The 59502-nt window shown below is 40.7% G+C and overlaps 3 protein-coding genes across 5 annotated transcripts in view; all 3 read right to left on the bottom strand.

Moving 5' to 3' along the window:
- Positions 1 to 956: 956 nt before the first annotated feature.
- Positions 957 to 23287, bottom strand: LOC308078987 (uncharacterized protein; the record flags this gene model as incomplete). Its single annotated transcript, XM_080420325.1, has 36 exons — positions 957 to 2158; positions 2293 to 2383; positions 2764 to 2852; positions 4010 to 4124; positions 4671 to 4747; positions 4848 to 4968; positions 5174 to 5256; positions 5356 to 5470; positions 6029 to 6111; positions 6212 to 6326; positions 7273 to 7349; positions 7448 to 7565; positions 8358 to 8437; positions 8538 to 8649; positions 9549 to 9628; positions 9723 to 9837; positions 11768 to 11850; positions 11948 to 12062; positions 13021 to 13100; positions 13884 to 13995; positions 14196 to 14278; positions 14383 to 14497; positions 15678 to 15754; positions 15853 to 15970; positions 16201 to 16280; positions 16381 to 16495; positions 16653 to 16732; positions 16811 to 16922; positions 17414 to 17493; positions 17594 to 17702; positions 17940 to 18016; positions 18116 to 18215; positions 20726 to 20819; positions 20925 to 21067; positions 22853 to 22894; positions 23272 to 23287. The coding sequence occupies 36 exons, from the start codon at positions 23285 to 23287 to the stop codon at positions 1990 to 1992; spliced, it is 3471 nt and encodes a 1156-aa protein (XP_080276451.1). The 3' UTR covers positions 957 to 1989.
- LOC308077888 (uncharacterized protein) lies at positions 23257 to 33603 on the bottom strand. Its single transcript, XM_080418866.1, has 9 exons — positions 33482 to 33603; positions 32113 to 32172; positions 31269 to 31304; positions 30053 to 30085; positions 29199 to 29231; positions 28663 to 28701; positions 24690 to 24719; positions 23862 to 23894; positions 23257 to 23371 (listed from the first exon to the last, which is right to left on the bottom strand). Exons 1-9 carry the CDS (start codon positions 33546 to 33548, stop codon positions 23316 to 23318), a joined length of 387 nt encoding a protein of 128 aa, XP_080274992.1. The 5' UTR covers positions 33549 to 33603; the 3' UTR covers positions 23257 to 23315.
- A 16596-nt stretch (positions 33604 to 50199) lies between these two features.
- lamc3 (laminin, gamma 3) overlaps positions 50200 to 59502 on the bottom strand; it is a gene marked incomplete at its 3' end in the record, with an annotated part of 219918 nt that continues 210615 nt past the window's right edge. The window contains exons 22-28 of one of the 3 annotated variants that reach the window (XM_080420017.1): positions 58792 to 59002; positions 56656 to 56814; positions 54672 to 54774; positions 53888 to 54090; positions 53101 to 53241; positions 52062 to 52161; positions 50200 to 50465 (exon numbers count right to left, since the gene is read on the bottom strand). In XM_080420017.1, coding sequence (XP_080276143.1) covers positions 50200 to 50465; positions 52062 to 52161; positions 53101 to 53241; positions 53888 to 54090; positions 54672 to 54774; positions 56656 to 56814; positions 58792 to 59002 — 1183 coding nt within the window. The remainder of the gene's footprint in view (positions 50466 to 52061; positions 52162 to 53100; positions 53242 to 53887; positions 54091 to 54671; positions 54775 to 56655; positions 56815 to 58791; positions 59003 to 59502) is intronic. The other 2 variants (XM_080420018.1, XM_080420019.1) reach the window with 2 other exon arrangements.

Below are 59502 nucleotides of genomic sequence, written 5' to 3'. Positions count from 1 at the left end.
TAGTCAGTGGTCATCAGATTATCTGTGCTCAAACGCCAGGGAAAATATTTTTTTCTAGGACCTTTGAAAGAAATGGAGTTGGGAGATAAGTTTAAAAACAGCAGGGACGCATCCTGAGGAAAGACAGACATTCCTACAATGGAATGGAAGAGATAGTCTGACTTGAGACTGCATAGCCACCATTTGAAATAAGTGGACTCCTACAACTAACCTCTGTCAAATGGAAGAAGCTTGCGACACACATTTTGTTTCAAAGCCTAATTCTTGCAAATGAGATTTCCGGAGGGAGGGGGGTTTACCAGGCTATCCTACAACAGTGTCAAGAGTAAATTACACTAATTTAAATGCAAGGTTGAACTGTTGTGTTGTCATTAAATTGTCATCACAATCAATTAAAGAAATGTTTTTATAACTTAGAGTGTGTGTTGCAGGTTTCAAGAGACAAAGTGGAAGGGGAGCAAGCAAGGCCAGGAGTATCAAAGGAAGGTTCAAACTGTTCTACCTGGGGGTAGACGGGAGACTAAATGGGGCAGGTGTAATCCTAAATGAAGAGTAAATGTAACTGTGTTTTCAAGACTTATTGAAAACACACGTCCCTGCTACTGGTGACTGATATTATCCTTCTAATGCATGAGGGGCTGTGTTTTTTCAATTACTTTTTTTATTTTAATTTTTTTATACATGAAAATGAAATTAAATATACATTAAAAAAGAAATTGAAAAGAATACATCCCCCTCACACATTAGGACAATATAAGTCACCAGACGTTATGACAAGTTTCTAGGTCAAAGTATGTGGATTGTGGAAGGAATTAAGAGTCACAAAAAAGTGGGGAAAACACATGAATAAATAGTGGAGAACATGACTGTGCTCGCTGCCCAGAGAGCCCAATAACAATCAACAACAAATGACAAAAGTATAATCAGGATTGTAATAAAATTGAATGTTTTGATTACTTTGTCTCCAACGTCTATGTAGAGTACAGTTAGACAATCAGCATAATTATTAACTTAACTACAAGGTGATCATAGATACAAAGTAACTGTCACTTTGTAGAGAAGAGAATAGTCACGGTGCAAGTCAGAGAGTTAGGACCTTAATTGCAGGACAAGATTAGATTATTTATTAACATGAAAACAGAAACACGAGTAGCACTGGACATAAACACTGGTATTACTAGGAACTAAAAACCATAAGGAATACATAACACAATGATTACTATTTACAATCTGGCAAAAAATAAACAATACTGGGGCGACTAAGTAGGCACCAGAACGAACAGGTGAACTCAACAGACCATCAACACAAGGATAGGCTCAAACAATGTGCAAAACATTGGCTAATCGCAGGACTGGTGAGACGGGTAACAGCAGCAAAACACTACAACATTACTACAAAATAAAGATGCACACGTTTAAATCAAAATCTAACTAAAACTAAGAAACGAGGAAGACACATTACAAAATTAAAGGAACACAACTGAAAAGAACAAAAACCAGGAAACAAGGAACACAAGAAAACACAACAGGGAGACAGAACAGTGACAGAGAAGAGCATAGACATAAAAAGGTAAACGCCTCCTCCGACTCTGGGGCGTATGTATCTGCGGGCGCCATATTGGGGATGGCAAGCTCATAAGAGGCAGCCGACTTTGATTGCTTTCAACTGTCACGGACGCATCCCTTGAGGTCTTCAATACCCAGATACGTTTGTGTCTCTTATGTATCGTTTTTATAGGCTATTTATTTTGGACAATTATCCAAACAGCATCTTGCAAGACTAATTGTATATTAATACTAAGCTGGAGAATTCACAAAGTACTTGAAGTACTCGTTTTTGCATTTCACTATCGGGTGCACATCACACCGTAATCATCAACCCAAAGAATAACGACAAAATAGTCTGATTAAATGTGATGTCACATTCAGTGCATTGACAGCATCATGAAATCAAAGACCATGTTAGTCCGTGACCTCTAGACACGGTACCTAGTCCAGACCATGCTGACGGGGCGTGACGTTCAACGTGGAGTAAAGCACGATCTGTTCTGGAGGAGGATGAGGAGCGTAGGTGTAGCGAGAGGGGTGCTGGACCGTGGCGTAGTGGACCTCAGACTCAGACTCCCACTTAGAGGTGGGAGAATAATCCTTTTTCTTCCTGTCAAATCAAGAGACTGACCTTATTTAATGTCCTAAAGAAAGTAATCAAGGTCTATTTCTTGACTAATGCATTGTGTACAATACTCGCAGAACTGTGGGAAAGACACCCCCCCACCACACACACACACCTACCTGCAGCAAACTATGTAAATCAAAATCAGCACAAACACTGAAACTCCAAGTCCTACTCCAACTCCTACTCCATGTCCAGATGTTACTTCAGCTTTGGAGAAACACAATAACAATGAGAGGAGATGTTCAAATCTGCAGTTCTGATGTCATTGTCAGTTATTCTTGATTTATGAATAATGGTATTAGTAGTGATAGTATTACTGAAGCTGAAAATGACATCATCAAGAAGACTGATGTAATCAAAGATTATGTTTGAAATACAATGTTTTCATGCCCAAAAACCTTTGATCATGAGAGCTTGAGAATGATCATGAGAATAATGTAAATCTGAGGAACATGGGCAAGTTAACAGTGGAGCTTTACTGCAGAGAGGCTTCCCTAGCCCTATATATGAATCCATTACAATAGTAAAAGGTCAACAGCATATAGGTGGATTATGAGACATTGCCGAGCTGCCTTTTCCAGTCTTACCTGTTCTTGTGATATTTAATTGATAGATATCATTTGCCAAGTCCGACTCTGGATTCACGCATGGCTTTGTGCCGTTAGTTGTTGTCACACTGGGGATGGATAAAATAATATTAGTGATGTACAGTTTGTAAAATGAATGGCACCTCTCAGGAGTATGACCTATGTTGGATTCACACTGGCAGCTACAAAAGATACAGCGCTCGGGTGGCGCAGTGGTAAAGTCCCTGCCCACCACCACAGAGGTTGTGGGTTCGAAATCCACCGTGGTGCATCCGGGTGTCTATGAGAACACAATTGGCTCGTGTTTGGGGGAGGGAAGCCGGGCGGGGAGGGTGGCTTTGCACATATTCCTACAGGCTGTTGCAGCACCTGTCAGCATGGAGTGTTGAGTGGGAGGAGTAGGATGAAGGCTCTACGTCCTCCCGCTGAGGGCTCCTCACTGGCAGGTGAGTCAGTATAAGATACAACAGCAGTGACAACACTGAAATGTGTGTGTGGTGTAATTAATTGGAATAGCTACTAAATTGGGGAGAAAAAGGGGGTAAAAAATAACTGGCTACTCTAAATGTTATGATTTTTTTTTTAAAGATACAAAATGCGAGAACAATGTAGAATTAAATATATTGCCTGCAGGGGTTAAATAGAACATGGAACTGGCTGACGAAAAATAATTAGTTTCCTCCCACTCCACGCAGTATAATTGTCTGAGAAGAGACAAGAGCTTTGTAGCTTCAGTTGAAGCCAGCTCAACTAGGATTGTAGCTTTGAGGATTTTGTAGCAGCTACAAACGTTTTGGCATTGCTTTGTATCTTCATGTTGCTAGCTTCCATTGAAAATGTAATCTGAATACTCACCTCTTCAGACTCCACCTTAGCCCGTAGCACTTGCCCTAGCCTTGACGACCTTGCAGTCTTATGAAAAGGCTAAAATGTCATTTAGATCGCATGTAGACCTGGCATCCTATAGTGTGTATACTTTCAATGTACAGATTATTGATTGTTTTATATATTATACTGTTTAGAGTTTAGACTGATGATAGGTTCTTGGTTTACCTATGATCCTAGATGACTAGTTCTATGCATTTGATGTATTACCTCCTTGCTTACTGTAATTCGCTCTGGATTAAGAGCGTCTACTAAATGCCTAAATTGTGAATTGTAAATTGTAAAATGAATGGTAGACTGCAGCTTTGTATCTGCCAGTGTGAACGCAACATTAGGCTTCTGTTTAGAACATTCTACTCACATGATCTCCTTGCTTGGACACAATGGAGACGCTTCATGTATCTGGTAATCCTTGATGAGACTTAAGTTCATGTAGTTGATTCCTTGATCTGGACATATGCAGCGATCACGTTGACCTGTTTTGCAGGTTGTCCAGGTTGCATTACATTAATTAAAAATGAAAACCATCATCTGTTCTTTTTTTTCAACTAACATTAGCAGACAAATAAATAAATAATAAATTATTCTCCACGGAACTAAAGTAAACCAGCATAAGAACACACAATGAACAGTAAAAAGTAGTAAAAATCTGATTTTTGTCTATAAAATAAAAATGCAATCTAACCATATTAGAAATGATTATGGCTGGTATTATCAAAATAGTAGGACAGGTCTAAGCAACTTGATGTTCAACTAAAAAAGTGCAATCTTCATAGTGCATATCTCTCCACCAGGCCTGCTTTTCTACCCATTGTTGTGTAAGTCCAGCCCTGCCTCAGATTAGCTGTTCACAGTTCACACACTCACAGACACATAACCAACAAGACACTCAGACAGACAAATGCGAAACGTTGCACCATATGTCACAGATGGCTGCACCCCACGACCTACACAGCCCTGGCCAGGCAACCCAGCCTGGTGGAGATATGCGCTCCGCCAAGCAGCCTTTTCCAGTCTTATACCTGTTCTTGTGAGATTGATAAACTTTCCCAAGTTTGACTCTGGATTCACGCATCTCTGGCCGTCAGTTGTTGTCACACTGGAGATGGATAAAATAATATTAGTGATGGACAGCATGTAAAATTAATGTCACCTCACAGGAATATGACTCATGCTGCTGTTTAGAACATTCTACTTACATGATCTCCCTGTATGGACAGAATAGATTCACTTCATGTATCTGGTAATTCTTAATGAGTCTTGGATGCATGGAGTTGATTCCTAAGTTGAGTTGATCTAAACATTTGCAGATAGGTCTACCTGTGAAATGAAGGGATAAGACACGATAATTACTTATGAAAGCCTTTATTTGTTTATTGTTTTGTTTTACTAACATTAGCAGACAAATAAATGACAGCAAATTATTCTCCCAGAACTAAAGCAAACCAGCAGAACAACACACAATGAAAAGTTTGAAAGTCTGCCGGAGATACGTGCTCCTTCAAGCAGCCTTTTCTAGTCTTACCTCTTCTATCAAATTGATAGATATTATTTCCCAAGGTTGACTCTGGATTTACGCATGGCATTGTGCCGTTAGTTGTTGTCACACTGGAGATGGATAAAATAATATTAGTGATATGTGTGTGTAAAATGAATGGCACCTCACAGGAATATTACTTATGCTGCTGTTTAGAACATTATACTTACATAATCTCCATGCTTGGACAGAATTGAGACGCTTCATTTATCGTGTAATTCCTAATGAGACTTAAGTCCATGTCGTTGATTCCTTGATCTGGACATATGCAGCGACCACTTTGACCTGTGGAATGATTGGACAAAACACTTATTTGCATGCACAGTTGCATTAAATTAATTAAATATTAAAACCATTATCTGTTTTTCCCCCCAGCAAAACCAGCAGAACAATACACAATGAAAAGTTTAGAATGTACAAATGGGACTTTTGTCTATACATAGAAATAGATGAATTAGAATAAAAGTCCATTATTCTCAATGCAATCTAAATAGAAATTACTATGGTTGTATTATTGAAACATTTTGTTAAATGTTCAACTAAAAACGTGCAATCCTCCATCTCCACCAGGTCTGCCTGCCCACCCAGGGTGTGTCACTCCAGCCCTGATCGGTACACGCACAGACACGCGCACACACACACACTCTAGAGTGCACCTCCAAACACTTTCACTTCTGCCCATGGGAGCACCACAAATGCGAAATGTTGCACCGTATGTCATAGAAATGCTATTGCCACAGCTTCCTCACATCCTGCCAACTGCCCACGACTTATTCAGCCCTGGCTATGCAACCCACCCTAGCAGAGATATGCACTCTGCCCAGCTGCCTTTTCTAGTCTTACCTGTTCTCCTGATATCATAGATGAACTTTCCCAAATTTGACTTTGGATTCACACATGGCTTCTTGCCGTCAGTTGTTGTCACACTGGAGATGGATAAAATAATATTAATGATGGACAGTGTGTAAAATGAATGGCACCTCACAGGAATATGACTTATGCTGCTGTTTAGAATGTTCTACTTACATAATCTCCCTGCCTGGACAGAACTGAGTCACTTCATAAATCTCATAGTTTATGATGAGACTTGGGTGCATGGAGTCGATTCCTTGATCTGAACATGTGCAATTACCATGTTGACCTGTGGAATGAGGGGACAAGATACTTAGTTTAACGCACAGTTGCATTAAAATGATTAAATATGAAATGCTTTAGCTGTTTTTTTCCCCCGACTGACAACATTAGCAGACGAATAAACATCATCACATAATTCTCCCCAGAGCCCAAAAAAAAATCAGAACAAAATACAATGAAAGGATTTGGGGAGGAAAAACTGTAATTTGTCTATGAAAAATAGATGACAGAATTGTAAAATCCATTATTATTATAAGCAATCTAACCATGTTCGAAATGACTGTGGTTGGTATTATCCAATTATTAGAAAACATTTAAGCAACTTGATGTTCTACAAGAGAAGTGTGCTCCTCAGAGTGCAGATCTCCATCAGGCCTGCTCGCCTACCCAGGGCTGTGTTAGTCATGAGGTGCAGCTAGCCTTGAAACCAGATGAATCTACCAGTGCAACAAAACATTTTTGCCCTCGTCAGATTTGGTCTAGCCCCGCCCGGTTGTGATTGGATTTCGCTGCCCCCGAAGTTGTGGGGCACCAATCAGGGCCCAGTATGCAAATATGGGGCAGGTTCATCACCAGAGGCATTTTTTTATGCACACACACACACACACACACACACACACACACACACACAATGTTGAGGGGCCTCTATAGAATGCACCTCCAAAAGCACTTTCACTTCTGCCCATGGGAGTAGCCTACCACAAATTGTCTATAAAAATAAAAATGCAATTTAACCATATTAGAAATGATTATGGCTGGTATTATCCAAATAGTAGGACAGGTCTAAGCAACTTGATGTTCAACAAAAAAATGCGATCCTCAGAGTGCAGATCTCCACCAGGCCTGCTCTTCTACCCAGGGTGTGGCTGCACCCCACGACCTACACAGCCCTGGCTAGGCAACCCAGCCTGGTGAAGATATGTGCTCCGCCAAGCAGCCTTTTCCACTCTTACCTGTTCTTGTGAGATTGACGAACTTTCCCAAGTTTGACTCTGGATTCACGCATCTCTGGCCGTCAGTTGTTGTCACACTGGAGATGGATAAAATGATATTAGTGATGGACAGCATGTAAAATTAATGGCACCTCACAGGAATATGACTTATGCTGCTGTTTAGAACGTTACTTACATGATCTCCCTGTATGGACAGAATAGATTCACTTCATATATCTCATCTTTTATAATGAGCCTTGGGTGCATGGAGTTGATTTTTGAGTTTTGATCTGAGCATTTGCAGATAGGTATACCTGTGGAATGAAGGGACAAACTTGGTTAGTTGCATTAAAATAATTAAATATTAAAACCATTATCTGTGTTTTTATTATTATTTTTGACAAACATCAGCAGACAAATAATCAACAGCAAATGATTCTACACCAACCTTAAGTAAACCAGCAGAACAACACACACGAAACGTGTCCCAGAACCGACAAACAAAAAAACAGTCATCCCCACACTCAATTAAGCACACGCTATTATTGACATGAATCCAGACGCTACCCAGCAGAATTAAGAATGTAAGCATTTTCCTCCTGGCTTTTCTTGCAGAAAACTCAGAAATACTGTCTTTGTAATTGGAACAGTAGGCTATAGGACGTCCTTTTTGATTGAGAAACAATTCCATTCCACAAATAATAATAATTTTAACTTTGAAAAACTTCAACGCGCAACTTCACAGTGCGGGAACATTTCATCCATTCTTTTAAGAGCGGTGTTTCCAGTGATGTCAATCGGGCACCATTGCGCACAGGACGCATTAAAGTAATGGTCGGCTTGATCCTCACCACTCCTTATCATCACCTGGGGCTGGGAGCCCTGCTGCAGCTACATGTACACTCCTCCACTTCAAAATATAAACCTTTTCAGCTCTCTCTCCTGACGATCTGGGCCGGTTGCGACTCACATAGTCTACTAGCATACATACATTTAACACTTTGATTGACTATAAATACATATGATGAAGAAAGATGAAAGACAAGAAAATAAATCGCCCCATCGGCGATACTGCCCACGACTTACACAATCCTGGCTAGTCTTACCTGCTGTTTTTAAGTTATAGATATTCTTGCCCAAGTTTGAATCTGTATTAATGCATCTTTGGCTGTTATTTGTTGTCACACTGGAGATGGATAAAATAATATTAGTGATAAACAGTGTGTAAAATGAATGACACCTCACAGCAATATGACTTATGCTGCTGTTTAGAACATTCTACTTACATGATCTCCCTGTTTGGACAGAATGGAGACGCTTCATTTATCTTGTAATCCTTAATGAGACTTAAGTCTGTGTCGTTGATTCCTTGATCTGGACATTTGCAGATAGGTATACCTGTGGAATGAAGTGACAAGACACTTTGCTGCATGAACAGGTGCATTCAAATAATTACATATGATAAGAAAGCTTTTATTTGTTTGTTTTGACTAACATTAGCAGACAAATAAATGACAGCAAATGATTCTCCCCAGAACTAATGTGAACTAGAAAAAGTGCTCCTCGGAGCACAGGTCTCCGCCAGGTCAGGTACGTTATTGTGGCCTCCTGGTGGCGCTATAATAGGCCAATGTGAAAAGGGTGGCATATATTCTTAGGTCGTTCACGGCAATTGGACACTGCATTCATGATTTGAGGCATTTTGTTCCAAAAATGTGTTTTGCTATATTAGACCTGCTGGTGGCGCTATAACAGGACAATGTGAAAAGGGTGGCATTTCTTCCTTGGCCTAGTGGGAATGTGTTTGTGAAATTTCACGGAAATCGCAAGCTGCGTTCATGATTTGAGGCATTTTGTTCAAAACGGACCAATCCTGCACATTTTGGAAGCAACCCTTAGCCAATGAGGATGGAATATGGGAAATCGGAAAGATCCGTGTTGATCACATGACTATAGAGATACTGTGTACCGTTTTGCATGACGTTTGGATAAAATCTGTAGGAGTAATGTAAAAAAAATGGGTTTGCACAAATCGGCCTCCAGGTGGCGCTATAACAGGCCCATGTGAAAAATTTGAGGCAGAGGTTCTGAATTGGCATCCAGGGAGTGTGTGTGCACAGTTTCGCAGCGACCGGGCCAACGGTGCCAGAGATTAGCTGGTAACACACGGACAGGACGGACGGACACCCACACACACACGGACGGACGGAGGGTAAAACATACTCTCTCGCCATGCCTTTCGGCCTGGCGGAGACAACCAGCAGAACAACACACAATGAAAAGATTTCTAGTCTTACCTGTTGTTTTGAATTCATAGATATTCTTTCCCAAGTTTGACTCTGGATTCACACATTCCTGGCCATTAGTTGTTGTCACACTGGAGATGGATAAAATATTGGTGATGGACAGTTTGTAAAATGAACCTCACAGGAATATGAGTTATGCTGCTCTTTTTAGAACATTCTACTCACATGATCTCCATGCTTGGACAGAATAGAGACGCTTCATTTATCTTGTAATCCTTAATGAGACTTAAGTCCATGTCGGTGATTCCTTGATCTGGACATATGCAACGACCACTTTGATCTGAGGAATGATTGGACATTACATTACATTACAGTCATTTAGCAGACGCTTTTATCCTAGCCTCGATCTCCAGGCTTTTATTGCTTAGTTTTGCTAAAAAATAAAAGCCTGGCCCAACCATAGCCTGTACTGGGTATGAGGAAGTGTTTCATTTCCCAACCAACCAGAGTGCAGTGGGCGTCGCTCGTAATGTTGTGTTAACGGGGCGGGGGTTGACGGACAGATCGGTGAACCAATGGGATCAGCCGCAATCTCTCGCCGGCTCTATACACCCGCCCCTCTATACACGAAATCAGGAGCGTTGTGGCAGACTACTTTTATCCAAAGCGACTTACAATAAGAGCATTCAACATAGGTAGGCAAGAAAACTACTAATCACCAGAAGTCTTAAGTGCATTCTCTTCCAGAACAAGCTAAGAGTAGACTAACCTAGAGCTAAGGTAAAAGTGCAATATATCAGCTACCTACTTTCTTAAACAGATGAGACAAATAGGAAAGTCAAATGAGCAAGAGCTAAAACAAATAAGTGTATCAAATAAACAAGATCCAATAAAACAAGAGCTCGTACAAGTAATTGACAACAAGTAGGCAAGGCTAAGTGGAAGGATCAGGATAGTGTTTCCTGAAGAGGTGGGTTTTCAGCCTGCGACGAAAGATGGGCAGTGACTCTGCTGTCCTGACATCAGAAGTTCATTCCACCACTGTGGGGCCAGAACAGAAAAAAGCTGTGACTGTGTAGATCGGCCAGAAGGACCAGTGAGCGACGAGGCAACCAGTCGTCCCGAGACGGCAGACAGAAGTGGTCGGGCAGGGGTGTAAGTCTTGACCATAGCCTGGAGGTAAGAAGGAGCTGTTCCTTTCACTGACCTATAGGCTAGCACCAGGGTCTTAAACTGGATGTGAGCCGCTACGGGGAGCCAGTGTAGAGAACGGTCGGAGAAGGGTAGTTGTGTGGGAGAACTTGGGGCGGTTGAACACCAGGCGAGCTGCAGCTTTCTGAACAAGCTCCAGATGTCTGATGGCTGACGCCGGGGCACCAGCAAGGAGGGAGTTTCAGTAGTCCAGGCGGGAGGTGACAAGAGCCTGGATGAGCACCTGCGCTGCCTTCTCAGTGAGGAAGGGGTGAATGCTCCTGATGTTGTAGAGGAGGAATCTGCAGGACTGTGTCACTGATGCGATGTTTGCCGAGAACGACAGTTGATCGTCCAGGGTCACACCCAGATTCCTCGCAGTCCGAGTTGACGTCACCACAGCATTATCAATGGTGATGGCCAGGTCTCGGTGCGGGCAGCCCTTCCCCGGGAGGAACATTAGCTCGGTCTTGTCCAGGTTGAGCTTCAAGACACTTATTTGCATGCACAATTACATTAAATGTATTAAATATTGAAACCATTATCTGTTTTTTCCCATGCACAGTTGCATTAAATTAATTAAATATTAAAACCTTTATCTGTTTTTTCCCCCCAGCGAAATCATCAGAACAATACACAATGAAAAGATTAGTCTATACATAGAAATAGATAAATTAGAATAAAAATCCATTCTTTTCAATGCAATCTAATTAGAAATGACTATGGTTGTATTATTGAAATATTAGGAAATGTCTAAGCTTGATGTTCAACAAAAAATGTGCAATCCTCCATCTCCACCAGGCCTGCCTGCCTGCCCACCCAGGGTGTGTCAGTCTAGCCCGATCGGTCCACACACGCACACACACATGCACACACACTATAGTGCACCTCGAAACACTTTCACTTCTGCCCATGGGAGCGCCACAAATGCGAAATGTTGCATCATATGTCATAGAAAAGCTATTGCCCCAGCTTCCTCACATCCTGACAGCTGCGCCCCACGACTTTACAGCCCAGTCTATGCAACCCAGCCTGGCAGAGATATATGTGCTCTGCCCAGCTGCCTTTTCTAGTCTTACCTGTTCTTCTGATATCATAGATGAACTTTCCCAAATTTGACTTTGGATTCACACATGGCTTCTTGCCGTCAGTTGTTGTCACACTGGATATGGATAAAATAATATTAATGGACAGTGTGTAAAATGAATGGCACCTCACAGGAATATGACTTATGCTGCTGTGTAGAACATTCTACTTACATGATCTCCCTGCCTGGACAGAACTGAGTCACTTCATATATCTCATGGTTTATTATGAGACTTGGGTGCATGGAGTCGATTCCTTGATCTGAACATGTGCAATTACCATGTTGACCTGTGGAATGAAGGGACAAGACACTTAGGGCCCTATAATTGGCACTGCTATACCCGCACCCGCTGCCCACTAGCCGTGAATTACTGCCTGCTACCCGTAAATTACGGATAAGGGAGCTGGCACTGTCCCTAAACAGTATTTTGCTGCCACTATACCCACTATTCATTATTACTATACTGTTTACAAGCAACTTTACAGAAAAACAAGCCCAATGTGGCTTATAATAAGCAGACCTGGCAACACTGCAGAGGGGGAGAGAGGAGTGTAAGATTGCATTGGGGATAATGGCTTGCACAGTAGTCTTCTCTTAAAGGCAATGGCATCTGACATGGCACAGTGATTGGTTTTATTATTGTAACGCCCCCCAAAAAAAACCTGTAATTTGTCTATAAAAAATAGATGACAGAACTGTAAAATCCATTATTTTTCAAAGCAATCTAACCATGTTCGAAATGACTGTGGTTGGTATTATCCAATTATTAGAAAACGTTAAAGCAAATTGATGTTCTACTAGAAAAGTGTGCTCCACAGAGCGCAGATCTCCACCAGGCCTGCTCGCCTACCCAGGGCTGTGTTATGAGGTGTAGCTAGCTTTGAAACCAGATGTATCTACAGTGCAAAAATCCGGCCCTTGGAAATGCAGGTTCCACACAGAGATTCCAGACTAATATCTACGTAGTGATATTAGTCTGGCCATGTCAGGCTACGGTGCAGCCATCAGGACACAAGAAATTATTGGGGGGGGGGGAATAGAGTTTGTACGACAGATGGTGCAACTGTTCATGTTTGTGGCCATGGGGGCACAACAAATGCAGAATGTTGTACCGTATGTCATAGAAAAGCTGTTGCCCCAGCTTCCTCGCATCCTGACATCTACACCAATACGTACGCAACCCTGACTAGGCAACCCAGCCTGGCACTGATATGCGCTCCACTGAGCGGCCTTTTTTATTTTTACCTGCTCTTCTGAGATTGATAAACTTTCCCAAGTTTGACTCTGGATTCACACATTCCTTTACCATGTTAGCTGTTTCCACACTGGAGAAGGATAAAATAATATTAGTGATGGACAACGTTTAAAATGAATGGCACCTCACAAGAAACACTTTGTCATAAGTGGCAAATTCAGAAACGTAATTATATTAACTCTTATATAATACTTCATTCATTATTAACTCATACATTAATTCATCATGAATTCATGTTAAGAAGTATCATGTTCATGTGTGCATGGGTCTTAAGTAAACTTAAATTCACGTTTGCATGGCTCTAACTGAATTCAATGTTCTATGGCTTTAATGTTAAACTGTATTCAAGTTTGCATGACTCAAGTTAATCTGATTAAATGTCTTGCTATGGGCCCGCTCTTGTATACCTGCGGGGGGTTTTGCAGAGCGTTCCCTGAATTTGCTTAGCATGCTGCTTAGCAAAATGTAACACCAAGTTTAACTGTATTCCATTTGTTGCAATAAATGGTTAAATCTATTTGTGACGTGAGTATTCCTGACTGAATTAATGGTTAAGTCACTATGACTTAACCAAAGTTAATGTATCATTAGTTAAGGGTCACACATGGTGGGCTTGTAGATCAGCTTGTCTTGGTGGCTTCTATGCCCAGGATGAGTGCTCATAGGTGGGTACTGGGTAGCAGTAGTGAAGAGAGTCGGTCTCTGGTGGTGTTTGTTGTTTCAAAACTTCCATGTGGTGCATGGCTGTGTGTTAGGCTGACGGGGTCTCCCAAGTTGGATTGGGCCAGTGGGACCTCCAGCTGGGTCATTGTTTTCATCATTAGTTACTTATAATTACTTATGCTCTACTTACATGATCTCCCTGCGTGGACAGAATAGAGTCACTTCATATATCTCGTCATTCTTAAAGAGTCTTGGGTGCATGGAGTCGAGTCCTTGATCTCCACATGCGCAGATAGGTTGACCTGTGGAATGATGGAACAAGACATGTAGTTGCATACACAGTTGCATTCAAATAAATAATATAATATTATAACCTTAATCTCCGTTTATATTATAAATATATACATACATATATATTTTTTATATTAGCAGAAAAATTTATGACAGCAAATTATTCTCCCCAGAACTAAAGTTAACACAGTGAAAATATTTCTAGTCTTACCTGTTATATCAAATTGACCAATAACTTTTCCCAAGCTTGACTCTGGATTTACGCATGTCATGTTGCTGTTACTTGTTGTTACACTGGAGATGGATAACATAATATTAGTGGTGGAAAGTGAATGAATGAATGGCACCTCACAGGAATATGACTTATGTCAGGCTGCTGTTTAGAATATTCTACTTACACAATCTCCCTGCCTGGGCAGAATGGAGACGCTTCATGTATCTGGTAATTCTTAATGAGACGCAAGTCCATGTCGTTGATTCCTTGATCCGGACATGTGCAATTACCATGTTGATCTGTGGAATGATTGGACAAGACATTTAGCTGCATGCACAGTTGCATTAAATAATTAAATATTAAAACCATTAGGCCTATCTGTGTTTTAATTTAACATTGGCAGCCTAATAAATTCTCCCCAGAACTAAAGTAAATCAGCAGTACGATACACAATGAAAACATATGTGGACAAAAATCAGACTTTTGTCTATAAGAATAGATAGATGACAGAATTGTAAAATCCAATATTTTCAATGCAATCTATCCATATTAGAAATGACTAAGGTTGATGTCATCCAAATATTTAAGCAACTCGATGTTCAACTAGGAAGGTGCGCTCCACGGAGCGCATATCTCCGCCAGGCCCGGTTTCCTACAAAGAGCGGTTTCAGTCGTGGGGTGCAGCCATCAGGACACAAGGAAATTGTGGGAGGAAATAGAGTTTGTACAGTTATCAGTAAAACTGTTAGCGTTTATGGTGGCCCCTATGGGTAGAAGTGAAAACGGTTACGGAGGTGCGCTCTATAGATGATTGGATGTTGTGTTCATGATATATGGCTTTTTTTTTTTCATGCCCCGTCCATGCATTTCTTAAGGCAATTAGTGAAATTTGTAACATCTGTCCCCCCTTTGTGTGGAAGTGAAATTGCTGTTGGCTCTGTATTGCTTAGAAGCCCCTTTATGTTAATTCAAATTTGGGGCAGAAGGGACACTGATTCCATGATTTGTGGCATTTTCTGTTGAATGGGGCCCTCCCACAAAACCGATTTGAAAAATGTGGGATGGAGGTTCTTCCTTGGCCTACTGGGAGCGTGCTTGCAAAGTTTCGTCGATCGGTCCAGCAGTGCCTGAGATGAACTGTTTACATACTGTACGTGCGCATGTGCACACACACACACACACACACACACACACACACACACACACACACACACACACACACACACACACGTGTATATATAAAATAATAATGCAATCTAACCATATTAGAAATTATTATGGCTGGTATTATCCAAATAGTAGGACAGGTCTAAGCAACTTGATGTTCAACAAAAAAATGCGATCCTCAGAGTGCAGATCTCCACCAGGCCTGCTCTTCTACCCAGGGTGTGGCTGCACCCCACGACCTACACAGCACTGGCTAGGCAACCCAGCCTGGTGGAGATATGTGCTCCACCAAGCAGCCTTTTCCACTCTTACCTGTTCTTGTGAGATTGACAAACTTTCCCAAGTTTGACTCTGGATTCACGCATCTCTGGCCGTCAGTTGTTGTCACACTTGGAGATGGATAAAATGATATTAGTGATGGACAGCATGTAAAATTATGTCACCTCACAGGAATATGACTTATGCTGCTGTTTAGAACGTTACTTACATGATCTCCCTGTATGGACAGAATAGATTCACTTCATATATCTCATCTTTTATAATGAGCCTTGGGTGCGTGGAGTTGATTTTTGAGTTTTGATCTGAGCATTTGCAGATAGGTCTACCTGTGGAATGAGGGGACAAACTTGGTTAGTTGCATTAAAATAATTACATATTAAAACCATTATCTGTGTTTTTATAATTATTTTTGACAAACATCAGCAGACAAATAACTGACAGCAAATATTCTCCCCAGATCTAAAGTAAACCAGCAGAACAACACACACGAAACGTGTCCCAGAACCGACAACAAAAAAGCAGTCATCCCCTCACTCAATTAAGCACACGCTAATACCTGTTGTTTTGAATGCATAGATATTCTTTGCCAAGTTTGACTCTAGATTCACGCATTCCTGGCCATTAGCTGTTGTCACACTGGAGATGGATAAAATAATATTAGTGACGAACAGTGTGTAAAATGAACGACACCTCACAGCAACATGACTTATGCTGCTGTTTAGAACATTCTACTTACATAATCTCCATGCTTGGACAGAATGGAGACGCTTCATTTATCTTGTAATCCTTAATGAGATCTAAGTCCATGTAGGTGATTCCTTGATCTGGACATATGCAGCGATCACCTTGACCTGTGGAATTATTGGACAAGACACTTATTTGCATGCACAGTTACATTAAATTAATTAAATACTAAAACCATTCTGTTTAATTATTCTTTGTCAACTAACAGCATTAGCAGACAAATAAGAGATGTTCGCTCCACCGAGCAGCCTTTTATATTCTTACCTTCGCTTTTGAGATCGATAAACTGTCCCAAGTTTGACTCTGGATTCACGCATTCACGCATGTCGTCAGATGTTGTGACACTGGAGATGGATACAATAATATTAGGGATGGACAGTATGTAAAATGACCTAAGCTGCTGTTTAATACATTCTACTTACATGATCTCCCTGCGTTTACAGAATAGAGTCACTTCATATATCTGGTAAGTCTTAATGAGACTTGGGTGCATGGAGTCTAGTCCTTGATCTGGACATTTGCAGATAGGTTGACCTGTGGAATGAAGGGACAAGACACTCAGTCACGTGAACAGTCATGTGGACCTGCCAGGTGCGCCTGGCAGGTCCACATGTTACGTTTGTGACGTCCACCGTCCGCCCACCCACTAGGCAACCCACCGTAGGATTATTTTTGACAATATTAGCAGACAAATAAATGGCAGAAAATGATTCTCCCCATTACTAAAGTAAACCAGCAGAACAACACACACACACACACACACACACACACACACACACACACACACACACACACACACACACACACACACACACACACACACACACACACTTCAAACAGCACTTTCCCTTCTGCCCATGGGAGCACCACAAATGTGTAACGTATGTAACATATGTCGTAGAAATGCTATTGCCCCAGCTTCCTCGCATGCTGACGGCTGCACCCCTCGACTTACACAGCCCTGACTAGGCCAACCCAGCCTGGCGGAGATATGTGCTCTGCTGAGTGACCTTTTATAGTCTCACCTGTTGTTTTGAATTTATAGATATTCTTTCCCAAGTTTGACTCTGGATTCACACATCCCCAGCCGTTAGTTGTTTTCACACTGGAGATGAATAATATAATATTAGTGATGGACAGTGGGTAAAATGAATGGCACCTCACAGGAATATGACTTAGGCTGCTGTTTAGAACATTCTACTTACATAATCCTGCGTGGGCACAATGGAGTCTCTTCATCTATGTGGTAATCAATAATGGATCCAGCGTCTACGTTGTAGTTTTCTTTATATTCACATTTGCAGATAGGTTGACCTGTGAAATGAAGGGACAAGGCACTTTGTTGCATGAACAGTTGCATTCAAATAATTAAATATTAGTGCCCATGGGAGCACCACAAATGTGTAATGTTGTAACGTATGCCGTAGAAATGCTATTGCCCCAGCTTCCTCGGATGCTGACGGCTGCACCCCTCGACTTACACAGCCCTGACTAGGCCAACCCAGCCTGGCGGAGATATGTGCTCTTCTGAGCGACCTTTTATAGTCTTACCTGTTGTTTTGAATTTATAGATATCCTTTCCCAAGTTTGACTGTGGATTCACACATCTCCACTCCTCTATTTTCACACTGGAGATGAATAATATAATATTAGTGACAGTGTGTAAAATGAATGACACCTCACAGGAATATGACTTAGGCTGCTGCTGTTTAGAACATTCTACTTACATAATCCTGCGTGGGCACAATGGAGTCGCTTCATCTATCTGGTAATCAATAATGGATCGTGTGTCTACGTTTTCGATAAATCCATATTGGCAGATATTACCTGTGGAATGAAGGGACAAGGCACTTTGTTACAGAACAGTTGCATTCAAATAATTATATTTAAGCCCAGGGACGTGCAGAAGGAATTATAGGGGCAGGGGCTTTAATTCCCAAAGGGCACCTCTAGATTATTTTTTCCAGTTTTTCGCGTTTTTTCCCCTTTTTATTTCCGATTTTTATTACTTTAATTTGGTTAATTAAGTGTAGATGTGTGGCAAAAAGGAAACGTCGCAGCCAACGGGCGCACAGAACGCATTGGATGCATATTTATAGCAGAAAGAGTTTAACTATAGCTGTACTCATTCAATTCTGAACAGATCAGATTCTTAAAATGTTAAATTAGCTGTGAAGGGTCTTCTTTCATGTGTATGAGTCATGATTGTTTTGCTATCAAACAATATCAAGCAAAAAAGAAAAATCGGCGGGTCCTTCTCTCCAGTCCATCCCATCGCGCAGCGCACCTCTCCAAATGGAACGTCCTAATGACCTCTCCAAATGGAATGGAATGGTCGTCCTAAAACACCCTCGCCCCAGCCACGGTCCGCGAAAAAAATGGGGCAGTGTGTTTTAGGACGAGCGTTCCGTTTTTTTTTTTTTTTTCTGTGAGAGGGGGAAAAAGCGTGTGAACCGTGTACACTAATATATATACCGTACCATGTACACTAAGAAAACATTAACACGGTTGTATGTGTGTGTGTGGGGGGGGGTTAACAGATGCATATATATATATATATATATATATATATATATATATTGTGGAGTATCGCTGGGAGATCGCCTGTTAGGTAAGCACCTCACCTCGGAGAGAGAGTGGGACAGAGACAGAGAGAGGCTCCACAGACACAGCAGCAGCCTGGGCTGCGTCATAGAGGGGCGTTACCTACCAATCGCCCTCATGAATCAGCCCCATCTGAGCGCACCTGTGTGATCGGCTAGGTGTGGCACCAAACCTACAAAATAGCCACTCTGTCTCAGTCTCACCCTGGCTCTCTTGGTGAACAGACGGGTGCTTCAGGCGGTAAGCGATACTATCCACTGTTTCCCTCACAATCCTTGTATGTTCGCGAAATGTAAAACTAAAAGGATTATTTCTGTTATCTTCATAGGCAACCTACGAGGAGGAATGACAACGGATGTTATGATGAATGACAACAGATGTTATGATGTATAAAGCCCCGGACTCGGGAAGGATTTATGTTCAAACATTAATATGATTTACAAAATATAAACAATGCTCTCTGAGCCTGGCTGTTTCTGAAATAAACGCCCTTTATTGGGTTTGTACCCTGACTTTTGCGTCTTGGCTTGAATCAGTTCCCCACAATATATATATATATATATTAGGGCCGGGACTTTATCGCGTTAATTTCGATCAATTAATTACAGAAAAAATATTGCGTTTTCGAGACAGGGTTTATTACGCGATGCTCGCGAGGAGGAGGAGGACGCGGCGCCGCGAGACGGGGCTTTGATGCGAGGCGGCGTGAGGAGGAGGAGGAGGAGGAGGAGGAGGAGGAGGAGGAGACGGCGCCGCGAGGCGGGGCTTTGATGCGACGCGGACCTGTCTTTTGTTGTTCCCCCCCACATAGCAACCAGGAAGCTACGCTAGGGGAACGCTGAACACGCGTTCACACGTGATAATAGTTATTGCCCATGACGGAGGCGCGCCGACTCAGCAGAGCTTGAGGCCGAGGAGGCACGCCCTCGCGCCTCCAGGCGCGAGTGCCTGCGCCGACCGGCTGAAGGTCTGCTAGTCGAATCAGCGCTGTCCGAGTTGTGAACCGATAGGGACAGAATAGTTATTTTCATGGATCACTGTGTGTGTGTGTGTGTGTGTGTGTGTGTGTGTGTGTGTTTCTGTGTCAGGGATAAACTAAAACAAATGTTAAAAGCCAGAACACAAAAGTATCTTAACAGTCATGCTTTCAATAAACCAAATTGAAAGCATGAGCGCGTGCGCGTGCGTGCTTGTGTGTGTGTGTGTGTGTGTGTGTGTGTGGTCGCGGCCATATATGTTTGTGCACTTTAGTTGGGAAGCCTGGCTCGTGGCTCCGTCTAGTGTTGGTTCTACAGAATTGCTGGGTGGGTGGTAAAAACGAGCGCGCCTTCTCCAATTTCCCTGGTTCTCCAATTTCCCTGTAACATATATATAAATATGTGTGTGTGTGTGTGTGTGTGTGTACTGTGTGTATATATATATCTATATAGGAACCGGGAATCGGAACCGTTAGGAGCCGGAATCGTTAAGAGGGAATCGGTAAGGAATCCTAACCGTTAAAATCCTAACGAGTCCCAACCCTAGTCTGAAGTTGACAGATAATATATCATGTTTTTGTATGCAACACATATGACTGGCAGAACAAGGTGCCATATAACGAGTAATATGTCCATTTAAATGTCAGTGGTTGTAACAACATAATTAAACTGAAAATAACACATTAGTCTCAAGTCTCAACACTAATAATAAAGCATGAATTGGGAATAAGAGGTCATATTTCTGTCTCAACTCACAGCAGTCTGCAGATTCGTCTGACCCGTCCCCACAGTCATCGTCTTTGTCACATTTATATGACAATGGAATGCACTTGTGGTTCTTACAAGTAAACTGATGGGGAGACAGAGTATTATGTTTAGAATCAGTAATGTATGAAAAGCAGACATGAGACATAAAGTCATACAGCGTAACACAAGTGAAGGCGAGGTGAATCACCTGGCTGGCAGTGCAGCTGGGCATGCACCACTTGCCATCAGCTGCCAAGTTGAAGTGGGTGTGACAGGCACACTTGTAGCCTCCTCCAGGTGAGAGCAGACACAGGTGACGGCAGCCTCCATTGTTGGTCTGACACGGGTCCACTGCAGGGTGGAGAAAACATGCACACATGGAACAAACATGAGAACACACACCTATATCCTCCTATAATTCTACAAACCTGTGGTGGTGAGGCCAAAACTGTCTGCCCGGTTCTCCTCAGTGGCTGGAGCAATTGCTCTGCATTTGCACACACACACATTCACTATTGAATGTTGACGGAACTGCGAAGGCCGTTTTTCGATTTCACCAAACGTCAGCTGTTTATTAGCATTTCTATGTAAAGGACTGTCCAGGGACGTGCAGAAGAAATTATAGGGGCAGGGGCTTTAATTCCCAAAGGGCACCTCTAGATTTATTTTTCCATTTTTTCCCCTTTTTTATTTTCGATTTTTATTACTCTAATTTGTTTAATTCGGTTAATCCGGTACAAAAAATGTTATTCCATGAAGTGTAGATGTGTGGCAAAAAGGAAACGTCGCAGCCGACGGGCGCACAGAACGCATGGATGCATATTTATAGCAGAAAGAGTTCACATTTAACTATAGCTGTACTCATTCAATTCTGAGCAGATTCTTAAAATTTAAAATTAGCTATATCTATTAGCTGTGAAGGGTCTTCTTTCATGTGTATCAGTCATGATTGTTTTGCCATCAAACAATATCAAGCAAAAAGGAAAAATCGGCGGGTCCTTCTCTCCAGTCCATCCCATCACGCAGCGCACCTCTCCAAATGGAACGTCCTAATGACCTCTCCAAATGGAATGGAATGGTCGTCCTAAAACACCCTCGCCACAGGTCTAATCCGGCGGCCACGGTCCGTGAAAAAAAATGGGGCAGTGTGTTTTAGGACGAGCGTTCCGTTTATTTTTTGCTGTGAGAGGGGGAAAAAGCGTGTGAAATGGCAAGTGTGGCGTGAGGCGTGTGAAGAGGTTAAATTGTGTGACTCTCACTCTCAAAGGGTGAGACTTGGCAGCAGGCTCCTGCTTGACAAGTAATAATCTGTCTCAAATTGGTCCGTGTTCATTGAAGATGTGCGTTGTTGTGCCGTGCGCTCAGCTAGGTTTCGATTGTGTATATACTTCGTTTGGCGGGCGGTATCGCGTACCAAAAATAGCCGATCTACAAGCTCACAACGCCTCACGTTGCGACGCGTTGTGAGCTTGTAAATCGGCTATAATTGCGCACGCACTGCAAGGCATGGGGCTCAATTAAGTAAACTTTACTGTCTGCAGGTGTGGGCCAACGGATGCGCAGGGATTTCTACAGTTTACAGACAGAGGAGACTAGGGGGCATTAAAGGCTGCATTCCAGTTCAGGAGAGTAAGACAGGGGCAGTTCTCTTGAATGCTGCCTCAGTGCCTTCGAGTACAGCATGGAGAAGGGGCTTTTTTTTCTCCCACCATTATAAATGCTGCATCCATGGTTTGGCGCTTTTTACCGACAGACATAAAAGGGCAGGGGCTCAAGCCCCCTTTGATGTCTATGTGTGCATGTGCATGCCTTTATCTGTGTTTGTTTTCAAACAACATTAGCTGCAAACAAATAAATGACAGCAAATTTATCGAACGGAACTAAAGTAAACCAGCAGAACAACACACAATGTAAAGATTAGAAAGTAAAAAGTATTTTGTTTATAAAAATAGAGCTCAAGCTCCCCGCAATCGTATGCTGCCAGGCCCCACTTTTTCACATGACTAATGAGATAATGTGTACCGATGCGCGTGCTGTACCTTAGGCGTGAAAAAAATACTGGCCACACGCCGTCCTACTCCGTGTGGCCTCCATGACACCACTTGTTGTCACTGATATTGTATCATACTGACTTACCTATTGGTGGGTTCCATATGTCATGAACGGGTCTCGGGAAACCTGAGAGGGAGTTTTACTATTAATTTGGGGTGCTATATATAAACAACTGATATACAGTAGCCACGTACAACCAAATGTAACTCTGCATGTGACACCAAAAAGTATGTAATTTCCATCTACCATCTGCTACCAGGAACAACATTTGCAGGAACAACATTTTTACACAACTCAATAATCAGAAACCATTCATGAATAGGAGTTGGCAGAGATGGGCGAAAGTACATCAGTTTGCAGTCTTCAGATATTATCAACACAGTGCATAAAACAGTGGTTTGATACAAATTACAAATACCATCACTATCACTATGTACTGTAGCCTAAGGTACTATGTACTGTACCTTAGGCGTGAAAAAAATACTGGCCACACGCCGTCCTACTCCGTGTGGCCTCCATGACACCACTTGTTGTCACTGATATTGTATCATACTGACTTACCTATTGGTGGGTTCCATATGTCATGAACGGGTCTCGGGAAACCTGAGAGGGAGTTTTACTATTAATTTGGGGTGCTATATATAGACAACTGATATACAGTAGCCACGTACAACCAAATGTAACTCTGCATGTGACACCAAAAAGTATGTAATTTCCATCTACCATCTGCTACCAGGAACAACATTTGCAGGAACAACATTTTTACATAACTCAATAATCAGAAACCATTCATGAATAGGAGTTAGCAGAGATGGGCGAAAGTACATCAGTTTGCAGTCTTCAGATATTATCAACACAGTGCATAAAACAGTGGTTTGATGCAAATTACAAATACCATCACTATCACTATACAAATACAAAATACTAGTCTGAGAAATGTATTTGAGATACAAATACGTATTATGACAAGTGTGTATATTATGTTTTTAGTTGCTTGTGTTTCTTTTTACCGCTCTTTCTCCCCAATTTAGTCGTTCAGCCAATTAATTCGTCCCACACACATTGTCACTGATGTTGTATCCTACTGACTTACCTATTGGTTGGATGGGACGAATGGGCTGGAAAACTGAGAGAGAGTTTTACAATTAATTTCGGGTGCTATACATAGACAACCGATATACTGTAGCCATGCACAACCAAATGTGACTCTGCACGTGACACCAAAAAGCATGTAAATTCCATCTGCTAACAGGAGCAATATTTTTAGAAAACTCAATAATCAGAAACCATTCAAGAATATGAGTTGGCAGAGATGGGCGACAGTACATACAAACGTATTTTGATAGAAATTAAACATTTTCGGTCAAAACATTTATCACAATACAAATACAAAATACTTGTCTGAGAAATGTATTTGAGATACATACGTATTACGTACAAATACATATCATTGCTTTATTTTTTTTGGCTTTTTACCAAATTTTCTCCCCAATTTAGTCGTTATGCCAATTAATTCCTCCCCACAAACATTTCTGTGGGTTGTCACTGATGTGATTAAATTCCATCTGCTACAGGAACAACATTTGCACACATGAGTTATTTTTACTCAAACAACTCAATAATCACAAACCATTCATGAATATGAGTTGGCAGAGATGGGCGAAAGTACATCAAAAAGTGGTTTAATACAAATTACAAATACCATCACTATGTATTTGTATCACTATACAAATACAAAAGGCTGGTCTGAGAAATGTATTTGAGATACAAATATGTATTATGACAAATACGTACTATGTTTTTTGTTGCTTTTGTGTTTCTCTTTACCCCTCTTTCTCCCGAATTTAGTCATTATGCCAATTAATTCCTCCCCACACACATTTCTGTGTGTTGTCACTGATGTTGTATCCTACTGACTTACCTGGTTGGAAGGGACGAATGGGCTGGAAAACTGAGAGAGAGTTTTACAATTAATTTGGGGTGCTATATAGACAACCGACTGTAGCCACACACAACCAAATGTAACTCTGCACGTGACACCAAAATGTCAATTCCATCTGCTAAGAGGAACAACATTTGCAGGAACAACATTTGCAGGAACAACATTTTAACACAAATCAATAATCAGAAACCGAGTTCTCAAATTCTACCCGAACCCGACCCGGCCCGACCCGACCCGACGTTTTCGGGCCGAGCCGGGCCTCAAAAGTATGCTAATTGGTCGGGCCGAGCCGAGCCTCGGGCTCAAAAAAAAGAAAAAAAAATTATTTTTTTTTAATTATTTTGTATTTATTTTTATAATATATTTTTTAATTCTGTTCTGTCTGAATGTGTATTTATCTATTATGAAGATGGCTGACGGCGCTGACTTTAATACTGGCGTTAACTTGCACTGTGCTGCTGCTCACGCTCACTGAGCCAGCAGCAGAGTGAGAGAGAGTTAAAAAAAAGCGATTCTGGGCGAGCGTTCCGGTGGTAAACAGAACACTCGCCCCAAAAGCCAAAACACACTCACCCCCATTGATTTCGCGGACAGAGGCCGCCGGATTAGACCCGGGCGAGGTTGTTTGGGGACGAGCGTTCTTGTAATCCGTTGCCGCATATGTAGCCATTAGTGATGTGCGGGTCAGGTTTTTTCATGACCCGCCCCGCCCCAACCCGCCACGGAACCCAACCCGCCTCAACCCGCGACCCGCGACCCCATATAAATCTATGGTTCAACCCGCCCCGCGACCCGCGGTGGGAATATAAATATATATTATATAGCGCTCTTTTAAGTACCCAAAGTCCCTTTAAATGTCTACAGTAGCACAACATTGTCATGGGCTGAATAAACAAGCATGTTGTTCAAAATAGGGTTTTTTTTTTTTTTTTGCGTGTGAGAGCGGCTGACCCGCTCACCCGTAGCCCGCATAATTTCCTCTGAAATCCTGACTCGACCCACCCGCGCCGCGGGTTGACCCGCGGGTCCCGCGGGTTACGGGTCGACCCGCTCATCACTAGTAGCCATGGTTCACATTCATGTTTCAGGGCTACCGCATGATGCATCCATATCAAGGGCCCTTTTAATACAAAAACCCACGGCAATTTCGGTCTACAGTACACCAGCCTTCAACAATAGTGTACATTCAGTGGTCAGGTTCGTTCAGAAATCAATTGAAGAACGCAGGAGTGAGCTTTCCATATATAGCCACGCGCGAGAACGTGCATACACGCAGTACACTACACATGTGTCGTTGTTGACGTTCTTGGGTGGTTTTAATTTGAAGGTTTTACAGGATGTTCAATGTGTTTTTGTGAGTTAAGATAACTGACCGGCGTGCTCTATGCCGGCGTGCTGTGTTAAGTTACACAAGTGGCAGAAACGGTGCTTTCTGATTTTCACAATACAATGTAATCCACCCGCGTTTAGTTCAGTACTATAATATTTTTCACCCAACGCGTGTAAACATAAGCTAATAGGTTAACAACAGTCTCGAGTCGGTCTCAGACAGTCAGGGGGGGGGGGGGGGAGAGACAAAGACTCGGTCGAGAGAGGCAGAGAAATGCAGATGATGCATTGCATTGCACAGAGTTGCGTGAGCAAGACAAGGATTTAACTTAAAGGGGTAGTTCACCCCCCAAATAACTTTTTTTCTATTGATTACTCACCCCATTGAGACACAAATGCATTTGTGTCTCCTACCGGAATCAATGGGGACACATTTATTATAATCAAATTATTGGCTTAGGAATGTGACAAAAACAAAAAAATATCTATGAATTCAAGGCTCCAGATGGTCAGTAATCAATAGAAAAAAAGTTATTTTGGGGGTGAACTACCCCTTTAAAGGTTCGATGACATTCATTTTAACTTTTTTTATTTTTTATGTTTTTTTGGGGGTTTTATGACCTCAATTACACCCAAAAAATCTGAACTTTGAACATTCAGTGGATTTTCTGTGGTCTGGGGTTTTCTGAATAATTAGGCTGAAAAGTAATCTGAGCTTGGCCCTTCGACAGTGAGGTCACAGTCAATTAATCCCGCCCACTCTCCTCCTCGCCCCTCCCCTCCCCTATCCTTTCCTTTGGGGGGGGCGGAGCAGAGGCGATGATTGACAGGCAAAATCCCTCACCAGTGACACCCGCAGGCAAAGATTTATTTTTTCATTGCAGTTGAAAAGGCTTTAGAAATGTGAGACAAAAACACCTACAGTGAATCACTGGAGTGGAATTTTCAGTTAAAACTTTTTGTACACGTTTGAAGGACCAGGACAAAGACTCTGAATGTGGTGTAAACATGAATGTCATGATACCTTTAATTTAAATCAGCACAGTGTAAGTTAATGTCAGTCAGCGCCGTCAGCGCCATCTTCATAATAGATAAATACACATTCAGAACAGAATAATAATATAAAAAAAAAAAAAAAAAATCTAAAAACTTTTTTTCTTTCCCCCCCCCCTCGGGTTTTTTCGGCTTTCGGGCCTAACATGATGGAAATAGTCGGGTTCGGGCCGAGCCTCGGGCCGGCCCAGTCGGGCCCAGTTAGGGCCGAGCCTTAATTTTCAGGCCCGTTGAGAACTAGTTGGCAGAGATGGGCCTAAGTACATTATCATACAAATAAAAAAAAATCACACCCAGTGTGAAGAGAGTGGTGCCTTTCATGAGTTCATTTCATTAAGCTATTATTAGCCTAAGACTGCTTTAAAATTACTTTATATTGGCAGAAACATCTTTTAAATATTTTAACTCACTTAAGTTACTTTTAAGTACTTAAAGTACGTTTACTCAAATTGTAGATCGGTCAATTTAGTGTGTGTGTGTGTGTGCGCGTGTTTTTACTCATTTTAACATCTTTTAAGTATTTTTACTCATTTTGAGTATTTTTACTCAGTTTAGTAACTTGAAAGTATTTTCTACTAATAATTTAAGTATTTTTACTCATTTTTAGTATTTTTACTCATTTTAAGTATTTTTACTCAAAAGTGTGTGTGTGTGTTGCACTCCTATTTGTGTATAATTAGAGTAACTGGTTGCATCTTTGTGTTGCAATCAGCTGCAGCTGTTGAGGCCAGACACAAATATGTTGAGGCTGTCCGCAAACATACGGACGGACGGACAGACAGACATACACACAAAGTCAGTCCTTGGAGTCCTTGGCTATATCTATATCTATATCTATATCTATATCTATATATATATATATATATAATTTGTAAAAAGCTAAAAAATAAATTTAAAAAAAGCTCTTTTTTTTTTAGCTTTTTACAAATTATTCTCCCCAATTTAGTCGTTGTGTTTCTTTTTACCGCTCTTCTCCCAAATGTAGTCGTTATGCCAATGAATTCCTCCCCACACACATTTCTGTGTGTTGTCACCAGCGGTGTCATGGTGATTTTTTTACTGGCAGGACGGTATTTTAATGACATCACGTGCACGCACACACCGGGCGCATTTTATTTTACCTTAAATTAGGAAACCTGTTTGTATAGGAAATGTTTTTTAGCTTAGTTTTAGTCTTTTTAAACTAATACAAATTCAAGGAATGCCGTGAATTATAGAGCTGAAACTAAAAGTATTTTTCTCTTCTTCGACGGTGGCTGAGGCATTGCTGCTGCAGATAGGATACTGGCATCAGCCCTACTGAAGCCAATATGGTGCTGTGTTGGTTACCGTGGTGTAGCCTATAGATGCGAGGTGTGAGGAATCTGAGGATACATTTTCACACTCACTTGTAGACCTGTTATGCAGAGTAGTAGCCATTTGGGTACTTGGCTCATGAATCTACGGGGGGGGGGGGGGGGTACAGCACTGCACCGTGCTGTACCTAAGGCGTGAAAAAAATACTGGCCACACGCCGTCCTACTCCGTGTGGCCTCCATGACACCACTGATATTGCATCATACTGACTTACCTGGTGGGTTCCATCTGGCAGGAAGGGGTCTCTGGAAACCTGAGAGGGAGTTTTACTATTAATTTGGGGTGCTATATATAGACAACTGATATACAGTAGCCACGTACAACCAAATGTAACTCTGCATGTGACACCAAAAAGTATGTAATTTCCATCTGACTACCATCTGCTACCAGGAACAACATTTGCAGGAACAACATTTTTACATAACTCAATAATCAGAAACCATTCATGAATAGGAGTTGGCAGAGATGGGTGAAAGTGCATCAGTTTGCAGTCTTCAGATATTATCAACACAGTGCATAAAACAGTGGTTTGATACAAATTACAAATACCATCACTATACAAATACAAAATACTAGTCTGAGAAATGTATTTGAGATACAAATACGTATTATGACAAGTGTGTATTATGTTTTTAGTTGCTTGTGTTTCTTTTTACCGCTCTTTCTCCCCAATTTAGTCGTTCTGCCAATTAATTCCTCCCCACACACATTTCTGTGTGTTGTCACTGATGTTGTATCCTACTGACTTACCTATTGGTTGGATGGGACGAATGGGCTGGTAAACTGAGAGAGAGTTTTACAATTAATTTGGGGTGCTATACATAGACAACCGATATACTGTAGCCACGCACAAACAAATGTAACTCTGTACGTGACACCAAAAGTATGTCAATTCCATCTGCTAACAGGAGCAATATTTTTAGAAAACTCAATAATCAGAAACCATTCAAGAATATGAGTTGGCAGAGATGGGCGACAGTACATACAAACGTATTTTGATACAAATTTAAAAAATTCGGTCAAAACAGTTATCACAATACAAATACAAAATACTTGTCTGAGAAATGTATTTGAGATACATACGTATTACGTACAAATACATATTATTGTTTTTTTTTTTTTTTTGCTTTTTACAATTTTTTCTCCCCAATTTAGTCGTTATGCCAATTAATTCCTCCCCACACACATTTCTGTGGGTTGTCACTGATGTGATTAAATTCCATCTGCTACAGGAACAACATTTGCACACATGAGTTATTTTTACTCAAACAACTCAATAATCAGAAACCATTCATGAATAGGAGTTGGCAGAGATGGGCGAAAGTACATCAGTTTGCAGTCTTCAGATATTATCAACACAGTGCATAAAACAGTGGTTTGATACAAATTACAAATACCATCACTATCACTATACAAATACAAAATACTAGTCTGAGAAATGTATTTGAGATACAAATACGTATTATGACAAGTGTATATTATGTTTTTAGTTGCTTGTGTTTCTTTTTACCGCTCTTTCTCCCAAATTTAGTTGTTCTGCCAATGAATTCCTCCCCACACACATTTCTGTGTGTTGTCACTGATGTTGTATCCTACTGACTTACCTATTGGTTGGATGGGACGAATGGGCTGGTAAACTGAGAGAGAGTTTTACAATTAATTTGGAGTGCTATACATAGACAACCGATATACTGTAGCCACGCACAAACGAATGTAGCTCTGCACGTGACACCAAAAAGTATGTCAATTCCATCTGCTAAGAGGAACAACATTTGCAGGAACAACATTTTAACACAACTCAATAATCAGAAACCATTCATGAATATGAGTTGGCAGAGATGGGCGAAAGTACATTATCATACAAATAAAAAAAAATCACACCCAGTGTGAAGAGAGTAGTGCCTTTCATGAGTTCATTTCATTAAGCTATTATTAGCCTAAGACTGCTTTAAAATGACTTTATATTGGCAGAAACATCTTTTAAATATTTTAACTCACTTAAGTTACTTTTAAGTACTTAAAGTACGTTGACTCAAATTGTAGATCGGTCAATTTAGTGTGTGTGTGTGTGTGTGTGCGCGTGTTTTTACTCATTTTAACATCTTTTAAGTATTTTTTACTCATTTTGAGTATTTTTACTCAGTTTAGGAACTTGAAAGTATTTTTTAACTAATAATTTAAGTATTTTTACTCATTTTTGGTATTTAACTCATTTTAAGTATTTTTACTCAAAAGTGTGTGTGTTGCACTCCTATTTGTGTATAATTAGAGTAACTGGTTGCATCTTTGTGTTGCAATCAGCAGCTGTTGAGGCCAGACACAAATATGTTGAGGCTGTCCGCAAACATACGGACGGACGGACGGACGGACAGACAGACATACACACAAAGTCAGTCCTTGGAGTCCTTGGCTATATATATATATCTATATATATATATATATATATCTATATATATATATCTATATAATTTGTAAAAAGCTAAAAACAAAAAAAAAAAAAAAAAAAGCTATTTTTTTTTTAGCTTTTTACAAATTATTCTCCCCAATTTAGTCGTTGTGTTTCTTTTTACCGCTCTTCTCCCAAATGTAGTCGTTATGCCAGTGAATTCCTCCCCACACACATTTCTGTGTGTTGTCACCAGCGGTGTCATGGTGATTTTTTTACTGGCAGGACGGTATTTTAATGACGTCGGGCGCATTTTATTTTACCTTAAATTAGGAAACCTGTTTGTATAGGAAATGTGCACTGCACCGTGAAAAAAATACTGGCCACACGGAGTAGTCACTTGTTGTCACTGATATTGCATCATAATGACTTACCTGGTGGGTTCCATCTGGGAACGGGTTTCTGGAAACCTGAGAGGGAGTTTTACTATTAATTTGGGGTGCTATATATAGACAACTGATATACAGTAGCCACATACAACCAAATGTAACTCTGCATGTGACACCAAAAAGTATGTAATTTCCATCTACCATCTGCTACTAGGAACAACATTTGCAGGAACAACATTTTTACACAACTCAATAATCAGAAACCATTCATGAATATGAGTTGGCAGAGATGGGCGAAAGTACATCAAAAAGTATTTTGATACAAATTAAAAAAATGTTGGTCAAAACATTTATCACAATAAAAATTCAAAATACTTGTCTGAGAAATGTATTTGAGATACATACGTATTACGTACAAATACACATATTCTTATTTTTTTCCCACTTTTTTCCTTTTTACCAAATTCTCCCCAATTTAGTCGTTATGCCAATTAATTCCTCCCCACACATATTTCTGTGGGTTGTCACTGATGTGATTAAATCCCATCTGCTACAGGAACAACATTTGCACACATGAGTTATTTTTACACAACTCAATAATCACAAACCATTCATAAATATGAGTTGGCAGAGATGGGCAAAAGTACATCAAAAAGTGGTTTGATACAAATTGCAAATACAAAAAAAAAAGATCACTATACAAATACTAAACAAAATACTGGTCTGAGAAATGTATTTGAGATACAAATACGTATTATGACAAATACGTAATGTTTTTTGTTGCTTTTGTGTTTCTTTTTACCCCTCTTTCTCCCCAATTTAGTCGTTATGCCAATGAATTCCTCCCCACAGTGTGTGTTGTCACTAATGTTGTATCGTACTGGCTCACCTGTTCGAAAGCCCCCACCGAGACGAGGACGTATGGCATACCTCCGGGGTCTCTTGTTTGCTGAGGGGGAGTTTTGTTATTAATTTAGGGTGCTATAAATAGATAACCGATATACTGTACTGTAGCCACGCACAACCAAATGTAACTCTGCATGTGACACCAAATGTAAATTCCATCTGCTACAAAACTCAATAATCAGAGACTATTCATTAATATGAGTTGGTAGAGATGGGTGAAAATACATCAAAAAGTATTATGATACAAATGACAAATACTCGGTCAAAGATTTATCACAATACAATACCTGAGAAATGTATTTGAGATTAGATTGTGTATTTTGAAAATACATTTTATAAACATTTATGCAATGATTAGTCAATTCATAGATTGACTGACAATTATTAAATAATTTGCCTTCAGAATTTCTAAGAATAAATTGATCATACAAGCAGAGTGTTTTTCATGGTGTTTGGAGCAGGCAGCCAAAATGTTTACCACTGTGTGTGAGAGTGCAGGCCAGAGTGCGCTTTGTCATCGTCGAGAGCAACATAAGAACTATGGCATGAGACTGAATGCACAATCCTACACAAGTTGCCACTATGCCTGTACTTCACAGCCAGCAGAACTGCTCGGCCAGCTTTATAATAATAATAATAACTAGAAAAAGTGCTCCTCGGAGCACAGGTCTCCGCCAGGTCAGGTAGGTTATTGTGGGCCAGCAATGTTCGGAAGTCGCCAATCAGGATGGAATATAAAAAATCGGACAGAACCGTCTTGATCACTTAACTATAGAGATAATGTGTACCGATTTGCGTGATGTTTGGACAACATTTGTAGGAGTTATATATATTATATATATTATATATAAAAATGGTGGTTAAAAAAAGAGGTTCTTAAGTGGCATCCAGGGAGTGTGTTTCGCTGCGATCAAGCCAACTGTGCCAGAGATTAGCTGTACACAAAATGACAGAATGACACACGGACACACACACGGACGGACGGACGGACAGGGTGCAAAACATACTCTCTCGCCATGCCTTCGGCCTGGCGGAGACAATAATAGGCTAAGAAGAAAAAGAAGAAGAAGAAGAAGAAAAATGCAGCATTTTGATGTATATAAGGTGCCAACTGACAGCCAATTCTGTCCAAGTGAGTATGTGGGTGGCCCCAACATATGACCCTGATTTTCTTGTGCCGTTTGAAACTTACTGTATTCTTGAGCTTTTGAAAGAGACCAACATACAAGCAGATGGCAGCATAATCAAAATGACTCTGTAGTCTGTACCAAAGCACCAGCACTAGCCACTAACCAGACTGTCAAGAAAAGCAGCTCTTCTGGCCAAGAACTTAATACGTTGATTTATCTTACCTTCTACATGGAGAGCTAGCAGGCAAATGATAAAGGTGATGACAGCTGGTTTCATGATGCTGGCCATAGAGAGATGCTTCTTCTGGTTGTTTCCAGTGTTGAGTCTATAATGTTGTGAATGGAGGAGATCACTCCTTTTCATGGTGGAAAGTGGAGCTTCTTTATAAACATGTCTATAATAGACACGCCCAGGCGGTGACTCCCCGCCACTGGGCTGCAGTTCAAATAAAAAACATCCACCTTATTTGCTCTTTTGTGAGAACTTAGATTTCCTTGAAATAAATGTGTATGTTTTGTCTCTGCTTTAGGAGGGGTTTGTGATCTCAGAGTCTGTGTCTGTGATTAATCTAGCATACTGTACCACCGAATACATTATCATTAGAGAATGGGTTAAGATGAGCCATTTCTCACTTTCAAGTTGTCTTGGAAGCAAGGCAAAATGAGATAGCAGTCAAATCTAAACACCTTCCCTTATTTAAGGATGTCTTGAAATTATGAGTAAGCATCTGACAAAGGGCCATACAATTGAAATTATGAGTAAGCATCTATGACAAAGGGCCGTACAAATATGACTTCTAAAGAAAAGGTAATTCAGCATAATTTGAGTTGCAAAAAAATAAAAGAAAATACGAATAGTGATTCATATTAGGATAATTGGCTCACTTTAAGCCAGAGCATTTGGTTCATTTTGCCCCACAGCCACCATTTCAGACAGAATTGGCTAGAATAATAAATCCAGTAATTTCTTTGCTAAATAATTCACATGGTGTTATAGGCTACATTGGCAAATCACCAACATGTATGATATATATTTTTAGAACTGGGTAAAATGCTTTGATATAACAGTCATAATACCTGATGTGTAGAAATAGGACTTTACCCATGAAGAAAAAAAAATACAAAACAAGTTTAAGGTCACATGACAACACAGTGTTCTATTTTTTTAGCCCATAAGACCCAAGGCCGATTATACAAATGCTCTCTAAAGCAGTGGTTCGCACACTTTCAAGATTTTAAAAAAATGTTCAGAAATAGCAGATGTTGTGAGCTTGTATATCTGCTATTTTTGAAACGCAAAAATCTAAAATGACACAGATTTTTTTATAGTGGATTAACAAGCTCACAACACGGTGACGTGTTCATAATACAGTTTGAAGATCTTTAAGATAACAGGTTTAAATATACATGTTGCATGATTATCTCTTTCTCGTCAGGATGTGGTTTCTTCGGAACTTCACATATTTCTAACTGACATTTTGACAGGAAGCTGATATCATCAACACTCATATGAAAGGAAAAGTCTGTTTCCTGACATTTTCACTTGAACCCTCTTTTTTTCCATCCAAATCTGTAGCTACAAAAACCCATTAAAGCCGGGTAAGCTTCTGTGTCATTTTAGATTTTAGGTATGAGTGTGTGTGGCACGACTTTTCAAAAATAGGAGATCTACAAGCTTATAGCGCGGCACAAAGTGCTATTTCTTTTTTTATCTTGCAAATCTGTGCAAATCTTTGAATATATAATTTTTTTAAAGCAAACATTTTTAACTCAAATCTTTCCTTCTGGGGGTCCCTGGATCAAAATATTTTGCGATGTGGGTCGGCGGCCAAATACATACTCACAAAACCTGGACTGGTTTAATTAAAACACTTTATACTTTATGTTCCACATGTGTCTGTGGAGTATCCATTTATTTGACATTACACCAATGACAAATCACTGCCATTTATGTAATGCAGATGCACAATTGAAAGTTTACTGACTGTCCACATTGATAGCATTCTTGAGCACTTTGATTGATTGATTGATTGATTGATTGGTTGGTTGATTGATTGATTGATTGAATACTTAATTAACCCGAGTATTAACAGTACAGGTAGTACAGTAAAAGGATATGCTAAAAGGATAACACAAAAAGCCCCAGAGGGCTTGTTTCCATTGTGGTCCATTGTACTCAATTCATCAGTAATACGCGCTGGTAATAAAAAAGAATCATGCACTTGGTGACAAGTTTTAGATTTTTGGCATGGTGTTACAGTAGGTATAGCCATAAGGTTTTCAAAAACCTTAAAAGACGTTGCACCGCTCGCCGAGCACACTGTTTCAAGTTTTTGTATTTGTTCTTGATTAGGTTTTCAAGTCCATAATGGTCTGCATTATGCATGACCTGACACGGATTACCCTGAACGTTGAAAAGCAACGCTAAAGGTGTTTCCAGTGCGCTGACCACACATCACTATGTCGCAGAGGTGGACAGAGTACTCGACCCCAGTACTTGAGTAAGAGTACGGAGTACTCCTGGTTAAATTGACTCCACTACAAGTAAAAGTAGCTCAGTCAAAATATTACTCAAGTAAGAGTAAAAAAGTCCTTGCTTTTATATGTACTTAAGTATTTTTAAAAGCATTTACTCTTAAATACTTAAGTACAAGTAAAAGTAAAAGTACATTTCTTATTTTTCACATCAATGAATTGCTGTAATTTTTATATGGCTTTTTAAAATCACAAGTCAAATTAGTGCAGCATTGGTTCAAAACGAGTAATCTAAATGAATATCTTTATAGCCTAGTGGTGCAGCACAAAATAACCAAATACCCACAAAATATTACATTTAAATATACTGTCTTGAACAAACTAAAATATATATTTCTCAACCAGTGGTCCATGGACTACACAGACACATGCAATTATATGGCCACATTTCCTAATAATGATGACTCCATCAGGCAATCCGGTACACTTCCCCTTCTTGAGATTCTAAGTCCCTTTTCTGTGGAATTTATTGAGCTCCCAGAAACTTGACAACATTGACATGTCATCAGGTCACCAGGTCGATAATATGCACTGTTCCGGAACAAGAAGAAAAAACATATTGCAACATGGTCAGGGACCACATGCAATACCTTCAGGGACCACAAGTGGTCCACCTGAAAACCCCTGCTCTAAAGGGATCTAAAATGTTGTGCTTACCTCGACAACAAGAGTTGCTCCTATCTACTTCAATGGACTACTTTGTTTGGGCTGTTTGCTGGATTCTTTTTTTTAAACGAGGCAATATTGGACACATTGGGTAATCTAAATGAATATCTTTATAGCCTAGTGGTGCAGCATAAAATAACCAATTAACCACAAATACATTTAAATATACTGTCTTGAACAAACTAAAATATGTCTAAAACCTCAGCAATGCCAATGCAACAAAATAACTCCTCATCTAAGCCGTAGCAGTGATGTTAGGTTTTCAATGTAGATAGTGGGTGTCAGGACCCACGAGTGGTCATTTGAATGGGTCCCAGCCCAGGGACATTTTGTGATTCTATGAGTCCTAATAAAATAAAAACGTTTCCCCATTCAAGGCGCATGAATTGTTTTCAAGGCAAAAAACATAGCATATCACTCTTTGCCTTTCAAGAATATTCAAGGCAAAAAAGTACCATATGTCACTGCTATGCGCTAAATACTAGTGCTAGCCTAAACTCCAGTGAGATTTATAGTTTTAAACTCTCTAAAGCAGGGGTTTTCAACTGATTGTGAACCAGGGACCACCACCCTGATTAAGAATCAACCTGGGGACCACTGTTGTGTTGGATGAGATTAGAGCTAAGATTAGTGCTTTGCTAACACTTGCACTCACTTCTCAACCAGTGGTCCATGGACTACACAGACACATGAAATTATATGGCCACATTTCCTAATAATGATGACTCCATCAGGCAATCCGGTACACTTCCCCTTCTTTAGATTCTAAGTCCCTTTTCTGTGGAATTTATTGACCTCCCAGAAACTTGACTTCTCAGAAACCGACAACATTGACATGTCATCATAGGTCACCAGGTCGATAATATGCACTGTTCCATGGAACAAGAAGAAAGAAACATATTGCAACATGGTCAGGGACCACATGCAATACCTTCAGGGACCACAAGTGGTCCACGGACCACCTGTTGAAAACCCCTGCTCTAAAGGGATCTAAAATGTTGTGCTTACCTCGACAACAAGAGTTGTACCTATCTACTTCAATGGACTACTTTGTTTGGGCTGTTTGCCAGATTCTTTTTTAAAAAGAGGCAATATTGTACACACACACACACACACACACACACACACACACACACACACACACACACACACACACACACACACACACACACACACACACACACACACACACACACACACACACACACACACCCCCCCCCCCCCCCCCCGTCCTGGCTGGACACAGACTGAGTGGTTGTTTTTTTCTGTGCGCGAATCGTTTGGCCGTGTGCGCGTGGGCGCACGCTACAGGGAACATTGGATAGGGTTCCTTTGCATTTTAGGGGGAAAAAACTACAACCAGCAAACGTAAAAGTAACTTGTACTTTTCAGCCTTCCTTGAAATTTACTTGAGTAAAAGTAAAATATTTTTCTTGAACATGTACTCGAGTAAGAGTAATAAGTATCAAAGAAATCTAATACTCAAGTAAAGTACAGATCCTCAGAATATGTACTTAAGTACAGTACTCAAGTAAATTTACTCCGTTACTGTCCACCTCTGTATGTGTGACTAGTGAGAATGTTTTTTGATCTGAGACAGCATGAGGCTATGCTCTGTTCTATCATGATCAATTTACATGACAACGCCTGGAAACACTGCTCAGTGAGCTGGACATCACACAGGGAGACAGTTGCAGTTTTGAATGAAATTATTTTCATATTTTGGCATGTCCATTGCATTAAACCAGTGGTTCACTGAGGGTGTGGTTTTGAAAGGAGAAACACAGGTTAATATGAGTTTGGAGAGTGCTGGACAAGACAGGACGGAGTCGAGAGGAGCACATGGCTCTCTGTCCACCCTGCTGAGGGCAGAGAGGATTTCCTCTCTAGTCAGTAAGAATACCTTGAAGATTCTTACAGGGGCCATCATCCAAAGTCATTTTGACTATGCATGCTCCTCATGGTATCACAACACCACTAAGGCCTTTTTCGTACCTTGAAATGTCAAGCTATTTGTATGATGTTCTGCATAGTAGTGTATATCTGTCTGTTCTTTAATGTCACCATGATTTGAGAATGTGGGGATCTCATTTTGAAACAAGCCGTTGGCTTTTATGGGCGATCCATTTTAGAGGGCCTTGCATTGTAAACTGTACTTCATTGTGGTTTTTCCATGTCTTTCTAAATAAAGTATTCAATCAATGAATCAATCAGAGGATGTGCCTGAGTGCTTGATGGGGGACAGGACAGAGAAGAGAAAGTGTTTCTTGCTGTTGGATTTCACAATTATTTCGCAATAATTTCGCAATCAGTTTCAATCTTACATTCTATGTGGTCAGGAGCTGTGTGTTCAGATGAAATGAGCGGGGGTGGATGGATGGTTCATTTGAGGTGTGCACCCAGGGTGTGTTTGAGGGGTGGGTGAAGTGGTTTCAGTGGTGAGCAGCTATAGCTGTTAGGAACCGGCAGAGAGCTTATCAGAATCTAGATCTCCTTCATAGCTGTATATAAATAAAACAGACTTATGGGGCAAAGTTGCCATTCTAAAATGTATTCAAGAGTAAATATGTAAGGGAGAAGAAATATTATTTCTATCATAGACATAGTTAGCTATATATTAAAAAATAAACAATATTCCTAAAATAGTCATTTGTACACTCTAATGAAGTCTCCACTGAATGATGAATGTTTGACCTTACAGGTAGCATGTGTCCTTTGCTTCCATTACTACACGGTCTAGTTTAAGACTAAAACTAAAAATATCAATGTTTTCCTGTAGTGTAGGCAGCTGAGTTAACCATACTAATGAATGTGTGTGAATGGGTGAATGTAATGCACAATCATTGTAAAGCGCCTTGGATAAAGGCGCTATATAAATGGCACCATTTACTATTAATTTACCATTTACTATCTCCCACATGTAACATCATTTTACTATTTGTCATTCGAATAGAGTTTAAGTGGTTAAAGTGGCTTCGAGGGGAAAAGGTTGGGAACAACTGCTTCTGCTAACGGAGGGAGTGTCGGCCTTCCTCCTCTGGTCAGTTCAAATACTTTGAGGACTGCAGGAGCACTCATCCAAGGTTACTTCGACTATGCATGCACCTCATGGTACTATAACACCACAAAGGCCTTAAAAACAAGGCTCCAGACATCTCAAAACAAACTGGTCAGGCTACTGCTTGGCCTCACATCTACAACTCATTTAACCCCTGCTCACTTTGCTAGGGTGGGATGGCTCAGGGTAGAGGATGGCTAGCTTAAATGGCTTTTTAAAAGCCATTTAAGCTATAACTAGGCTAAGTTTGAACTTAGTGTGAGGTGGTGCAACTGGCTCCTGGGTCTACAAGATACACTACACCTCAAAGACACCCATGTACCTGTCAAACTACTTCAAAAACGTCAATCAAGTCCACAATCACAACACCAGAGGGAGCTCCACTAATCACGTCCAACCCAGATTTGGCTCTAACAAGGGGTTAAATTCGTTCTCCTGCTATGCCACAAATACATATTCATTTGGGGGTCCTTGACATGAACATTTTTGAGAACCACTGGTTTAAACAGGAAACAAGCCCAAAAAACAGCAACCACAACTACAAATATTTACAAAGTCTTGCATTTTGATTTGTTTTGTTGGATTGCCTATTGACACAAGCCCCTGACCTGCACTACTTGCTTAACACAGTGTTCTCTAACGTTTTCATATCAAGAACCCCTAAATTGATAAAAAAAAAATTGGCTGCGGACCCCCACCTGAAAATATTGTGCGCTAGTGGCCCCCATAGCAGATACAAACAGTATGTCAAGATTATGCAACAGTTTTAAAAAATGGCAGATCAACAAGCTCACAGTGCGTCAGGACACAAGCTTGTAGATCTGCTATTTTTGAACAGCTGGTGTCTAGGGACTTTTCCTCATTTTGCAGAATTCCCGGACCCCACTTTGAGAACCAGTAGCCTACTGTACCTTAAATAATGTTGGTTTGTGGAATGCGTATAAAATGTGCCATTTTAAAAGCTTGCTCTATTCTTCTTTATAGCGTAAATAAAACTGATATTGTTGTACTCCAGCCTTGTGTGATGAGGAATAATATTTAAACTTAGAACAAGACACTGATATTCCGCACTGGAAGTGTACACTGTGTAGCTGCTATGAATTGCTATCGACCCCTGCGAGATGCTATTAAATGGGTAATATGAGCCTTCACATCATCAGATCACAGTTTATCCTTGTCCCTGCATTCTCCTTTAGAGCTGATGCTCATCACTTCATGTGTCATCATTGTGGTATATTACATTTTAAAAGACACTGCTATATGGGAACATTGTCTTTCATGATGTTTATCTGTCCAGCAGCACCACCTAGTGTTTACACATGCACACTTGCATGTGCCTCCTTTGACATGGTTCAAGCTGATTTGAGGCACAATTTTGAACATAATAATAGTCATCCCTGAAAATTAATTAAGAATAGCAGAAGACACAATTATGTTGACCTGCTGTTATGCTCCAGAGAAATTAACCGCACTGCATCAAATTATAGGAAAAATTCTAATTCAATGAAATATTATTTGTTGTTGTATATTTATTCAGTATTGCCATAATATTTAAACAGGGCTAGTGTCAGATTAGTTTTTCACCTGTAAATGTGTTATGTGAGAATAAAGTTGTGCTGAGTTGAGTTGAGTTGATGTCCTCATCTTGAACCTACGGTATATATAACAGTCCAAAGCTTGACCTGCTTAACTGAGCACTTTTAGAACATCAAAAACGGATGAAGACTCTAAACAGTCTCATTAAAGGAACAATCCGGACTCACAAAATAATTTTCAAAGCTTTTTGATGTGTCACAGCAGCAGTCATGAAACGGACGCGTTTGATGAAGGCCTGAGGGTCTGAAACGCATCCATCTCATGACTGCAGAGCATTACAAAGCTTTGAAACAAATTTTGTGAGTGAGGATTGTTGCTTTGATTGAAGTCATTTTGAGACCTGCATTGCAAAGAAAATGAAATAAAAGGCCAATCAATAATTGATAATTATGATGACAATCAATAATGGTGACAATCAATAATGGTGATGTGAGAAATTGTGAGAGAATGGCGACAAATGGTTGCACAGATACTTATCCTAAATAGATGCATAGATACTTCTCCTGCATGCTGGATCAAGTACAAACTGTACAATAGATTTGTGTCTCCATAAAGGGGAATAGGTTATATCATGAACTCCTCCCAGATTTTCTCCTCAATAGACTCAATAGAGATGTAGTAACAAATTCTGCTAAATATGTATCATATATATAACAAGATCTCCAAAAGAACAAATCATGCAGGGATTTGTGGAATTTATCATCATTGATGGCATAATGTATTGTCTTCTGTGGATATTTCTCCTGAGCTATAGTCTTGGTCTCAACATTCTCATAATGTATATATATTGCCTTCCTTTTGGAGCTCAAGCTTTTCAGTATTCCCAGACATATGCTATTCTTGAATTCTTCTTGCAGGTATAATTTGATATGGTCCACCTCTTCACAACAGAGAGTGAATAAAACATAAGCGTGGTCGTGCTTTTCCTCTCTTCCTCTCTGAACCCCGTCCCACTCCCTCTACGATGAGCTCGGGGCCTGAGCCAGATTCATCATCCCTACGCACAAGAATGAGCCACTCAGTCGCTCCTCTGTGCCGGTAGTTATTAACCCATTAAGACCGGTAACGCATCATTTTAGATTTTTTTGGCTATTCTTTCTTTGGCTATTAAAAAAAATTGAAAAAGATCTACAAGCTCATAGCGAGTGCTGCGCTATGATCTTGTAAATCTACAATTTTTGAAAAATTTAGAAAATTTGTGCAAATCTTTACAAATGTCTTCTAAATCCTAATAGATTTTTGAAAAAAACGTATGTTATTTCAGTGGTTCTCAAACTTTTCGATGTCAAGGTGATATGTAAAATGATATGTATTTGGCCGAGGACGCCTATCTCAAAATATGTTGTTCCAGGGACCCCCCCAGAAGCACAGATCCAAGTTAAAAATGTTCGCTTTAAAACACACACACGCACAAGTTTTGCAAAAAAAATCCACGATAATCTTTTTTTTTATCAGATCTACAAGCTCATAGCTCGTTCTTGGTCTTAATGGGTTAAGCTACATAACCAAGCCCCCATGTGTTCTGTTCTGTCCTTGGATTAATGATTAATGACTGGATAATGACTCCTGCTTGCTCGTGGGATGTACACTAGAATCATAATCAGAGGCCTGCATATAGGCTACAAACTGCTATAAATGTTTCAGTTCATAGCTCATTATGTTCACTTTAGATTAACTGTACATTTATTCCCACTGTGCAGCTGGCTGACACTGTACATTTATATCAGCATCAGGTCATATCCGCTGTTGATCTACATACATACAGTATATCCATATCCTGATTATGGATAGACAGTACATCACTGGCTCCTAGCTAATGGAGCTAACGAGAGCACCGGCTCCCGCACTCTACCGTTGACAGCAGCCGTGTGTTAAGAGTGACAGCTATGGATTTACATGCCTACTTAACGACGAACGAGGAATATCTACTGACTGGACTGCTAAAATTACAGTTGTGTCTCTGTGATGAGATGATGGCCGGCCTGTGCCCCAAACAAATGATGAGTTATGAGCAACTACCCTTTGTTTTGCATTTTTTTTCTCTCCACAGAATCAAATGTTGTATGGTCATGATTCACAAGAACCCTGGCTTGAACTAGGCTTAAAATAATTGATATAAATAATTTTGGAAATCTCTATGGGAAAAATTAATGGAGTGAATTTGAGTGGAACCACAAAATGGCCGCCACGGCTATGCCCTATGGGACTAGATTTAAAACGGTCAAAACTTCTATCTCATACGCATTTGTTTTTCCAATTCAAACTTCTGTATCTCTTTTTCACAAGTCAACTGTAATAAAAGCCATTATGTTTTGCTGTTGAAAAGGGAACTGAAAGTGACTGTGCTGCAGGTCATTGACCATGCATGCCCCTAACATTTCCAAAACCAACCATAGTTTAACCATCGCCCTTTACATTTCCTTTTACGTGGCCCTTTTATAACCAGGTTCAGTTCAATTTCATATAATTCAGAAACATTTCAGAACCTGATCTTTAGTGCAATGATCCATAAACCGCTCACATATGGAGCAGGAAAACAAACCCTCTAGCCCGGCCTTAATAGATTAGGTCCAAGCAGAAAAAGAAAAAAACAGCAGTACCAACATAGTGTTACCCAGGTCAACTAGTGCACAAAAGAGTTGATGATATAGTCCCCCTATTTAACCCATTAATTAACCGATTCTACAAATGCCTTCTAAATCAGTAGTTCTCAAACTTTTTCATGTCAAAGACCCACGCCGGTGGCCCAGTGGTTAAGGCGCACCACACTCGATAGAACACTTCCCACCAAGTGTGAAGTCAACCGAATGAACGGTTTTCCAGATATGCTACGAGGAAGCACATACGTACATGAGTACAACATACCGGTGCATACATACATACAGTACATGCAGAAATAGAATTTCCTGGAATTTATAGATAAACTTCCACAAACAGTACTTAAGGTATACCGAGTCAAGCTTGAAAGTTGTTCCATTACATCAGTGGTTCTCAACCTGTGGGTCGGGACCACCAGGGGGGTCCCCACATGATAAATGTGCTGATCTACAAGCAATATTTGTCTGTGGAACAGAGTCAAACTAAATGTAATGCCCCGACTTCTACAATTCCAAGTGCTTGTCAGGGTGGGGGGTCCCCAGTTCAAATATGATTATTTTGAGGGGTCACACAGCCTGAAAAGGTTGAGAACCACTTCATTAGAACATGAGAACGTACTAATGTGAAAGCTTTATGCCAGATGTTCAGTGTTATTTCTACAGAGAACACTAAAGGAACAGCAGTCAACATGAGTGACATTTAAATTACAAAAAAAGCTAAATGTAATTTACACTTCACATTAGTCATTTCCTGTAGTACAGGGGTCTTCAACAGGGGGTCCGGGACCCCTAGGGGGTCCTCAGAGTTACTACAGGGGGTCCGCCAAATCTTTGTGTGATATGATTTTTCTTTTTACCTTAAACACTTAAACCCTAGCATCCCTTTTCTGAGGAGAACTTTAGCCAAAAATAGCAGATCTACAAGCTCACAACGCCTCGCGCTGCGAGGCGTTGTGGGCTTGTAGATCGGCTATTTTTTGGCAAAGAGGTGGAGGTGTAGAGGGAAAAAAGAGCAGACCAAGTAAAAAAAAAAAAAAGGTATAATCTGAAACACAATTTTATAGAATATAGAGGGGGTCCCTGCTTCATCTCTCTCTCAGCTAGGGGGTCCTTGGCCTGAAAACGTTGAAGACCCCTGCTGCAGTATGAAAGGCAGGTCTCACGTTGCTCTATATTTGACAACCAGATACAATGTTCTTATGACATGGCAAAAGGTAATTAAAATAAAACCCGAATTAAGACCACCACACACACACACAGTCTAACACAACACAATTGCGCAGAGGTTTTGCAGAATACATCAGTTGGCCTTGTAGGAGCGCCTTCAACACTAAACAGTAATCACAGAGCATGTATAAAACTGCCCTGCCTCTTTAGCTTAGCCTTACATGGAGGCTGGAATGTGAGCTGCATGTAGCATAACCTGGGGGTGACAGGTCAATGTAGTCCTGGGATGTGAGCTGCATCGCAGATATTCAATTATTAAAGATACGCCATCCACTAGAGCAGGGTTCTTCAACATCTTTCAGGAAGAAGCTGTGTTCACGTTCACTCTCCCATTGGAAATAATACTCCCAGCCTGCTTCCGGTCCCCTAAAAAGGCAGCCACCTACTACACGCAGATCCGGGAATTAAACCGGAGATTGCATGTCATTACCGTAAATTTCGGACTATAAGCCGCGACTTTTTCCCAATTTTTCGACCCTGCGGCTTATATAGCGGTGCGGCTTATCTATGGATTTTTACAGCTAACGGCCACTAGGGGACCTCCTAAATCTATGGATTTTACACCTGCGGCTTATAGTCCAGTGCGGCTTATATATGTACAACTCATTCAATTTAGCTGCTGCGGCTTATACTCAGGTGCGGCTTATAGTGCGTATTATTTTTGTCTTGGGCTGTATATCGCATAAACTGGTGGTGACAGGTCTAGGTAGTCCTGGGATGTGAGCTGCATGTTGCATAACCTGGGGGGGGTGACAGGTCTAGGTAAGTCTGGCACGTGGGCTGCATTGTGAAAGGCACCTCCCTACTGGAACCCCCAAAAGGGTCTCAGTAATCAGGGTGCAGAGACTGCAGACTGGGCTGTGGAGAAAGAGAGTTACACAAAACATGTTGGAATGGGGGATAGGGAGTGTGTGTCAGTGTTGATTTCGTCGACTAAAACTATATGACGAAAAATGTTCGTCGACTACCTTTCTTCACTGACGAAAACGATATAAAAACGAAATAAAAACTAAGCTATGATGACTAAAACTAAGACATAGTTGACAATTTTGTCAACAAATAATACAAAAAAAATGTTAGTGAGGGACTAGTGGAGAAGCCAAACATAGTCATTTTATGTTTGGTTGCACTCGGGTGTTGTGCTCTGAAAATAGCAGATCTACAAGCTCGCTGTGAGCTTGCAGATCTGTTGTGTGTAGTGTAAAATCAGGCATTACGAACGACGCCATCAAGGCCTGCCAAAATACATTTCTGTCGACTAAATCATCTGTAGATTTAGTCGACTATAATCTTATGATATTTAGTCGATTAAAACTATGACTAAAATTACTGACTAAAACAAAATCAAAATGTGTTGTCAGAATCAACACTGGTGTGTGTGTGTGTGTGTGTGTGTGTGGAGGGGAGGGGGGTGTTGCGTAAGCTAAAGGGATTATGAACCTTATCATATCAACTACATTTTTGGGCGGTGAAACCGCCCCTATATGTAAGGTTTGGACATCGACATTCGCTGCACTGTGATTGGCCACCATTGTACCCCCCCCCCACCTATTGTACCCCCCCAACCCTGCGCTGTGATTGGCCACCATTGTACCCCCCTAACCCTGCACCGTGATTGGCCACCATTGTACACCATGGTGGCCAATTCAGGACTATTCAGGACTGTGATTGGCTAGTGAACACATGACACATGTGCATAGCCCTATAAATAGGACTATGCACTTTTATACACATTTATGTTTTTTTTTAAGTTAGGGGTGTACAATGGTTGGTCCACAATATTACTTTTCTTTAAGTGAACTTCCATCACTGTGATGACCACTGTGACCACACCGCCCACTTCACACTGGGTGTGATTTTTTATTGATTGTCGGATGTTGAAAGAACGTGACTGACTAACAACGTTATGTGTGTTTATTGGTATAAGAAAGTCAATGGGTGACTTTTACAACCAGAATTTGTTACTGGATACATCTTTGTATACTTTATACATATTGCAATACCTGAAAGAAAAATAAAGACAAGAGGGTTTCCAGTGAGTAACCAGATCAAGACAAAAGAGAATATTGCAAATTAAAGCGATTGTTTGAAACCCTAATATCACTTCTCTCTTTCCCTCTTTCTCTCTCACACACGCACACGCGCGCACGCACGCACACACACACGGGCACTCTCTCACTCACACGTACTGTACACCTACCCAAAAGGAAAGATTATTCGATCACAATCAGTCCTCATTAACAATGCACCCCAGAATAGCCGCGTTGATTTTGACCCGGACAACTTGTTTAAATAATCTCCTTCATTGTAACCATATTATCTGGATCTATAAATGGCTTCTCTCAGAGCTGCTGTGAATACAGAAACCCTGTACCTCTTATACATGAACGTGATGAATATGTTTCACGACAACTCCCTGGACGGTTGGTTGTTAAACTAAACAAAATACAGCAATAAACTACATTAGGCAGGGTGAGGCGCTGAAGAACGAAGGCACTGTTGATGTCTGTCAGGGTGGTTGATGTCTCTTAACATCCACAACAAGAGACTGGAGGTGCTCAGGTTTGAGTAAACACCTTATGCATATTTGATATTGCATTTGACATCTTGTGATTTCTCTTCTTGTCACCGCAGTTCGTGGAAGCTTGTACGGAAAATAGTTGTTCAGCCCACGCTGAACACCTGTTAGCCCATTAAGACCGGGAATGCATCTGTGTGGCATTTTTTAGATTTCTTTGGGCTATTCAAAAATAGCAGATCTACAAGCTCATAGCGCGGCACTGAGAAATCGTCAACATTTTTGCAAATCTTTGGACATAGATTTTTTTTAAAGCGAACATTTTTAACTCAAATCTTTGCTTATGGGGATTCTACAAATGTCTTCAAAATCCTAACAGTTTTTTAAAACATTTTTTTTAACTTATATTGCGATAATATCAGTGGTTCTGGTATGTCAAGGACCCCCAAAATGTATTTGTCCGCAGACCCCCCCCTCCCCCCATCTAAAAATATTGTGTTCCAGGGACCCCCAGTAAAGCAAAGATTTGAGTTAAAAATGTATATATATATATATATATTCAAAGATTTGTGCAAATTTTCACGATTTAAAAAAGAAATAGCAGATCTACAAGAATCTTTAAATGACACAGATGGCGTTCCCGGTCTTAATGGGTTAAACTTGTGATGTGACAAATAAACTTGACGTTGGAAGTTGAAGCCTGACAATGACACGGAAAAGAAACTCAAGACGTGTTTAGAGACAGACACACTGTGAGAATAATAACTAACAGGGGTTGGTTGTACGCTGTTGAAGGCTGACCTGAACCCCAGTCGAGGTTCAACACAAACTAATTGTTAATTAAGGCCCGGTCTGATGAGAAAGAGCTCAAGTGTAAATGAAACGTCAGCATGGAGAAGCACTCACATGACTTTAACACATTAAAGCCGGGAACGCATCATTTTAAGGTTTCTTTGGCTATTCAAAAATAGCAGATATAAAAGCTCATAGCGCGGCACCGAGTGCCGCGCTATGAGCTTGTAGATCTGCTATTTTTTGAAAAATCGTGAACATTTTGCGCAAATCTTTGAATGTATATTGTTTAAAAGCAAACATTTTTAACTCAAATCTTTGCTCCCGGGGGTCCTTGGAACTAAAATATTTTGAGATGGGAGTCCGCAGCCAAATACTTATCATTTTGGGTGGTCCTTGACATGAGAAAAGTTTGAGCACCACTGATATTACAGCTGCATAAGTTATAAAAAATAAAAATAAACTTAGGATTTAGAAGACATTTGTAGAATCCCCCAGATACGATTTGAGTTACAAATGTTCGCTCTAAAAATATATATATATATATTCAAAGATTTGCACACATTTTCAAAAAATTTCAAGAAATCTACAAGCTCATAGTGCCGCGCTATGAGCTTGTATATCTGCTATTTCTGAATAGCCAAAAATCTAAAAATCACACAGATTCTTTCCCGATCTAAATGGGTTAAAACCCCCCCACAAAAAGAAAATCTGCATTATTTTAAAACTTGACAGAGCACTCTTGGCAGCTCAGAATGGTTAGTTATTATTCATAGTTTAATTCAACTTCTGATGTTGTTGGTAATATGACGGTGGATGATAAAAAATATAAAAAAAAGAGTAGGGGAATTTACAGTAAGCGGGAAGGAGGAGGATGTAATTAATGGGAGACACAGAGGATAAGTCTGTACTGCCGGATATCCAAGCGTGTGTGTGTGTGTGCGTGTGCGTGTGCTTGTGTGTTATGGTTCTACACATTTATACATCAGCACCAGGAGAAAAGAGGATCAATTCTGTACAGACTTGGAAGGAACATCAATATCATTCTCTAGACAGGGCAGGAAATAAAAATAACCACAAGTCCCATTTAGCGAGCCAGAACCTTCCCAGTTAAAACCTGACTTATGCTTATAGTCGCGCGCCGGTGTGGCGCACCGCAAATAGCAGGCCTATAACTTGTGAGCTTGATCGGCTATTTTAAGTTCACAACACCGCACGCAGTTAACTCTTTGACTATAAGGCGCAGACTGCCAATGACGAGATTTTGTGTTTTCAGTGGTTTTACGCTAGATGCCGCTGTTCGCTAACTAATGAGTCACCATTTGACTCCCAGTGAAGCAAAGAAGCAGCAAATCAACACAACCACATTCACTTCCATGTTAATGGATTTGTAAAAAATGCCTTTTCTCTGCTTTCTTTTTGCGAAAACAACCTACATTCAACAGCCAATAACTATGGAATGGATGATCGCGACGGCACACTTTTTACACCCCGATTCCACGAGACTCGGATACGTCTTTTAAAGTGATCAGGGGATCTATCATCATACTGGAGATAAATATTCTATAATTTTTCAAAGGTTAGTGAAAACACTCGAAAATCGCTGCCAGTGGCTTAGCAAACGATGTTTTATTTCTGGCAGTCAAAGAGTTAACAAAGTATATCACAGTATACCAACCAACTCATTTAATTTGCAGCGGTCTTGGCAGTGACATTAAAACCCTCTAGACTTCGCAAACTGGACCTGAGCTGGCTCTGCTTACCAAATCTCTTCGCCAAAAAATAGCCGATCTACGAGCCCACAGCGCGTCGCAAACACGACGCGTTGTGAGCTCGTAGATCGAGCTATTTTTTTAGCTAATGTTCTCCCCCCAGAATACGGATGCTGGGGGTTCAAAGTGGTTGCCACCCAGTACACACCTGCCCCGCCCCCACCTATTCCCCCCCTCCCCTAGCCTTTGCCCGCTCCTGCAGTGGCTTGGGGGCAGGACTGAGGCAGGTTCAGGGTGATGTCCCTCAGACTGTCCCTCTCCTCTCGGATCTCCTGCAGGTCCTGTTCCAGCACGCCCAGGCGATTCTGCTGGTCCTTGGCCGCCAGGCGCAGCTTCTGGATCTTCCAGCCCAGCCCGGGGCTCTCCACGCTGCCGCGGAGCATGGTGAGCCGGCGCGCCGTCTCGTTCAGCACGTGGTCGAAGCGCTCCAGGGGAACTTTCTCATCTGCAAACCACCGTGCAACGGATGAGAGAAGACCAGATCAGAGATGGAGATAACATGGAAGTTTCCCCATTTCGGATTTGCGAAAAGACCATGATTATTCTGCCTCTCAGGTTTTACTATAGTGACGAGTTGGGGCACCGATCACCCCGTTCCACCATCCGTTTGACGCGATGGCCGTCGTCCACTAGAATGTGGAAGTGCCGTTCTCATCCACGAATCATAATAGGTTGACAAGTCCGCTAAAAACATTTAAACAATGTAGAAACAGACTTGAGCCCCCAAACGAGTGGCCGCACCGAGTGGTGCGATGTCTGCTTCTGCCGACTCGGCGTTGAAGTTGCATACCAATAGGCTTGGAATCGCAAATCAACAACGATGTGATGCAGCAGGAGAGCCCCGTCTGGCGCTTAATTGTTTGCGATTTGATTGTATTTTCACTGTATTTTGTACTTGTTGTTTTGTTCTCTTGACCTGTACAGCACGTGGTCGGCGACAGTAGTTTTTAAATGTGCTATATAAATAAAGTTTGATTTGATTTGATGCAGGTTGTCCCATCGTCTCAGACGAGTGTCGTATGTTCAAATTCTGCCCCAACTCCTCTCCTGTTTGACACGATGGGTGTGAGAATGTATTGAAAAGACACAAGCTGTAGATAAGAGCTCTGCAACAATATTATGATCAGCTAGATCTTTTTAAGGTCACTATGATTAGAAAGGCTTAGACAAACTCGCATCACTCAAATAAATAGAAACTATATAAACATTACGTGGTCTATATTGATTTGATCATTATAATCATAAGCAGAGTAACCTTTCGACTAAAGATGAAAGTTGCCTGCCTTTTACAGTACATTAAGTGTTGGAAATTATTCATCATGAACTTGGAACTTGTACGATTCCCTCGGCTAATTTTTGCACTCGCTGTATCATTTCAACCCACTTGGACTGTAAGACATAAGTACAGGCTTTTTGGGCCGATTAACAGATGACATTTTGGCCTTTCATGCTGAAACATGACCATGGGGATAAAACAGTGGCGGATGGGATTTCCATACTAAATGAGGCATTAAAGAGGAGCAGAAACTCTTTATTGGGTTGACATTCAGGCTTTGTGCTAATAAGGACCCTTCATGAGTTTAAAAGAGGGAGAAGACTATGAAAACACATCAGTAGGACACTCAAGGGCTGTTAGATCGGTGGTTCTCAAACGTTTTCATGCCAAGGACCTCCAAATTGATATGTATTTGGCCACGAACCCCCCCATCTGAAAAGGTTTTGACCCCCAGAAGACAAGATTTATGTAAAAACATTTTAGATATTTTTCAAACATTTTCAAAAATAGCAGACGTACACGCTTTCAGTGCGGCACTAAGTGACACGCTGTGAGCTTGTAGAGCCCCCCCCCTTCCAAGGACCCCTGGGGGTCCCCAGACCCCACTTTGAGAACCAATGTATTAGATGGTCATGAAAATCATTTTGCAGTTTGTTTTCACTACAGAAGGAAATCATCTTGAAAGGGGCCAAATATATATCAATTTGCGGGTCCTTGACATGAAAAAGTTTGAGAAATACTGCGCTATAAGAAAAAGGTCCCTACCTATCTTATTGATGAGCTCAGTCAGTGTATTAGAATAGGCTTCTAAACGGAGTTTGGCAGCTTCCATGTCCTCCTTCACACTGGTCAGGGACACCTCGGGCTGGTGGGGAGGAAACACACACCATATTATGTCCAGTTCAGACATCATCTGAACATGTCTCTGCTTTTGATATCCCCATCTGGTCATTCATGTTTATGGCCAGTGGGGATATGTTTTATTTTATCCATGCTTCTGGTCAGACTGAATTCAAAACTGTCTGATATGTTTGATATTTATACGTGATTATATCACTATCATTTGAAAATTTCATTCAAACAAGTTTGTTAACCACATTATGTGATTTTGTCAAAAATTCTATATTTATTTCATTTGTATTCATAATTAGCTAAAATACCAGGTCTATAAGGTCACAACGTGTCGCAATGCAACACGTCATATCAAAGAAGGATATCGGGCTTATAAGCAGTGGTGGAAAAAGTACTCACATTTTTAAAGTAAGATATCAATACTGCAGTGTAGAAATACTCTGTTACAAGTGAAAGTCCGGTAATCAAAATTTACTTGAGTAAAAGTACACAAGTATTGGCATCAAAATACACTTCAAGTACCAAAAGTAAAAGCCAAAAGTCATTGTGCAGAATGTCCCATTTCACAAGTTCAAAATGTATAAAAGAATCTTTTGAAAATAGCCGATCTACAAGCTCACAATGCGTCGTATCGCGACGCATTGTGAAAAGATTTGTTTGTTTTCACAAATCATCAAACCCCGATGCAATCTATCAAACAACAACAAAGGGAACAGAAATCAGCATGCGTAGCATGGCGTAGCGTACCTCAGAGGTGGCGCGGGCGTGTGCGCGGGCCGTCTGGTTCATTTTAGATTTATTTTGGCAAAAAAATTCAAAAATAGTAGATATACAAGCTTGTAGATCTGCAATGTTTTGAAAAATCGTGAACATTTTTGTGCAAATCTTTGCTTCTGGATGGGGGAGGGGGTCCCTGGAAAAGGGAACAGAAATCAGCATGCGCATAGCGTACCTCAGAGGTGGCCTGGGCGTGTGCGTGGGCCGTCTGCTTCTCCTGCTCGGCCAGTTGCTGCAGAGTGTGTTCTACCTGGGAGCGGAGCTGGCCAGACGCAGTCCTGGTGAGCTTGGCCTGAGTTAAAGTGGCCTTGGATTCCTGGACACAAACATTTAGCAGATGGTGGAACCATAGTTCATACGGTGTGTGTTTATAGCCTTGCACACGCACACACACACACACACACCTTTCTTGCACTTTTTGTTCTACTGTTTTTTTTCTCATACGCACATGCACACAGATGAACACACACAAATGAATCTTTTCCTAATTGCAAGCCTTACTCTATAATATTTTTTTAAGGGGTGGCTTGAAAAGCCAGCCTGTCTGTAGACAGACCTGTACCTAGTCGTCACTTCTCAACACTTTCTCTGGCTGGCCTCTTACCAAGGCCGGCCAATGAGGACTCGCCATCCTCTCGGACTATGGGATCTGGACACACGGCAGAGCACAGCGGTGTCAGATTCCACTTAAGGGGGCAAGCGCGATAGCACACGCGCACACATAAAAAGACAGACAGAGATGCACTCAGTTTCTTTATATTGGTAGCCACCTTGTGAATAACATTTAAATGTCAGTCTTGTTTAAACATAGAACAACCATTTCTCTTGTGAGGACCAGGAAAATAGTCCTCTCAAAGTCCATTTCCTTAATACTTGAGGGGACATTTGGACCTAGTGTATAGTACAACAACGCACGCACGCAAACACACACACACGTGCGCGCGCGCGCTCCACACACACACCTTTGCTACAGTGTGTGCCGTGCGCTCTGCCTCCTTGCTGGTGTTCCTGGAGACGCCGGCGCTCTCCAGCACCGGCTTCAGCATCTTCTCCATCTGCTTGATCTTCTTCCTGACGTCGGTCAGAACCTTCTCCTCCAGCGGCCTCTCCTTCTTCAGGGCAGCCTTGGTCTGAGCCTGCCGCTTAGGCCACTCCCTCTGCATGTCTGAGGCACACAGACAGACAGCAACACCGTCCAATCAATGCTCAGGTGTTCATTTGAAGGTCTTTCACACACCGGACCGGAAGAGTTTAGCATTTTGTCAAATTAATTTAAATTTGCATTCATTTAAACCTATCGAAACCGGGAACGCATCTGTGTTATTTTAGATTTCTTTGGCTATTCAAAAAATAGCAGATTTACAAGCTCATAGTGTGGCACCGAGTGCCGTGCTACAAGCTTGTAGATCAGCTATTTTTTTTTGGAAAATGTGTGCAAATGTGTGCAAAACTCTAATTGAACCACTGATATAGAAACATACGTTTTTAAAAAAAACTGTCAGGATTTAGAAGACATTTGTAGAATCCCCAGAAGCAAAGATTATGAGTTAAAATGTTCGCTTTAAAAAATACAAATTCAGCCAAAGTATAAAATAATGGTTTATGGTTACACAGATGCGTTCCTGGTTTTAATGGGTTAAGTATCAATACAATTGTAAGAAAGCACTGGAACGACACAATGCGGCTGTTATGTAACCATTATTATTATTATCCTTTCACGTTCCATTTCATTCAGTTTGCTCTCACCTGTCAGCTCCCTGTGCAGTCGGATGGTTTCTGACTCAACCTCTTTAGCTGCCACCACAGATGACAAGGCCATGACCGTTGCCCCCTGAACACGAGCTTTCAGCTTCAGAGAGACACAGAAAACACACATGTCTTACTTAAGTAAAAGTATCAATACTGCAATGTAGAAATACTCTGTTAAAAGTGAAAGTCCTGAATTCAAAATTGACTTGAGTAAAAGTACAAAAGTATTGGTATCAAAATGTACTTAAAGTACCAAAAGTAGAAAGCAGTCATTATGCAGAATGTCTCTTTTCACAGGTTCAAAATGTATAAATAAATCTTTTGAAAATAGCCTATCTACAAGCTCACAATGCGTCGCATCGCGACGCATTGTGAGCTTGTAGGTCTGCTATTTTCAAATGGCCAAAATATATACAGGACTGAAGTGGTTAGTGTGTTTTGTAATACTAATCAAAATCTATGAAGTAACAAAGTAACTAGTTTTCAAATAATTGAAGGGGAGTAAAGCATAATATTTGCCTCTGAGATGGAGTTGAGTAGAAGTAAAAGTACTGACAATTAGAAATACTCCAATAAAGTAAAAACACCTAAAAATTGTACTTCAGTACAGTAGGCCTACCTGTATGTAGTGACAATAGTGTGTGCGTCGGAGTGTATGTGTGTGTGTGTGTGTGTGTGTGTGTGTGTGTGTGTGTGTGTGTGTGTGTGTGTGTGTGCGTTCGTGTGTGTGTGTGTGTGTGTCCGTGTCCTACACTGTCTCCTGCACTTTCCTATCTATCTCACTGAGTAAAGAAAGACATAGGGACAAGGATAACCCACTTTCCTTTTAAAGCATGAAATAAATGACTAGTTCAGCTCATTTTATTACTTTTAATGTTGGCCCTCCTCTGCTGCACATTACTCACAGCTCTTCAACGGCAGGCAGGTTGGCGTTCTTTGACACCGCACACTATCAAACGGTTATTATCACTATTCGAGTTTTCTCAGCGATTCCTGGAGAGTTGGAGTCAGTAAGAGATGCAAACTTTCTATCAAAAGGAGGAATATTCATTGATGTGTGGCACAAAAATCTCCTGCATATGAAGGAGGATAACAAAGCCTAACGAATGGATAAATATCCATTGCTATTTTTTAATCACGCACCTTATGTATATATTGGACTTTATATATTTAATTTGACTGTGCCTTCCTGTTGTTTGACTGTTCCTTTCTTCTCTAGACTCTCTCTCTCTAGACTCTCTCTCTCTATTCCAACTCTTCCTCTAACGGCAAATGTTGAGAGGAGAAAGAAGAAGAAGCCGAACCACTCTTTTACACCTAATTGTGTGATGATGAGAAAGAAAATTTGATTATAATTCTGAAGCAGGAGCCAAGGAGAGGAGTTGTTTGAAAATGCCACTGAAATAGGATCAAAGTCAAGTCCCACGGTGGGAGGGAGGGACGGAGCATGGGAATAATCAGTACAGATGAACCTGTGGTGTGCACCAAGGTTAAATAGTTTCGGATTCTTCATTATATTTAGTGTTAGTTCGTTCAGACATTTCTTTTGTAATTCATTTAGTTTTCATTCGTTTTTAGGAAGGGTTTGCTAGTTTTTATTAGTTTTTATTTTTGTGACGACGCTTAGTTTTGGTTTAGTTTTTATTAGTTTTAGTGTTTTTTTTTCATACTTTGGGTTATTTGTCGGTTGCAGGATTCAAAGGTCAGAGTAAGTATTGTATAATAAAAACTCAACAAAAGATACCATTTCAAAATACATATTCAGTTACTGTTGGACAATAAACGAGAACAACGAAAACGAAGGGCATTTTGTCTATAATTTCAGTTTGTTTTGTAAACACACAATACAGTTAGTTATCTTTTTTCTAGTTCTAGTATTCTAGTTTTTATTTAGTTCAGTTAACGAAAAAAAAATACTATAATAACCTTGGTGTGTGTGTGTGTGTGCGTGCGAGCGTGCATGCGTGACTGATGCAATCACCTTGTGGATGTCATTGTCCATCTCCAGGTTTTTGCCGGCTGTCTGGATGAGAGGATCCATCTCCTCGCGGATCTTACTGACCAGCTCCTCTTTGGCCTGGACATGCAGGCCCAGCTCTGATGTTCTTCTGAGCAGGTCCTCACCATGATGCTGCTGCTGCTGGCACAGGAAACAACGCTTATGACTCCATCAGTCATATATTCCAGTGTTTCTCAAACGTTTTCATGTCAAGGACCCCCAAATTGATTTGTATTTGGCCGTGGACCCCCATTTGAAAATATTTTCTGCAAGGGACCTCCAGAAGAGATGATTTGTGGTAAAAGAAATTCAAAATTATTAAAGACTTTCCAAAAGTGTTCAAGAATTTTCAAGAATTTTCAAAATGAGCAGATGTACAAGCTCACAGCTTGTAATTTTTTTTTTAGCTTTTACATTTTATTTTAACAGTAAATTAGCGCAATTTACTGTGAATCTAATTTAATCTAATAATAGATCTAATAATCTAATTTGGACACAAATATCCGCATGACCTTTGTTTGGTTTCATGCGCATCACACATTATATAACCAGCTTTGCAAATATCCTTTTCAGAAATGTATGTTCTGAGCCAGATTTCATAAAACCCCCATCTGTTGATTTAGCCCAAATCTTAATCATATCCGTTTTTGACATAAATGCATAACGACAGGACCCATTATACTAGATTAAAAAGAAAAAAAAAGAAAAAGGTTTGGATAAATCGGTGCTCTCGGGCAGAAATTGTGAATTAATGCCCTTCTTCATCACATATGAATGTCGCACACAAAAGTCGCGAAAATAGCAGATCTACAAGTTCACAGGGCCTTGTGATGCAAGGCGTTGTGTTGAAATGTTTTTAAAATAATAATAGAAACGGTATGGTTTTGGACAGCAACGATATATGTCAGTTTGCATATTTCCTGAAATCATCTGCTGAATCAGCTCTTTATTGTAACGTCATAAACGTCATAAGACATTAAAGTAAAGGTGAACACGTTGAGACTCATCTAATATTCCTAAACATAGTGCTGTCGGGCAGAAACCTCCTATCTCCATATTCTAACTTTTTGTGTTTTTTCGTAAATTAACCCCCGGCCCTTACTTGATCACACTACAGCGTCACACAAACGCATCAAAAGTAGCAGATCTACAAGCTCGAAACGCGGCGCGAAGCGGCGCGTTTCGAGCTTGTAGATCTGCTACTCTTGCTATTTTTTTATTTGAATCCTGAAAAGTAACAGGTTTGGACACATGAGGTTTCCACCCGACAGAGACGATATAGTCAATGATAATATAGAGTTACAAAATCTGTTTCAGCTTCACCCAGCGGATGGCTGCTCAGATGGTCATGATGAGCGTGCTGCGGGGGAGCTGTTAGGGGACAGGTGTCTTGCTCAAGGACGCTTCGAGACATAGATATGGACGAACCAGGAGGCGAACCAGTGACATGTACTGATTACCAACCAGCCTCTCTAACAACTCAGCTACGCCCCTAAATTTGTATTTAAGTAAATATAAATATATATATAGTAATATTAGAGTAGTAGGGTAGTAGTAGAAAACTATTAACAAGAGCCTGACTGACACGAATCCATTAAAAGATAATCACTGGTGTCTTTCAAAACTGGCCTAAAAAATGACCCATCAGGAGATCACAAGGGGAGTTAAATGCAATTTCTCATAGAAAGGAAGTGTCATTCACACACACACATTCACATGTACATTTAGTGTTTTGTATTTGTTGACGACATGTATTATTGTGTTATTTTTATGCTATGTTGATGAATTGAATACTGTACATAGGACCACAATGGAAACAAATCCCCAGGACCTTTTTGTGTTACCCTTTTTAGCCTTAATGTCTAACTGTACCTTGTGATGTTTACATTTTTGACTAATAAAGTATTCAATCAATCAATCAATTGGGTCTAAATAATTAACAACATTGGATCTATATAGGAACACAGGTTCTTTTTTTTGTTCATCTCCTGAAAAAGTATCAGTTTTGAACACAAACTTTCTGACAACATAAATGATACAGTATATAGTGAGTGATTGGCTGCACTGAACAACAAAATGCTTCCAGTCCTATTTTCAGTTGTCAGCCACCACACTGACCTCAGCTGTGCTGTGGTTGCCTCCAGGTGTTGTGTGGTTGGAGTCTGGTGTTGGTGATGGACCGCTGGCAGACAGCTGATGCAGGGAGGAGGTGATGTTAGCCAGGACAACATGGAGCCCGGCAGAGCTCTCCTCCAGGGCCAACTGACTGGCTAGAGTCTCATTCACCTGGGCTGTCAGGTTCTCCTTCATCTGCTGCATTGTTAAGAGTCTGAGGAGAGAGAGAGAGAGAGAGAGAGAGAGAGAGAGAGAGAGAGAGAGAGAGAGAGAGAGAGAGAGAGAGAGAGAGAGAAAGAGAGAGAGAGAGAGAGAGACGGACGGACATAAGGACATATTTAGTAAACATTAAAGGTATGGTAAGTGATTTTCTTTGGTCAAAATAAGTGTTAAATAGCTCTATATTCTGATAGTACTCATTGCTATAGAGTGTTTGTTCAGTAACAGGAGTCTCCATGTCTCTCCAGCTCTTTATTAAACAGAACATTTTCAGGCCGGGATGCCAATTTTATCCAATCAGGATAGAGAACTCAGTCAGGATACAGGATATTAAACAAGTGAAATTGGAAGTTGTGACACAAATAAATTATCTGAACAAATTGGAACTGGAACATTTTAAAAATGAAGCTGATAAATGTGTACTCTCTCCTGATTGGCTGAAATGTTGTCACTATACCTGAAACTGTATTTTCTGTTTATTAAAGAGCTGGAGAG

The sequence above is a fragment of the Gymnoscopelus braueri genome (genome assembly GCF_963280865.1).
Source record: "Gymnoscopelus braueri genome assembly, chromosome: 22".
NCBI classification, from domain to species: Eukaryota; Metazoa; Chordata; class Actinopteri; order Myctophiformes; family Myctophidae; genus Gymnoscopelus; species Gymnoscopelus braueri.
Note: the sequence above shows the minus strand (reverse complement) of the source record. Positions and strands in the feature narration are given on the sequence as shown.

Excerpts from the sequence above, each read along its gene's own strand:
- LOC308077888 (XM_080418866.1), bottom strand. The coding sequence starts at position 33,548 with ATGGCCAGCATCATGAAACCAGCTGTCATCACCTTTATCATTTGCCTG. Across the intron at positions 32,173-33,481 it reads GCTAGCTCTCCATGTAGAAG|CAAACAAGAGACCCCGGAGG; the intron begins GTAAGATAAATC and ends ACTCCCCCTCAG. Across the intron at positions 28,702-29,198 it reads TCGTCCCATCCAACCAATAG|GTTTCCAGAGACCCCTTCCT; the intron begins GTAAGTCAGTAG and ends ACTCCCTCTCAG.